We start from the raw sequence: 64,262 nt of genomic DNA, 5'->3' as shown, positions 1-64,262 counted from the left end.
GGCTCAGTAATGGAAAAACAGGACTGCTTCAAGTCACCCTGAACACTTCTGGTAAAATATTCAAACTGAAATTTTATTTGTAGATTATCGTTTGTGTGTGAGACTGGGCTCCTCATAAATTATAGGTAATGAATCAGTTATTGTTCTGTGTGTTGTGGACATTGATTTACCGGCCTTATTTATGGCTTTGGAAGATATTTCTTATATCCATAGCATAAACAAACAAGATTTTCCAAACTGTAGGCTGCATTTCACTTCATCAAGTCTTCACTTCACAAACAATAGCCTAATGTTCCAAAAGTCTGTTTTGTGAATAATAAAATGATGGCACACTTAAAGGGATATTCCGGCGTAAATTTAACCCATGATCCAACGCACCGTGACACCGAGTTAAACCCGAGACCGAGTTAGCTTTGCCTGGTTTCTATTGAAAAGAGACTTAAATAACTCACCCATACGTTATGCAGCAACCAGGCACTGACAAAACACGACTGGCAGCACAAAAACATTCAGTTTCAGCGGCCATTGGCAGGCAGTGACCCTCTTTCCCTTTTCTCCTCCATTTCCTTCAGCTCGTCTTCGGTAAACTCGGTCGGTCTCAAACTGATAAGGGCGCCCATCGAAATGAAACCAGTCGTCGTCGCTGTCAAACTGCATAAACTCAGCCGTGTTGTCCCTTCTGTGATGTCTGCTTGTTACTGCCATGGTTACAGGAAGTCCGCTGGCGTGGAACCGTTTTACCGATTACCGAGTGAAGTTGAGTCCCGCAGCTCAAGGATGAAAATGTGTGATTATTACTCCACGCAATGCCGTCAAAGTTCCTATGTATCTTGCCTATCAGTTTATAAAAGTTATTATCAAGTGTTCACAGGGAAATGAACGGAATTGGGCATTTCTAACTTTAGATATTTGCGGGAGAAAATCACTTTTTTTTTGCGGGAGAAAATCACGTAAACAAACGCGAGATTAGACGTGACGTCACACGCGAGATCTAGGACGACGTTTGTTGCCGGAAGAGACTGCCTGTAACTGTGAAGCAGACATCAGAGAAGGGACAGCTCGGCTGGATTTATGCAGTTTGAGAACAACGACTCCTATCAGTTTGAGGCCGAGTTTACTGAAGACAAGCTGAAGGAAATGGAGGAGAAAAGTGAAAGAGGGAGAGATGCTAGTGGTCGCCCCGGTGCTGGACCTGGGGGAATCAAGTGGTCATGTGTGGTCACTGCCTGCCCATGGCCGCTGAAACTGGTGTGTTTTGTCAGTGCCTGGACTCTATAGCTACTGGACGCGGAAAGTTGCTGCAGAGCGTATAACTGGAGGAGAGTGGGTGAGTTGTTTTCGTCTCTTTTCAATAGAAACCAGGCTAAGCTAACAGATGTTTGATGCCTCGTATTATGTGCTGGGACCCCGTTTGTACTGTTGATGATGCTTGGTGCTGTTCTGACCATTATTTGTGGCTATGAGTGGCTTTTTGATCGTGGTTTGCGCATGGAGAAATAGTACTGCGCTGTTTGTTATGGTGCGGTCTCTGCTAAAGTTGCTACAACTAGAGAAGCTAGCAGTTAGCAGACTTCATCTCTCGGTGTCACGGTGCGTTGGACCATGGGTTAAATTTACGCCGGAATATCCCTTTAAAGGGTATTTTCAACTTAGCTTTTGAAATGGTTGAGTCAACTGCACTATCCAATCACACAGGGACAGTAAATGTGACACAAACCCAGTGCACACACTACGCACCAGCACCCCTCACCTCTTTGGCTTTCTCCAGCTCATTCTGCAGAGCCTGCTTGGTGACCTCCACTTCTATCAGCTGCTGCCTCAGCTTCTCGTTCTCGTCCTCTGTCTTTGTCCTCTTCTCCTCCACATTCTCCAGCTCATGGTGCAGACGCACAGACACATCCTTGGCCACCTGAGACAGGGAGCCAGACAGAAAGAGAGACACATTTTTGTTTATCATGAGCCTGTAGGATATATTATATTCTATGGTGCTCCACCCTCTCCACACACTTGCCTTCAAGTCCTGCTCCAGACTTCTGAGCAGCTCTCCATCCACCTGGCCACTCTCAGTGAACCGGAGCCTCTTCCTCTCGGCCTTCTTCAGTCGGTACTGAAGGATGCGACAGTTCTTGTTTGCTCTCTCCAGCTCTCTGCGCATGTCCTGCAGCTGGCAGGCGTCCTCCTCATAGAAGGTGTCCCGCATCTCATCCATCTCTGCCCGCATCTCCTCGATTTCAGTCTAATCAGAACACGGGGAGAAATTGAAAGGCATCACAAAATCATTTCGTCCCACTGTAGAAAACTGGTTAAACAAACACCTTTTTCCAAACAAAGCCCGAAGCTCCATGCAGCAGTCATTGTATGCAAATACAACAGGTGCGACTCCTATACTGCGCAGCTAGCAGACATAGAAAATTGATACTTTTAATATGTAACCAATTTACCTTGAGATCATCGTTCTCATCCTCCAGCCTCTCTATCTCATCCTGCAGTCTCTGGTCTGGCTGTGGAGCCGGTTGTGGGTTGTCGGGCTCGGGGGAAAGCTCCGGCTCCGAGGCGGGCGGAGATGCTGATTTCGCCTGCATCTTTGTCCCTTTCTTCCCCAAGCTCTTATTCAAGTGAAACTGTATGAGCTCGGATTGCAAGCATCCCTCCTTCCAGAAACCGGGCCCGCAGCCCACCGTGCTTTTAGGGCTCTTCTTGCTGCCGCTTGTCGCCGCAGCAACGGCCTCCCCTCCTCCTCCTCCTCCTCCTCCTCCTCCTCTCGGGTTTTTGCTCCTCAGTTTAGGCGACTTGGATGCGCAGGGCTGGTCGGAGACGACGCGGCTCGAGTCTGCTCTGGAGGGTGAGGGGGCATCGGAGGCGAGGCGGGGCGGGTCCTCTGGTGTCTGGATGCCGCCTCCTCTGTCTGCCGCCGCCGCGGGCCTGCAGCTCTGCGTCGGGGTTTCAGCACCAGCAGCAGCCTGGACAGCAGCCGCGCCTCTGGTGGCGGTCTGAGCGCCTCCGGCCGGCCGCTCCCTGCCTGTGGAGACGGGAGAGTGACCTCGGCTGCTTCGCCCTCCCCCTCCGCCTCCTCCACCACCACCTCCTCCTCCTCCTCCTCCTCCTCCTCCTCCTCCTCCTCCTCCTCCTCCCTGCTTTGACGTGATGAGCTTGGACGAGTTGCTGCCCTTCTGTGTAGCTTTAGATCCGCTGTCTTTGAGCCCCGCCGGAGACGACGACCGCTGCTGCTGCTGCTGCTGCTGCTGCTTTCGGCTGCTATTGTCTGGCTGCCGCGACGAGTCGGCAGAGGATGATGGGTTCATCATGGTGTCAGAGGCTCAGCTCATCCTCAGCAACATCCATCCCCTTCTCCAGTCTCTTTGTAGCTGGACAACAGCTGCCTTTCCAGACCTATAAAGGCTCTAAGAGACAGATAGACTCTCAACAGCTTATAAAAGCTTTTAAATCTCTCGACCAAAAAAATAGGCCTATAAGTGTGTCACATAGACCTCCAGCCTGAAAGTACAATGAAAACAGCCGAAGATGGTTAAAACATGCACATCAGACGTGCCATGCATTTTACATGGAGCTTTATAGGTAATTAGGCTAGTGGGAGCGGAAAGCGCCCAGAGACAGACATGTAGGGAGGGCTACGTGACCACCAGTCATTATGCAGTCGGCCATCCAGCCCGTTTGATGATGAGATGTGTGTGAGATCAGCTGCAGCTCGGGCAATTAGACAATCCACATTAGTGTCATGTGCGCTGCCCAGAGGGCAATGGACTAGAGAGAGAGAGAGAGCAAAGAGAAGCCAAATGACTGACTGACTGACTGACTGTTCAACCTGAAGCAGCAACATCAGCAGCCAATTAAAGTGCGCTGCTTATTCTTCTGACACGGAGCAGAGTCTGAGTGGCCTCTGATCTGATCCTAGACCTATATACCCGGTAGAGACAAAGGATGAGCCAGCCTCTAGATACTAGATGAGCCACTTCCAGGCTCATGAGAGAGCCGCTTCCTGTCAGCCATCATCCAACTCCTCATTTCCAACAAGCTCGATGACTCACTGTGGATGGAGGCAGGTTGCTTCCATAAAAGTGTCCGAAGCGACGGACGAAACATTTCTTTGACCTATTGCACAGGTGGCACAGTTTGTTTATTCCCTCTTTTATCTCTTTAGATGAAAAAAAAGAGAGCAAAGAATCGTCACACAGTCTCCCATCCAGTGGAGACTCTATCATCAGACTAAAGAAGGAATCAGCTCCGTGTTGACTTCTTTACTGCCTCGAGTGTTTTCTGGCTACATAAACAACAAGGAGCAGCAACAGTAAATCAACCCAGCAGGGACCAGAATGTGGACCACAGTCTCTCGGTTGCCCTTCATACAGGTTACACTTGTCACATTTGACTGAAAACACGCCTCTGAGCTCAAAGAAAATGGATTAACCCATGCAAAGCTCCAAATGAATTTCTTACCTTTGCTGTTGGATTGGATGGTTTTGTCGGATGCTGAAGGGTGGTGGTGGTGTTGTTGGTGGTGGTGGTGATGATGATGGGGAGGCAGAAGGGATGCTGACTCTAGCGCCTCCCGACCACCAAGCAACCTGTTTCAATATTCATGACATTACATCATCGCCAGGGAGGGCCGGGGCTGCACGGAAACGGAGCTGCGCGCAGCAGGCTGCTCTCATTGGAAGAAGACAGGATGCTCTCTCTCTCTCTCTCTCTCTCTCTCTCTCTCTCTCTCTCTCTCTCTCTCTCTCTCTCTCTCTCTCTCAACAGTGATTGGATGTAGTCATTGCTACTTTAAGCTCACCTTGTTTTCAGCCTTTTAAATTGACCTTGAGTATTTGGACTTGAGTGTAGCCTCCCACCAGAGAGAAAGTCACTTCCAAGGCTAATAATCAGTTCTTTCCACTGGCTCACGCCATGCACATGCACTTTACTGCCAGGAAGACAATATGGCTGAAACCATGTCGAATGCACATTATTCAGCAGCTGTTGTTGAACCAGAGAAGGTAGCCTATACAGCAAACAGCCTATATGTCTAGACTTTCAGTAGAAGAAGTATAACTTTTACAGCAGCATACTGAAAAACACAGCGAGAGATTTGTGGAGCTGTTAGGTTTGATCAGTGTTGTGTTATCTCATCTATGCAAAAGAAGGCACAACAGCTGCAGCACACGATAAGATGCATTTCAGATATTTGGTTCAATCATCAGAAATGACTCATCCATTTGTGGCTTTGGATTTCAGTGAAATATGCAGTTTGGTCATGGAGATTCTTGTTTTAAAGCCGCACGGCTGTGTTTCAATCCACTGAAAAGGTTGGTGGGTCCAGCTTCACACTAATCCCTAAACTGAGGCCTTCTTCCACAAATTCACAAAAAACATTAATCAAACAATTTAGCGTCTGGAGTGGAAAATTGGGCCTAACAGTGCTTCATGTTGTCAGAGGATAAATACATTTCATTTGGAGTTCAGCCTGACAACTAATTGCTCCCAGGATTTTCGGTTTGAATCTGTGTTGTCAGGAAATGGAAATGTGAAATTAGAAAGGATTTGGTTTGAAAACAGGTTCATGTGTATGTGTGTGTGTTTCCACTGGAACTAGTTACCGACTAGAATCATTTATTCTGTTTGGAGACTGGCCCTAATTCTCCCTGGCTCCCCATAAAGTGAAGGCATCTTTGATTGAATTATACTGCACAGGCCCAGAGCCATCTGACCAGTCATTTAGACTTTTAATTTCTTGGCCCTTCTCCAGTCACTCTACACACACACACACACACACATACTGTATCTGAAGTGGTTCAGAGGATGCACCACTAAAGAAGGTGGACTGATGTTGTATGCATCATCCTTGTGTGAGTAAAATAACAAGTAAGTTAGGAGGAAGTGCCGGGAATTTGCTCTGCTCTGAAAGTTTTACGGCAAGGATTTTAGCTTCTAGGCTTCAGTAAGCACAGCTCTTAGACTCCTACCTCTGTGCAATACATTTGCGTCTGTCACAACAGCCTTACAGCAATATATCTTGATCCATTCAGAAATAAGACGAATGTAATCACAGTTTAATTGCCAGACAAGATGCAGCAGAGCCAAACAGCCCACACTGGGCAATATTGATGATCCATTATCCTCTGAATAGGATAACAGATGTTTGGGGTCTTGCTCTCCCTCGGCTGTGACACACACACACACATTCATCACTTCCCCCACCTATCCTCTCTTTCTGCCCCAGGACTATTCAATCATTTGCTTGCATTTAAGTGACAGATGTCTGTATTATGGAGGCCCCAATGTGCCCCACAAAATTACTGATCCTGCTCTGTCTTAAGTAAAACAAAAGATTGAGATGGTTTGATTCAAAAGGTGTCACTGAGAGAGAAAAAAACACATCTCTTAATATCTGGGAAGTATTATGTCACCATAGTAAATATGCACTACTTGGGCATTTTACATCTTAAAGCAGTTTAAATTAAACGTCTTTGTCGTGTGAATCATTCTGGAGGAGAAAGTTCAATTGCAGCTTTATGAGAAATGTTTCAACAGTATCTCTAAAAGAAGTTGACTCACTGTATTTCATCCCATCAGCAATGACTGTTTCAGACTTGATACAAGACTGAGTAACTGCTTAAGATGGACATTTTCACCAGTGATGATGAATTCCTGCCAGTATTGTCACTGTAGCCAATGTTATCCTCATAGGGCAGATTATGAGGGAGTGAGAGAGTATGGCTGTAAGAGAGAGAGAGCGAAAGAGAGGGAAAGTGGCCCGGATGGATACTTGTCTAAAAATAACACCCTCATTCATTTCACACAGCCGGATCTCTCTCTCTCTCTCTCTCATTCTCACTTCTTCTATTATTCACACACGCGCCCTCACCCCAGATCATCACAGTAACATTATGTGTAGACAGGGATCCCAGGTGGCGTATTTGTCAATGTTGAACATAATTGGGAACAATCTGCTGTGTCATGCTGTAGCTCCTGTGAGGGCTTTTATATTTTAAAATTGTAATGTACAACATGCCCCACATGTCAGTTTTGCCTTATTTAATCCTTTAAACATTAAGTTTGGTACATTGCTGCTGCTGCTGTTAGTCCGACTCTTAGGCTACCAAGCAAAGTGGCAGTCTTTACTGAATGAATTTGTAAGTGTAAACAAATATATGAAGTACATGTGGAGAGGACTCCACAAAAAATGTCATTATTTATCATTTATTACTTATCATTTCTGCAGTAATCATATGCTATATGGATGAAATAGTCAAAGACGATCTTGCTTGAGTATATCCTGATGGGTAGGCGGAGGGATTTGTGAAACTTGTGTCGTCGGCATGAAAAGCATGACTGTCTCTGGCCTCATGCTCCACTTATCAAGTGAGCCTCTGACAGGCAGGAAAATTGTTACTTTGCTGATAATCCGCAGGGGATTTCACAGAAGGAGGCAGCTCTGCACACACACAGACACACATTCAAATTTACATAGTATGAATGCTGAGGTAATCGTCTTTGTATTGTCAGTGGTGTACAAACACAGAGGTGTATATACATTCATTCTTTATGTCTGTTTTTGTATTCAGTCCTTCCGCTCATGTGTTGTACGGAGACAGAAAAGAGAGGAAGGTTGTTTTCCACGAGCAACATTTGAATGAAAGCGTTAGTCTGACATGAATGTAAGCAGCTACATTAATGAGATTACACTAATTAGAGTTAACACCAACACAAAACGCGTCAACGGGCATTCTTATGCTAATGCCATGCAGGGATAAGTGGAAATCTATAAGACATAAAAAGGCTCATTGTTTAAAAAGAGCTGCGAGGTATTTGATTGTCTGTGAAAAATCTTAAAGTTTGGCCATAATTTTAAACACATTTTTTCCGATTTATACCGTACACCAACTGTATATTACTGCAGATGTTTCAGTGTTATTCCACAGCATGTGATTCAGCAGCGTCAGTAATTCATTTGTCCTGCAGAAACCTCCCCTCGCTGAGCTTTTATTCTAAGGCCTGTCCACCAGAGGAGACAGTGAGGAGAGGGGTGAGACAGTAGAGGAGGATACGGGGCCCTTCTCCTCCTCCAACAGAAAGATTTTCTGATGATGTTACGGTTTTGTGTTACTGGATTGTGAAATGATTGCCCTGGGTTGAGGAATAACACAATCATCATCCATGTAATACCCCTCAGCTGGTGGAGGCCTCCCACTCATAAACTCTGCGGGGGGATTGCACACACACACACACACACACACACACACACACACACACACACACACACACACACACACACACACACACAAATGTGTTTCTCAATCTCTCCACCTATTACACAAGTAAATGCATACACATAACTGAAACCTCCACCCACTCATATTTTCACACACACACACACACACACACACACACACACACACACACACACCCACTGAAGCCCTGTTTAATAGTTTATTAAGCTTCTGCTGTATCCCACTTGGACCCCGTCCGATTCAAAACGAGGAAGATGCAGGGGGAGGGGGATGAGTGAGTGGGGGTGGGAGGGGTTTGGAAGGTTGACGGGTACGGAGGGGGGGAGGATCAGACGGCAGCTGTGTACAGTTACCATGGAAACCTTTGTGTGAATTCATCAAAATGGGAAGTGATTTCAACAGGGATGAGTAGTGCTATAAATTAAAATTTAAGAGGTTTCCATTTTATCTAGAGATTTAGCTTTGTGTGTGCGTGCGTATGTGTGTTTGTTTATCACAAGCAACATGTGACTTCAAACATGACAGACGTAACCCCACCCTGCACTGGAACCACCCTCCTGCACTCTCCATTTTAATGCTTATTTGTGATACAAAGAGATGACAGAGGGTGGCAGAGGCCTTACCAATGAATTTAAACACATGACACCGATATCACTGATTTAGCAGCTTTGATAGTCTGACCACGATGCTAAATTGAAAAGCATAAAAATGAGGATGAATTGCAACAATAAGTAGCAATACCACAAAGTCCTGCATTCATAATCTCAAAATGTAGCTTTTTCCTCTGTATTGTAAGTATCAGAAGAGAACATGGTAATCAAGCAGAATATATTAAAATATCCTGTTATTTCATTATCATTTCTGATGCATAAATGCATGAACTGCATTTGAATGTTGCAGTTGACCAAAGTGGAGCCCATTTTATTACCCCATAGTTTAATCCATGACAATACATCATGTCGTATTGATTAATCATGTTCCAAGTAGTTTTCAGATGAACTTAGTGAAGTGAAAAGTGCAATATTTCCATATCAAATATGGCAGAGTAGAAGCAGCAGAGTAGAAAGTGGAAAAGTAGCAGAAAGAAAAACTTGAGTTATTATACATCGTTACTTTCTAACACTGGGCCTCAGCCCATTTCACAGATAATGAAATCCAAAGAAGCAGTGTTTAAGACTTGGCTGTGCTGGGGTGAAATGAGTTTTGATAACAACATAATACTGGACCGATAACCAGGATTGACCCTAAAACTTCCCAGATCCATTAAAACCTTTGGATGATTTTATTGCTCTCTCAGTTATAAACCTTGATAACGTTCTTTATCATGAGCCGAGGTCAGGACCACAAATGTTGGAACATGGTGGGGCTTAAGCAACTGAAATGTTCATTTACTAAAATGAGATCACGTTGCCCTCTAGTGTTGAAAATCTACTCTGCACTGCTGTTACCAATAACAGCCACATATGTCATTAGTGTAAAAACATGGTCTTGATTTGCAGAGAAGGTACAAGCATCTACATCCTTGTTATAGGACTAAAGCATTTACTGTATTATGAGTTAAGATGCATCAAATGAAGAAATAAAGCCAACAATTGTACAGGCATTCAGTTTAATTTAATTTGAAGAGAGTTCAAAGTTATGATACTTAAAAAAAAGAAGAGAGAAACACACAGAAGCAATGTGGGCGTATAAATGTCCAAGCTAACAAGCTGGGAACATTCCCGAATGCGCATTGTACAAATTATCACAATGTAATATGTACAACACAAAAAGAACACAAATACACAGACGAGCACTCGCAGATAGGTGGAAACCGGTATTTACATAAAAAATAAATAGAACAAACCAATAAATAACATCAAAATGCATTGGTTGATGGATGACATAAAGCTGGATTTGCTGATATAGAGCCAACCATTGATTTATACTCTATATTCTACAGGCAGAGCAAAGTTATTCTTCATAGTGGTATAACATACACAGTCACTATAGAGGTTCACCAGCTCTTTTTGTAAAGAATTCATAACCTTTATCTTTTTTCTATGCAAATTTCCCCCCTGATAAATTTACATTCAAGCCAGCTCAGGATATGGATCAAGCCTGAAAACGTAGACACAAAAAAAGATATCTGATTGATTACTGGAAGAAAAAAGCTTTGTTAACATGTGATCAAAACTGGCTGTAAGCTTGTTCTGAATTCTCCGCAAATACAAAGGGAACCCAGATTCCCAGACACCGTTTCTTTGTTCGGCACACAAACATTTTTCACCAGCGTGTTAAGACAAACAACGACATCAGAGAGGATATAAAAAGACAGGTAAACATCTGCAAAGACAAAACTCCACCAGCTTCTCTGTCAAAAGTGGGAGACATTGAGATAATCATCAGCTGCTTCATCATTTCTCTGGATAATATTCATTATATTTCTTCACATTACATACAAGTAGGGATATATAAAACGGGTTATGGTTGCATACAGAAATAGAAAACCTAAATTTTAACCTACTGTGAGCAACAATTGCTGATTATTTCATTTTTAGACAGCGATGAAACAACCTTGTCCAAGTCTCAAAGGGTTAGAAATCTATTTTTTCTTTTTCTATGTACATCTTACCTCTGGATACTGATTTATTTTCCTTCTTTTGAATGTTACTGTGCGTTAATGGATGACAGCTCAGAGGGAAGAGTCCTTGACTCTTAATAAATAAGAATATAAAAAAAATCTTCACGAATAAGTAGCTAACTGCAGAGGTTGTAAACTTAAATCTCTCTCATGTAACATCAATAACAGCTTGAAGAAGATGAGGACAAACATGACATGAAACTGTACATCAGCATCCGTCTTATATCAGTAAAAGTGAACAACAAAAAGGAATAAGCTCAAATATAAACTGACATGTTTGTGCATGTGTTGTGGTGTGTATTCCTGTCTCAGTACAGCAGTGATCTCTAATAATGATGGTATATAATCTTTTCCAAGCAGCTCAGGAGCATTTAATGTGGCATTCCCAGCATGCCTTGTGGGCCTGCTAAACTCTGTGTGTGATGTTTCCCTCTTCAGTCTCAGTTTTTAGTCGTTGCAAGTTGCTCTTTTGCAGCCACATCTACCGTACTTGGTACCACAATAAAGAGAAGGAATACTAAGTTCTACCCCCGAACCAGACACTACTGTATTTTGGGTTATTTGTGAAAACGGTCAGCGTACTGTAGGCACGACCTTTGACACCTCTTACTAACACAATGATCCTCTCTCAACACAGGCCTGTCTCAGATTGTATCTACAACACTCAGATCATGGCTTAAATAAACACATCACACCTTAACATATCCATTCATCTAAATTGTCCTCAAATGAAGTCTTTCATGTTTTAGCACTATCAACCGAGAACCCAAAGAAAGGCCCTACCTCACCTCAACCCCTCTCCCTCCTCTTCCTCTAATCTCTTTTAGCTCTTCCTTTCCTCTTTCTCCTCCCAGAGTTCTCCTGGGGCTTTTCCTCTTTGCTCCCCATCGTCACCGCTCCGTTGGCAGCCTTGCTCAGCCCATTGAGGGTCCCATTAGAGAGGGCCTTGCCTGCTTTGGAGGAGGAGGAGGAGGAGGCGTCGCGCCTGGGCTGCTGGCGGCGGTAGGTCTGGTAGTAGAAGTTGCCGAAGAGGACGATGAAGGTGATGGCGTAGCAGATGAGGGAGTAGTGCATCCAGTGAGGGAAGTCACAGTTGACGTAGAGAGACAAGGCCGTGTGGCCGATGGTCACGTGAAACTGGATCTGGGGACGCACAGAGAAAAACAAAATGTCCCCGTCATGGTTTCACAGCATGTTGTGATGCTCATGTGCTAAATAAATAAATGTGATGGAAAATTTGCCACAGGGGAAAAGCCTTACCATCTGGATGATGGTCAGGTACTTCTTCCACCACAGATACTTTTGGATCTTCGGTCCGCAGGAGGCCAGGCCATAATACAGGTACATCAGGACGTGGATCATTGCATTCATGTGTGCACCAAAGAATGCTGCAAATGGAAGAAAAAGCCCATAAATATTAATTTCATCAACTGTGGAATGAGAAAACACAAATATCACAAGTCTCAAACATGTTTGCCTAAATCCTATGGTTGTATTTTTACACTGAAAAGACAATAATGTTTTTTATTAGTAAGTATGGCTCAAGAGACGGAAATGTCAATCAGTCATGTCAGTAATGACACTTTAACATCACACCAGGAAAAAATGTCAATTTTTGCAATATTTATAATATTCATAGAAGGTTTTGGGTTTAATTTCAAGGCTTGGGGCTTTTGGCCGGTGTTTGCATGGTCTCCCTGTGTGTGTGTGTGTGTGTGTGTGTGTGTGTGTGTGGGTTCTCTCCGTTTTCTCCAGTGTCCTCCCACAGCCCAGACATGAATGCTAAGTTGACTGGTGACTCTAAATTGTAAGTAGGTGTGAATTTGTGTATGTGTGAGGTTGTTAACTCCATATGTCTGCCCTGTGATGCACTGGCGACCCATCCAGTGTGCCCCACGCTTGCCATATATTAGCGGGGATTGACTTCGGCCCTGCCACTACCCTGGACAGACAGGGTGGTAAAGCCAGTGGTTGGAGGGATAAATACCTATATTAACATCAACTACACTTTGGAATAGAAAGACTTTGCATGCAAACAGGCTAAAATGTTCTTTCACAGTAGCATGAGCTACTCACACTGCCCTCCTGCCACCCATTTGATGCCGATCCACCAGAGCGTGAACATGGTGCAGTGGTGGTAGACGTGCAGGAAGGTAACCTGGTTGAATTTTTTCCTCAGGATGAAAAACACTGTGTCCAGGTACTCGACGCCTTTAGAGACGAAATACCACCACAGAGCTCCTGCCACCTGTGTAGGACAGGACATGAGAGGAAAGAAAAAAACAAGGAAACACAGACAGTTAGAGCAGCAGTTTTATGAACTCAGATATAAAGCTGTATCAATTAAACAGAATATTTGCACTTTCTTTATCTAATCTATTCTGCAACATCTCAAACTCATCATGGTCACCTGAGACCAAACCACTCGTCTTTGTGTGTCAGGTGTGGAACTACGTCATGGAGCAACAGGAAGGAAGGTGTAACTGAAAACCCTCCACCTTCCATCTTCCAGCCCGCTCTGTTTCTGATAACAGGACCGAGGTCCAAATGAGTGGAGGGTGATCATGTTTCTAAAACCACTGAGAATGAAGCTTCACTGGCGCTCTGACAAGGGGCTTTCTTAATAATATGGGAGCAGCAGAGCTCCACGGTGAAGTGGGATTACCATCTGTCTGTCAAACATGTTAGCAGAGTTAGGAGAGAGGTGTTTGGTTTCTCCTAAAAGACTCATCAATACAGATGTGAACTGTATGAAACAACATTACATAACAGGGCACGTGATTTCCAGCCTATTAAGTGCATACAAGTGTGTGTGTGTGTGTCCAGTTCACCCAGTTTGTGACCATCACTCTGTCTTCTACACAAACTCCCATTTGAAAACATGTTTTTGGAAATCTGTTGAACACAGGATCCAGTCTATTAACACTCAATACAAGTGTGTGTGTGTTTGTGTGTGTGTGTGTGTGTCTTCGTGCAGGTGCCTGCAGTTCCAAACACTCACCCTGACTTCATTGGGGTCGTCTGAATAGTCCACGGGTTGACAGATGTAACTGTAGCCTGCGGACCGGGCTGCCATGAACAGCTAAAGAACAAGAGAAGGACTCTATTGAGTGACTGATGTAAATGAACAAAGACAAAGATGCAACAGAGAGAGACGAGGGAGGTGAAGAACACGCAGAAGAGCTGGGATACACTGTAATAAATTCAGTCTAAACCCAGGGGTTGAAGCTGCTGTTGTAACATCTTCATCTGGACGGATATTTAACGGTCAGGATGAGACTGAATACAAAACTCTCAGTTTTGAGCTCATTCTCTCTTAACAACCAACCTCTTTAAAGATGAAGAAGTTGAGGAAGACCATGCTGAAGTTGTAGACGATGAGGGTTTTGCGGAGCTGGAGGGGTTCTCTGTTCTTCATGTATTTGGGCCCCAGCCAGAGGAAGAGCAGGTAGGAGGTGCTGATGGCCAGTGTGGGCAGGGGGTTGTCCATCAGAGGCCATTTCTCCACTCGCTTGTCTGTGGGAAAGATGTTCTCATAGCATTACGTAACTTCTCCTAGTGTTTGTATTACATTGCAACAGCGTGGGTTCAGTGCCAAGTTATTTTAAGGGGAGTGCAGATCTAATAGGTGTAGAGAGTAGGGATGCAGATGATGGATTTTTGTCCCAAGGTGACCTGTCTGGAGGGCAGTTAGACACATGGATTACTCTTAAATGTGAGTGTTCATAACGGCTCTCCAGTGTGGTATTGTTTATAGTGTAGTTATCCCTACAGCAGTCTTCATTTATTCACCCTCTGATTCCAGCTCAGTTAAGACAGAGGTACAAATGAAAGAGAGAGACAGGACAAAAAACTAATTTAAAACCTTCAGACAACTGGGATACATTAAAAATCAATATATTGCAATATATTTGAAGTCACTTTATGAGCAGGGACTAACACACACACACACACGCACATTCTTCAATATATAGTGCATCTTTGACTCATCCCCTCATAAATTCCCAGTGTAGCACCATCCTCATACTGACTCATTCTATACTGACGCACAACAGAAACAATATACAGAACCTGTGGATGCATATATTCAGCGCACACACACATACACACATCTCTGTTTACTCACAACATATTTGTCCATTAAAAAAAATAGAAAAAAGATCTCATACACTGACTCAGACGTAAATACACAAGATTATTACCTGCAATAGTCAGGGTCCATTTGTAGAACTCTATGGTGTCATTAATTAGGTGTGTTACAATCTCCATGGTTGTGGCTGAGGAGCTGAAATTTAAAAAAAAAATTAAAAAAAAGAGAGAGAGAGAGAGAGAGAGAGACCTTTCAAATCTCAGCATTTGATGGATAGACCTGGTTCCACTGAGTCAGAGTGGTGCCATCCTCTGCAGTCAATAATTAGTATCACCCTAACTGTGCCTGTGTCTTTAAACAGGATTACGGTCATAATTGTCACGTTATGCATTATTATGACACAATTCAACGTGGAACAGCATAGGCTATGTATGAATCTGTCAAAGAAACAGAGGCAGGGCAACAGAAGGCCTGCTCTAAGCCTACAGGAGCCTATGTGGCCCCCATGAGGCCCTGATAGATAGATGGGCTATAGGTTTCATCGCGCACAAAGGCTGGGGGGAGCACGAGCCGGCAGAGCGCATGTGTCAGCAGATTTTTGGCTTCAGCGCGACCACCGGCCAACCTGGTGGTGGTGGTGGTGGCCCTTGATAATGAGAGAGGGGATTGCCCGGTGCCCCACTTTCACGGTGAAATGGGCCATCATCATCTCCATACAGCGCCAGATTGACGCATAGGCTGATGATAAGTAGAGGAGAGCTCGGTCAGACAGACACACAGTGATTTAATGATCCTAAAAAGATGACGCTCCCCCCATCCCCACCCCCCTCTCACCCTCCCTCTCTCTCCCCATCTCTCCAGCCTGAAGCGGATCAAGCGTTGCTGCAGCATCTGCCATAGTCCTGCACGCCACTTACCCTACTATGAGAATAAATCATTCATATCAAATTACACACTTATTTAACATCACGATGTATATTTAGAATATTGGCCTTATATATTTATAATGTATTTATAAAATAATTGTTTTTATCAGTATGGGATTTTCTGCATTCTGCGGCATGCAGTCCGGCCTTCAAATAGGCTGCATACAGTCTCATTATTAATATGATATTTCACAACCTCTAAACTGCTCCCATCTGAAATATAGGCTACAAAATAGCCTAATTACGGTCAATAAAATGCTCTAAATTAAGGCTGCACCCAGTAAACCCACAGCAGACCATAATAATATCCACACAGGTCTCGCCTTCTGCGCCGTGAGAAAGAAGATGCTTGTTACCTTACCGTGCCGGTGCTCTTAAAAAGAAAAATCCCTCTTTTAGGATATTCACTGCACGGCCATGCAGGGTGCGTTATTCCGGTTTGTAAACAGCTGATGGTGTGTTTTTCTTCTTCAAGGAGCTGGTTAATTGCTCCGTGTCCTCGGTGAAATGAACGGGCCGTTGCGCGGCGATGGCATGAATTTCCCGTTCACAGCCCTCTCTAGCCTCCGCTCCGCGACCGCTTCAACGATTTTTTTCCCCTCCTGGCTGTCAAACTAGCCAGAATGAACCACCCATTTCCGGTTACACCTTCACAATAAAACTAAATACGTTATTCTTTCCCAGTAAGACGACAGTAGAAGTGTCCTGATAGAGGAAAAATGAATTCCATACCCACACAAATATATTCTGCATACTGATAAAATATATTCGTAAGATATTACAAAATTTCCCATTGTTTTCCATGCTTTTATTTGAAAGTACAATGACTGTATATCCGGTTTGACTCTAAATGTCTTTGTAGCTTGACGCAGCTCCCCTCCCAGACCTGCCACTTGTCGGGAGAGATGGTGGGATGCTCTGCGCAGGCGCACCACTGGAGGCGGATGCAGCAGCGGAGCTACAGCAGGTCCGTCAAGTCAGCAGCAGGACACAACCAGAATAAAACGGGAATGCAAGTGGATGTACCTCCAAAACAAAACGGTCAAACATTGTCGTCCAATTGTACTGCCATTTACTGGTATTTATTAAACACTACCTAGTTTTTTGGGGTTTACAATACGCCAGACGCTGTGAATGAGACTAAAATTATGACTGGCTTGGACTTTCCATGTAATCATAATAACAGGTCATCAAGAGATGGTTTTATTTTGAAATTCCTGACCTTAATCTTGTGCCTCACTCCGTCTAACTAGACACTTGGTGATTTTACGGTTGCACCGGCTTCCCTCTTCTTGTCCTTTACATGTCTACGAGCTGTTTTGTTGTTGCAATCTACTGATCACATGTTTTCTGTCTCTTAAATCCTGTGACTCTGTCAGAGCATTTGGCGCAGTGATCCACTCGCAGCTGCAGTGAAGCGCTCCTGGGACTCTCTCCATTGATGGTCGTGAGCTTCCATCACAGGCCCTGCTCTCAGATCAGTGCAGCTGCGGCTAGTGCTTTATAAGAAAATGGTCCGGTGAGAGATGTAGTTTCTGACGACGAAGGGCTGCTTCAGCGAAAAGCTTAAGTCTGTGTGTTTTTTGGTGAGGGGAAAATGAAGATTTGGAGCACGGAACATGTTTTCAGGTCGGTTACACTCGTTTTTTACTGTTTAGATCATTAATAACGCAGAGATAAAGTGTGTCTTTATGTGTGAAGAGAGGATGCCGGGACCTTCAGCCTTGTTATCAGAGTTTGAAGTGGAGCGTGACACTGTGACGCTTATGACTTTATGATTGTGGTCAGCAATTTCCACACACAGACTCCAGTATGAGTCATTAAGAGCATTTAACTGTATGATGAACCTCAACACAAACACATATTAACACAACACAATACTAGTTTTGTCCTTGGAAAAACTCATAATGGATAGATAGATAGATAGATAGATAGATAGATAGATAGATAGATAGATAGATAGATAGATAGATAGATAGATAGATAGATGCCCTATTGTTCTAAGGGGATTTTTTTCTCACAGTCCGTCAAACATGTGACACACATGAGGGAAATATCATATGAGCTGAGGAGTTGATGAAACCTGTTCCATCTTTGTCAGGTTTGTGCATTTCTTCCCATTCATGTTGTTGTGTTGTGTTCTTGTTTGTGTGCAGTTACCCGTGGGAGACGGTGATCAAAGCTGCCATGAGGAAGTATCCCAACCCCATGAACCCTAATGTGGTCGGGGTGGACGTGTTGGACCGGGGCCTGGACACTGAGGGGCGTTTGCACAGCCACAGACTCCTGAGCACAGAGTGGGGCCTACCGGGTATCGTACGAGCGGTCAGTCAACAAACACACAACACACACACACACTTTTGATGTTCATATACTGTACATGCTTAAAGGCACACAGGTAGGCTACATGGAGAAGTTAAAGATGAGCACTCGTTGCTGTAGAGATCATCAGCATCTCCTGTAAAAGTCGTTTATGTGCATGGTAAGTGATATTTCAGATGATAACATAAGGTGTGTTGTTGTTGTGTTTATAGATACTGGGGACCGCCCACACGCAGACCTATGTGAAGGAACACTCCATCGTCGACCCAGGGGAGAAAAAGATGGAGCTGTGCTCAACAAATGTAAGTTAGAGAGACTTTGATCAGGATTAGTTTTAAAGCCCTCACTTAACATTAGTTACACAGTGTATTTAGACGCTATTTTGTTTGTTTAAATTGTCCCAGCTCTGTTTATTCTCTTTTTCACCATTTTCCACCACACTCATTTTGAAAGACCCCCAGTGTTTCCCCCAATCCCCATAAGTTATCACCATGAAGATAGTGTTTCCTTAGTTCAGTACAGTCACTGCTGTGTGTAAACATGTTTTTATTGTGGAAAGCACTTTGTGTTGCATTTTAACTGTATGAAAAGTGCTATACAAATAAAGTTTGATTGATTGATTGAGTTTGTGATCACTTAGAGATGTCAAACAGTGTGTTAAAATACCGGTAGCATTTATAAACCACAAGTTTTGGACTGTAGAAAAAAAAAAAAAAAAAAAGAGGAAACACTCTGGTGCATGGCTCCAGTCAAACATCATGTAAATATCTGATAAAGTGAGGAAAGCCAACTCTGTTTTGTCTTCCAGATTACTCTCACCAACCTCATATCAGTGGATGAGAGGCTTCTTTACAGACCACACCCAGACAACCCTGAGGTGTAAGTAGCCTACACCACTGTGCAGTTTAACAATCTTTGTGTTTCACTTTTTGGCTGCAGAGGGTGCGTACCTATTTTCAGAATGTGACTGTGCACACCACCACACACCAAAAACAGGAAGCAGAGCGAGCTAAACATTGCAAGTATATCTTACGATATTTCACTTCCCCCCACTCGCCCCCTCAGCACCATCCTGACCCAGGAGGCCATCATCACAGTCAAGGGAGTCAGTCTAAGCAGTTACCTGGAGGGGATGATGGCCAGGAGAATGTCAGCCAATGCCAGGAAGGTACAGTAACACAAAAGAACAACAGTACACCCCTTGTGCTCTATTTTGCATGTAATCTGAATTCTGGGTTTTAAAGATGTTGCTGATTGATTTTCCTTTGCATGCCGTCTAACTGGACCAGTTTGACTGGACACTGGTGGTGTGTGCACCTGTCTGTGTGTGCAGCTCTTCTTTAATCCTGTGTCTCTCTGTGAATCACCTGTAGGGCTGGGATGCTATTGAGTGGATTATTCAGAACTCTGAAAGAGAGAACGTACCTCTCTGTGACATTTACTAACTCTGGTAACTCTTTGCTTTCCTTTGCAACTTTGTCCTCCAGTCTTTTTCAAGATTGTTACACGCATGCTACTTTTCTCTGTCTCAAAGCCATATGCGATAAGAAGCATGACGTTGGTGTGTGTGTGTGTGTGTGTGTGTGTCACTCAGGTGCTCATAGCTCATTTGTTTGCGTACACAGGCAACTGCAGCTCCACAGTGACAACAACCTTTCTCTGGCTACACCTCATGAACCACCAGGGATCCTCAGCATCTCGGGATCCTCTGCAAGTTGAGACGTAAACTGTGAGGGAGATGTTGTGGATTTTCACCTCACCACAGCCCCCCCGTCTCTCACCTTAAGGGTTATACGCGCTGGAAGTTCAGACAGAAAGACAAATATTGCCAAAGCAGAGAAGAGACGCATGAGAGTTGGATCTAAAGGCTCATTAATCCATTAACAGTTCTAATTAAGGCCTTGTGTTTAACATACTCTTCTGCAGAATCACCACAAGGTTGAAAAAAAGTCACGTGTCCCATTGTGACATTCACCCTCCATAAGGAAATTACATCAACCTTATGAGCGTACCAAACTTTACTGGTTTGAATATTATATAACAGCTCCACGTTTACTTTGATCTCTTGTCATAGCTTCAGTTTAAAAACTCGATGCAGAGGAGGGATCCAAGAAGAAGACACGCACACGTTTTTGAAGAAAATATAATATGCAAAAAACTTGGAAACTTTTATTTTACCTGATGTGATTCATATGTAACATCACACACTAGAGCCTCCTATACTAGCAGTTTAAATCGGAGCTGTTACTGGTGCTCATTATGTGTTCGAAGAGGCACAAACTGTAGATGGTATGTTTGCATGGTAGTAAAAAATAAAAAGGGGTGGGGCGGTGGGGGGGGGCAGGGGTTATTTAAGAAAATGGGTAGTGTGGTAGCTAGCTTGCCAGGCAGCTAGCTATAATTATCTAAAAAAAAATGAAATTATATTGTTTATATTGAAAAAAAATGGGAATGTACCATTAACAAAGCCTTCTGTTTCTGCTGTCAAGGCATCAACACACTGGCACCTTTTTGATGTAAAATTGATGGGCAGTGCTGCCTCAACCAGCAGAGTGGTAACTGAGCTGATAAGGAAGATGAAGACTATATGGACTGTGTGTGTGTGTGTGTGTGTGTGTGGAGGCAGAATGACCTGTTTTTATGGCCTTAGATCGATGCCTGTGTGTTATTGCCTTGGCAGTGTTATCATGTCTATGCCAGTCCCATGCATCATGCTTCCTAATGAACTACTCCATGAACACTACCTGTACGGCCAGTACTGTATGTGCAATGCTGCAGTGGGATATGCACGCCATGACTCACGTGCTAAATCATTTTTCTTGATAAAAAGAAAAAGAAAGAAAAATATTTACATAATATTTGTATGAATATTAGTTGAAAACATTGCATTACAAGCAGTGACTTGATACTGTCATTGTCAACTGAAAACATTTCATTTGCTTTTTTAATTTTTTGTTTTAACTTAACTGTTTGTCCTACTGCAACAATTAAAACAATTGTTTGAGAAAATTTCATTTTAGAAATTGGTGACGGGAGAACCGTTTGTTGTTTATTATCTAACGAGCTTAATTAAGGCTTATTACCCAGGTTCCTTACGGTGAAAATACACTGGAGAGATCTACTTGTTCTTATAGTTATTTATTGCCTTTAGCATTCCCCCACTGCTGTTGTACAAGTGGGCTGAGATGCTTTCTTTTTAAGATTCCCTATGTTTTGTTTTTTATGAGAGCGTTTCATCATCTGAGCGTAGTTTTCGTGTCTGTGTTCCAGTATGAAACACTCAGGTGTGGATACTAGTGATGGATATTCAGGCAGAGAAACCATCATCATCTCTCATAGACAGTTTGGTGAAAGCTGTGCTGACCATGACGTGGTCAACCACTACCTTGCAGTTCACCATTTGTCCAGCAGAGAGCACTAGTTTGCTGTCAGCATCAGGAGAACCAAAGGGGCAGGTCCAGATCCCGTTCACCCCCAGCAGCAGGAGGCCTTTGTATTCTCAGCTCCCTTAAATATTCACATGGCTCCATACAGTACACTGGTTCAGTGTGCGCTGAGAAAAATCCAATTAAGGCTGGATGTAAGGTTATTTTTGTTTATTTATTCAACAGAACATAAACAAAACGCATTGCATAGCATGTACATCATTCTTCACTGTCTGAGGAAAATCTGGGTCACATTGCCCTCCTTCAAACCTAATAGTGCAAGCTGAGCCACTTGCCAGAATCTCAATAAATAAATAGAGGAACACAATCACCTGTGTGTTTAAAAAAAAAAAAATCATGCAGGAGGCTACAGAAAAATATATTTCAGACAACTTTGGTATCACAGCCTCAGATCTTACACACCACTCCTCTGTGAATGTGACATTTGGTGATGATGATAAAAAAAAAAAACGGAGAAAAAAAACAGCATAATGATCTGAAAACATTGCAAACAAGGATTAAGTTGTACCGGTTTCAAGTTTCACAATAAGGCACACACCAGCGTAATACTGACTTTGATTACAATCTTTGGTAATACTGCACTCAGGTGCTGTCGCTGTTGCAGCTGCAGCAGAAAAAACAAACACACAATTGATAAAAAATAAAAATAAAAATCATATCAAATCCATATAAAAGTGAAAAAGAACAAAACGGAACAAAATGAAAAGAAAATAGAAAAGATACTGTGGTGCGTCTACATATCAAAACATCTTCACTCAGCCTAATGATTAATTACCAACTCCCTTTCTTACATTCGTTATCTCTTAGGTAGTGCAGCAAATCAAGATTTTCTCCTCTATCCCAGTGCCAAACTGAATATTACTGCAAACATCTGAACATCAAACCAACTCAGAACCCCTCATGTGAGCAGGCTTTATCATGTCATAACTGAACATTTTTAAATAAAATCAAATAATCTCTACCTCTGGTGCTGAAAAGAACAGTTACAAGGTTTGAAAACCAGAAATAAAATAAAATCTAACTCTCCAAATTGGGAAAAAAATAACAAACAAGTGCACACAGCTAAAGTAAACTGTTCCTTTGGAGGTGTCTTTCCAGAAATCACATTAAACTAAGACTAAACTCTGACAGTTGAGTGTATCCTTTCTCTTCTGCTCTGCTCTCTTCTCCTCCATCGCTCCTACATCTCTTTTTTCTCTCTGTCACATTCACTCGCTTTCAAACAGTGAAACCTGCCAGCAGCCTGTGTTCTCTTCCAAAAGAAACTCGATTGCATAATTGTCCCGCTGAGCCCCCTCCAGTCATTCCTCAACGAAATATACATCCAAGAAATGATTGTGCTGTTTAACAAAAAACAATATTGTACACTTCTATGTACAAGTATTTACAGTCAGTTCATGTGGGGTTTGGGTGGAATCAGAAGTTGAAAAGGTTGATGAAGTCCTGAGGGGAGAGGGACATGGTGCAACTTTCGGGATTGTTGGCTGTGCAGGGATGATTTGTGTCCTGCGAAGGGAGACAAAAGAAACACGAGCGTCAATATTGAATGCTTTTCTGTTTTTCTGATTCATCTTCAGCTTTATGATTGGTGACATTTTTATTTTCATATCTGCTTTGATCAAGTGAAAAGTGAAAGAGACATAGAATATATATATATATATATATACACACTACCTTCCAGAAAAGGATGTGGCAGTGTGAGCAGAAGTGCAGGGTGTCGCTGTATTGTTCTCTGTGAGGATAGCAGCGGCTCAACTTAAAGTACATCTTCTTCCACTCCAGGTGACCTTTATCTGACACCATCAGGCGCTTTCGGATCTAAAAGGTAAAAAAAAAAGGAAAAACAGACTTTAGGACCTGACCCAAACAGAGAGGAATACTTTGAAAGATCCACGTTAATGTCATCTTCCTTGAGAATTTTTTTTCACTCCCTCACACACAGGGGATGGAGATTATATAGAAGATCCTTTGTACCTACAGCCATCGGGTCTTTTGATTCTTCTGCAAATGGTTGATGAGCTGCCACACTAATGAGTTTCCCTTTGGGGATTAATAAAGTAATCTGTATCATATTGTATTTCAGCAGCCTATAGTGGATACAATCCCTTAAAACTAACTAAATATCAACTCTGACCTGTGGAGAAACTTCATTGTAACCTACTTTACCGTATAGACTGAGACTGTTTTGCTTGCTTGTCAAGTGCATGCTTTCTCACACAGTGCAATGATACTGCAGTGTCAGTTTGTACACCCTGTGACCTCCCATTTTCCAACAGCAAATCAAGTTTATCAGAGACGCTTGACCTCCTTACAGAGAGATTTTAATGACGCGTATGTCAAGAAGCCTGCTCCTTTATTTTAACTGTCTCATATATAAAAGTAGGTCAGCTGAAGTAGTGGAGAACAACTAACCTGCACTGTGTGTGTGTGTATATATAACCTTCTCATTATACACATATTACCCATGTATTTCTACTTGCCTGTCTGTCTGTGAAGTGGTACTGGCAGAGCCTCTTCCACAGCAGCCGGTCCTCCGTGAGTGCACCCAGATCTGGACACACTTGGCCCAAACAGACCAGGTCTCTGCCGTCTGACAGATGCTGCATGATGTTGAGCTGCAGGCTGGCTGGTAGGTCAGTGAGAGTCATGCCTGTAGATGTGGGCTGCAGGAAACAGGAGGTGGGAAATAGGAGAAATAAACATTCTGTAAGCGTTCTGTAAGTAAGTCCCTTATTTCTAATATAATTTAGCTCATGACCATGCATTTCGAGTGCAGCCTTACCCTGTTGATCTGGATGCTGTCCAGCTGTTGCTGCCACTGCAGGATGTTCTCCATGCGGTGCACCCAGGTGTTGATGTTCCCAACCAGGACAGATTTGCCCATGTCCTGAACAAGACCACACAGCGAGAGGTACAGCTTCTGCAGCAGCTCTTTGATCTGTCGGACGTTCTGCTGGTCGTCGAGGACTGTGTGTGTGTGTGTGGGAGGGGAGATCAGAAGTGATTCACTGAACTAATTTTATTACTTCAATTATGACCAAAACTGAGGTCTTAAACCCTGAGTGTTACAGAGAGATGAGCAGCGAGCAGGCAAACAGCCCAACAGTAAAATATTTATTGTAAATCATCGAAAATCAAAATGTTGCACTAAATGTTTTGGAGCGGCTGTACTCTCCTCCTGTGACGTTCATAATATTTGGGCAACAGGTTCCATAACGCCTCCTAAACAACCTGAATCTGTGTTTATCAGAGGGAACATTTAGTTTACACTGTGGCTTGCAAAGGGATCTGGTGACTGTCAGTGTTTTTCACTGTGCCATTAGAGCACTAGATTCACTTCTTTAGAAGTTGTCAGGCCTCATTTCCTCACCTAGTGGTGCAAACAACAAAACAGGAAGGTTTCACGTTCGCTCTACTACTACTCTTTTTGTTTATAACCTTCAGTAAGAAGGAGTTTAATACACTTGAAGCGACAAAAAAAGAAAATTGAATCAATTCATTGTCTGTACTCAAGAGGGAAAACTAGTGGAATGACTTTAAAAAGAACAAAGAGAAGAGCGACAGGTCTCACCTTTCTGTACCACCCTCTCCAGAATATTCATGTAATTTTTCTGCGCCACTCCGCTGAGCGAGGGGAGCTGGGACGCGGCGATAAGCTCCAGAAGCTAGAGCAGAGAAAGAAAAGAGACAGACAGAAAGAAACACAACATAAATTTTCATCCTGTCAGCTGCTGAGACTCTCTGTTCCACTGCCTCGTTACTTAATGTTTGTTATGGTGCATTCTTACAAAGGCACTCGCGCTCCGAACAATAAATGCTGTCTAGGGCAAATTTGGAGCCGTTCCACCTCGTCATTAGTCTCTCGACTGGAGCTGAGTCCAACAACATTCTTGGCTCTGATCTTCTTCTCGATCAGAGTCTCTTCAGGGGGAAGAAGCTACTGGAAAGGTGTTGGACCGCGGCCCGGGCTGTCAGCAACATCGGCCTCCACAAACAAGCTTTTCATCATTTGACTCCTGATACTCTTGTCATGTGAATTAGCTGAATCATTTGACAGAAGTGTGTGTGTGTGTGTGCTTGTGCGTCCCATGAAAACAAGCCGGTGTGTTTGTGTGCATGTCTGCGCGCTTGTTGCTACTGGCCGGCGGACAAACAGTGGGTTTCGGGGGCGGCATGTGTGGCATGTAACCGATGCTGTGACATCATGGAGAAACTCAAGTTGACCCTTTGCTCAATTCTGAGTGAGGCTTGTGACCATTGTCATCAAACCAACGTCAACATTGGGCTACTTTTAAGTAAACTTTCAAAAACAAATGGCAGCTCGAATCAGCATTAGCATTCAGCTACATCCTAAATAACAACGTGATGAGTTTGAGGACCTTACTAATACCCAGCTTTGGATTAAATTACTTCCTGTACCTCCCAGTCCGTTTTTACCAACTTTAAGCTTCTTTCCTCCCTCCTGGCTCCCTTCTTTCATTCTTTCCAACTCGGTTCCTAAAAGCTAATCCCATGCCCTGCTTCTTTTAGCAGCTCATCAAGTGCTCCTCTCTTTGTAGAGCAGCCGGGCAGAACAATATGCATTTCCGTATCTACTTTTAGCCCCCGCTGCCCGCTTAAAAAAAAAAAAGAAAAAAGCTGCACTTCATGGCATGGCACGCAGCTCACACTTTTGTTTTTTTTGTCGGACAAACACAAACACACCGACTGCATTAGAAGATATGATGGCCCTGCTAAAAAACAAAGTTCATTTTCAGGTTTGTGTCTCCTTGAAATAACCTCCATTTGTCGTCCCCCAGGAAATAGAGACAGAGAGGACCACTTGGTGTCTCTTTGTGGACGAACCCGATCTGTGTAACTGAGACAGAGTTAAACGAACCGGCAAATGCCATCAGACACAACCACTGAAGAGCAGTGACCTAGGACACCATGTCCAGACTAGACGCTTATGTTACACAGCAACATTGTTCTTTGGTCTTAGCATACTACACTGCTCTCCTAAGATGGGACACGCACTGAAAAAAGGTAATCCAAAACTTCAACAGAGGCCCTAGCAAAGGTTCGATCACATGTGGAATATCCAATTGTTTTGCATCTTGATATCTCAGGAATTTGATATACTAAACCTGTGTTTATGAGCGGAGATAAAAACAACAAAACAGTCATAAAACATGATCCCCCTGTAATCTCACTGCCCTGCCAAAATGGAAAGTTGCTTCGTCCCCTCCTGACCAAGCTTCATGTTGCTTCATCCAGCAACATTCATTAAGTTAACACTTCAATAGGAAAGCAGGGAAGTGAGAACGACTTGGAGACGACGCTCTGTCTGTGTGTGTGTGTGTGTGTGTGTGTGTGTGTGTGTGTGTGTGTTTTGGGGTCTGAATCACCTGACAAGCACCAGCTCTGGTTTCATAAACCCCTGTCAGGTGGTCGCACCTCACCGCACAGCTGTCACCCCCTTCAACCCCTGCACGACCCCCCACCCCCGCACCCACCTCCACCAGTACAAGAGGACATGCTCACATGGGAGCACATGTGGGAGAGCTGGTGTTCAGCTCAGTGCAGTGACGCCAAATGTGTGATGTGAAAGGTAAAAACTCTCAATTTAAACTAAATAATTTTCCATTTATGTCCCATAATTTCAATTTCATTATCAATCATGACATTATGAGTAAAGATTAGGACACATTGCTCCTTGAGTGGACAGTTTCCGTCAAGCCATTTGGCATCCCCAAGTGAAAATGCTATGTACAATGTGAAGTTTTTAAGTGCATAAGTGGATTAGTTTTACACTTTAGTTTATAAAACTGTATCTAAACTAGTAAGGCAATGAGTACAAACTGACCCTAAATGTAGCTTTGGTTTAAATTCAGTTTAGGGATGCCAAGTGGCTACTATTTTATTATTTAGAAAAATGTCACTGCAATGACATGATCTTAGTTTACCACAGGCACAGACATATACACTCCCAGTCAGTATCATCACCACTGGGAGACCCTTGTCTGCAGAGCATTGATAAGAGCATGACAGAAGTCTACACACCCTCTTACCCTTAACCCTTTAAACCCACTGATAAAAACATCCATTTAAAAACCACAGAGGAAGAAAAACAGAAAGACTAGAAGAAAAAAAGAAGGGATGAGGACTCACTCTGACGACGTAATTAAATCTCCTTGTATCCTTGATGGCGCTGCAGAAATCTAAGCGGTTGAAAGCCTCTCCCAGTGTACAATATCCATGGCGCTGGGAGAATTTAATTATCAAGGTATTAGATTGCGATCTGCGGCATGAGTATCGAGTTTTCTCTGCATGTTTACATTAGCAGTGATGATATGAAAAGTTGATGTGAAACCAAATGAGTTCATTTGTTACCTCCTTGGTGCTTCCTTTATGAACATAAATCCACTTTTCCCTGTGGAAATCTGGAAGAAAGCAGAATGTTTATATTGGTGGGCTGCCCTCATTAAGCAGCTCATAAGCACTGTGACGGATGCACACGCACACATCACAAATAAGATGCAATTTCAGACCGAGCGCAGTGATCGAAAAAGAGTTAATGAAATGATGGAAAATGAATAATAAACATTATTAGAATATTATTAGAAGTGCTTCCCCTCATGAAAGTTACATAACATCATCGTGAGTCTCTTCTGCCGATATCCCTGATCCAGGACCCAACTTTTCTACATAGTCAAATGATTTACTACCCCACAGATAAAATGTTATCCTCAGTATATTTATAGAAAAAGTCAAGACTGTGCGCCTCTTTCATTGTGACTCACAGGGAACCTTGGTGTTGTTGTTCATTAGGTCTTTCTTCCTCTTCTTGGCAGCCATGTCGTAGCTGAGAGAAAGCAGCAAGTTCTCCTTGTTGAAACATTCCTCCTGCTCGGCTTTGCAGAAGCTGAGAGAGAGGGGGGGGGGAAACACAGACACATATTTCATTAAAAGCCACATTTTGCCTACTTTATATGTCAGCACACAGCCCAGACTTCATCTGCTGCTTTTGCAGTGACACAAGCTGTTTTCTCCTGTGCAGAAAACACACAGGAGCATCAAAACAAAGGCAGCAACTATGTTTTTTACTGTGTATGTGTGTGTGTTTTTAACTGCAACACTTGGCCACGTAAGTTAATGTGTGTGCAGTCATTATGGAAAGTAGCACTGACTCAACAGACGTTTGTTAATCCACTCACTCACTTGTTGTGGGGTTATTAATAGCTCAGTGATTAGCCTGGAAAAAGAAACATGGCCCCAAGAAGAAAAAAAAAACCCAGAGACACAGAGCTTAGTGAGATGGAAACAAGATGAAGGTGTGGGGCCTGCTGTCTGTTTGTGTTAATAGTGCTGCTTGGACTTTTTTCAAAGTATCTCCCCCCTACCACCTTCCTCTCTCCATCTTTCTCTAACTTTCATAAGTGATGGCGCATCCAGCTGTTGCGCAATTTGAAAAGACAAGTCAGGACTCGTTTAATTTTAAGACCAACCTCTCCACGGAAACGTTGTTGTTTGTGTCGTCTGTTGTTGTCTTTTTCCATCCCTCCTCGGTTTTTACCCAACTCTGACCCGGTGACCTCCAGTCCTGTCCGAGGAATGGCATCCTCACTCGACGGCGTAGGGTTAAATAAATGTATTAAAAATAGAAAAAAGTGTCAGGAAATAGTCCCTGCTTGGCTGTGATGTGTATCCCTTATTGAAGGCTCTCAGTGCAGGACGTGTTTCTTCTCTTCTGTTGTCATTGCGCAGCTCTTCTTATATCTTCTAAGTCAGAACCCGGAAATACACGAGCTCCGCCCACTTTGGAAACTTCCCTGCAACACGTGGCTTTGTTTATCAACTGAAGCGTTGCAAAATGTGCTGGAGAGAGGAGCTCGTAAGGAAGCAAAACCTCGTGTCATGGAAAAAAAAAAGAAAGAAACTGAGGACACTGAGGAAATTAATTCAGAGGGATATTGACATGATAAACCCGTTGGCAAAGCACGTGTTTGAAAGTTGAAAGGCTTGGAGGACAGTTACGTAACTGTCTCTGTAGCTATTGGAAGGTACATTTACTCAGGTACTTCATTTTGAGGTAGGCTACTTGTACTCAAGTATTTCCAATATAAGTTACTTTGAACAAACACGCACTTGCACATGGAAATTGTACTTTATTTACCTCACCACATTTATGTAACAGCTGTGGCCATGGAGAGAGTATCCGACAATGCCCCCTTGGCATCTTGGCACATGCTCCACCTTCCTGTTATACCCTGAGAGCAACACTCATAACTGTGAAGACACAACAACAAAAGGATTCACAGTTTCCTTAGTATTTTTTTTAATGTCTTGTGATCGTTGTGTATCTCTCTTAGGGATTTTGTTCCTTATTTTACTCATTTAGCAGACCTCTGCAGTGATGTGTTTGTAGCCATTTTGTGTCTATTTGTAGCTACTTGTTCAGTGTGTTTGAACTCCTTCTGCATCTCTAGTTGTTTTGTATCTGTTTTAGTCATTTTGGGGCTTGTTGGTCATCTTATGAATATTTGTGGTTAACTTCTTTCTATGTGTGTGTGTATATAAAATAAAAAGGGCCTTGTCAAAAATGTATGACTAACATAAAATATGATGCCTTTTTTTGAGGAAGAAGAAGAAGGGAGAAGAAAATATTGACCGAAGGCGGCAGATACTTACAGAAGTGTGGTGAGTAATGTGACGGATGAGATCTATCCAGGTTTGAATAGATCAGAGCCAACAGTATGATAATAAGAATGATAAATTTGCCCAAAACACAAAGACCCTGGTCCCAAAGCATCATTGTTTTTGGTTTTTGGTCTTGGTCTGGGATTCATAATGATCATTCTTAAACATTTTCACTGACTGCATCCATATCAAAACCTCCACTGAAGCACAACAATACTTTGTCCCACTAATGGCTAATGCTCTTATGTTGATAAAAGCAATTACTGCTCAGGAAGTGTTTTGCTTAAGCTTATCAGTAATGGCTGTGTGAATGTGAATATAAAGGAAATAAAAACATTACAGCGTCACAGTCACATGACTGTAAAGTCCCCTGATTCTCAGTCACTCCTGGTATTATAAATAGATGAAGTTGCCCTTTGGATTCCTCCAGAGGATTGGGTTGCATTGTGGATTGTGTGGGAGTTTGCATGTGTGAGCTTGCAGGAAGGGGTTTACCATTGTGTGTATTTCAATTTTCCCAAAACAGCCCCAACTGATCTGTGGAGACTGGTTGATGGTATTTTGTTTATTTTGGGCCGTCCTGTTAAAGATAATGTGTAACTAAGTCTATTCAGGGCACTAGGTCAGCTCTAATCAGCTTTATTAAACACTTGCCATATTTACACACTCATCTGTGAGCCTTTTGTGAATGGAGTTCAAGGTTTATATGTGATTGTTTATGGCTGTAATAGCCTTCTACACGTCAGTTAACATTGTGCCTTCTTTTGCAGAAAGCTTATTGAAAAACTAAATGTTTTCATGTCTATTGTTTTAGTCAAAGTTGAGGCGGAGTTGTTTATTGGGCCTGTCATCAGAATACAGTCAGAACTGTAACAAAATAATCAAGGAGGAAGTGCTGTAGTCATTTAAAGTAGAGTCTTGTCTGATCAGTGAAGTGTAAAGGGCTGAAGTTCACTTCCTAAAAATCCTGCAGCATGAGAAACACTTTGTGTATTCATTCTCAGTAAAATGCCACAGCAGTGTGCACACGTGTGTGTGTGTGTGTGTGTGTGTGTGTGTGTGTGTGTGTGTGTGTGTGTGTGTGTGTGTGTGTGTGTGTGTGTGAGCGAGAGAGAGAGACGTATCTGTCTGCACTAAGGCAGTGGGAGGGGGAAAAGGAGAGAGAGAGTGTTTTTTTTCACGGGTCCTCATAATTCATGACACACTATACAATCTTCAAAACATGTCAGCAGCAGCACATGGTGCACAACGAGTGTGCGCTTCTTCCAGGAACCAGCAGGCCAGTGTTTCAGCTCATCTAGTGCTTGTTCAGTTCAGTTGTGTTGGGACACATCCTGTGAGAATAGCATGACCAGGGTTGCTGATGTGGCTTATGAGGGTTTTGTGCAGCACGCTAGCTGTTCTAGTTATAAACTGTCATAATATGCTTGAGGGTTCACTTATTGTTGACAAAACTGACTGTTGGCAAGGCCTCTGTTGATTAATCTTCTGTTGTTCAGTTCCTCTATTTAGCCTTATGTGTTATTCACAAAAAAAATAAAAAAATAAACAAGGTTCTCATTGAAAAAAAAACTTATTTCAGTCTCAGTTTACATTGAAATATTCATGCATCACTCATTATCTGCCTTGTGATGCTCAAGATCTTGAAACAGGTGCTTGTGGCTTCATGCCTGAGGTTTTAATGCAACACCCAGATATGCAAAAGGTCGCAGACCTCTACACAGCCCACATGTTTAAATCTGTCAACAAGACGTCATATGAGAATATAGAGTGCACATTCGGTAGATGTATTCTGATACCCAGGGGGCAAAGCAAAAAAACGGACACGGAGCGTTGTAAAAGGTTTGACACCAGAAATTATATCTAGGAACTTCAAGGATTAAAACCTGGGTGGACAACCCGGTCAACTAGCTGCTGGAAAGCTACAGGGGGCTAAAACCCCTTTCTGGGGTCATTTTGCTGGCGAAATGATGTAAATGCAAATATTTAGGTACTACAATGGCATAAATAGTCATACAACTATAAAATTTGGCAGAGAGTATCTTGACACATAGGGGGAGGCATGAAAAAAAGATTCTGGGGTTTGTTGCAACTCAATTTTAAGATATCTCCCTCAACATCCCAAAAAAGACAAAAAAAAGTACTGTTCGCCTGACAAATTCTCATGAAAATTATTATTTTTCAGCACTTTATGCAGAATATCTATGCTTAACATGTATATAGAAAATTTCCTTAATTCATAAGCTTCCATTTGAGTCCAAGATAGCCTTTCTATCTCAAAAGCCCCACTTGCTGTGGCCAACGGTCTTCTCTATCTATCTGTTCACTTTGGGGAGACCAGAAATAGAATGGTTTCTGATCATGCCAGTTAACATGTAGTTTTTCACAATAGGTGTTGCATTGTTTGGAGACAGCCTGTAGCTTTCCAGTAGCTAGTAGAAAGGCTATCTTGGACTCAAATGGAAGCTTATGAATTAAGGAAATTTTCTATATATATGTTAAGCATAGATATTCTCCATAAAGTGCTGAAAAATAATAATTTTCATGAGAATTTGTCAGGCGAACAGTACTTTTTTTGGTCTTTTTTGGGATGTTGGGGGTGATATCTTAAAATTGAGTTGCAACAAACCCCAGAATCTTTTTTTCATGCCTCCCCCTATGTGTCAAGATACTCTCTGCCAAATTTCATAGTTGTATGACTATTTATGCCATTGTAGTACCTAAATATTTGCATTTACATCATTTCGCCATCAAAATGACCCCAGAAAGGGGTTTTGGCCCCCTGTAGCTTTCCAGCAGCTAGTTGACCGGGTTGTCCACCCAGGTTTTAATCCTTGAAGTTCCTAGATATCATTTCTGGTGTCAAACCTTTTACAACGCTCCGTGTCCGTTTTTCAAAAAACTGGGATTTTGCCCCCTGGGTATGACTAGGTGTATTGATTATGATCAGAACTGCTGCCACTGCAGAAGTGAGCCTCGCTGAAATAGCTCAACAGTTCCTCATGTGTTTAACCACATACAGCCACCACAATGTCGGTGAGAAGCAGCACTCAATGGGAACTAAAATGTATTATTGTATGAACTGCAGGGGGTATATTGTGTGTGTTGTGAGTCACTGAAGTCTAATTAAATCTATTTCTAGAGCAGGATAAACTACAGGATGACATGGAAAGTCCCGATGAGTGTTTGGCCAGTTGGTGACTGACTGACTGAGAAGGAAGCCATGACCTCAGGCTCCAAAGAGTTTTGGTTTAGTTTATCCACTGAATCATAAACAATGATGAGTTGTGGTCTGCTTGGTTTGAGCTCAGCTTGTATGAAGGTGAAGTAGTTTACACAGCTCACATAGTAACAAAAAAGGAAAAGTCATAGTTTTAGCAATGCTAAAAATCCAGAGGAGCTGGTGGGGCCAAAGTCGGTCTGTTGGTCAGCAAATGGACCACTATGGTCCAGACTGAAATATGATAATATATGATGGATTGGCATGAATTGTTTGCACAGGCATTTATATTCCACAGAGGGTGACTGATATTATTGATTACTGATATTGGTGATGCTATGACTTTATACTATTTGCAAAAAGCAGGTCACAGTTTAATTTATTACCCGGAATATCTACTTAATATTCATGTAATCAATTGCCACAGCATTCATAGATATTGATGATCCAGAGAAGATATGTCCTAATGATTTTTTTTGATAATCTGACTTATAATGAGCTGCAGCCTCATTGAAACTCTAATGTAATGAGCTGCTCACACGGCTGCAGGCTCTTGCCCAGTTGGACAATATCAATAAAAAAATCTGCATCTGCATATTTCCAAAATGTGAATCTCTCCCATATGTCAGTATTTTTTGGGTCACATGAATGCATGAGGTATCAAATTAGGGCAAGTTAAAAAGGTCATCAGTGAATAATCTCTGTCTGCCTTTCTCCTCTGTCCGTCATCCCTGTTTTTGTTGTGATGTTGTGAGTCACTGTGACAGCTGTTCGGTACTGCTTGACCCTCCAAAAACCTTAATGACAAACACACACACACACACTTCCACTCTCACACATTTGCACACAGTCACACATGTGCACCTGTTGCTGTTTCTCCTGGAGGAGTTTCATCACTCGCTCAGATTCTCTGTTGTGAAATCCTGCTCATCAGTTTCTCGCTCTCTAGTCGTCCCTCACATCTGCCAGCTTGCACAGCAACCAACAGAGCCACATGCCTCACGTGGTGTAGCGTTTGGTCTCTTGTTTGTTTCTCAAAATAGTATCAGATCACCTATACACTATAGTTTTTCCACTCTAACCTTTTTTCTCACCCGCTCCACCCACTGTCCCCTGGTCTCCATTCGCTGGTACTGGAGTGACTGAAACATCTGACCCAGTGACTTCTGGTTTCAACGAAATACAGATTGGTCACATTGTGTTTACTTCACATGGAACAGCTGACATTGGGTTCTGAATGTCACTGATGAATGAAATTATGTAATCTGCTCAGGTGAAGATATTTTCAAAAGATGTGGTGATGGTAATGCTTTAAAGTGACCAGAATCACACTAATATTATCTTTCATTTAATAATTGTGCTCCTTCTAACACTTAAACAAATCACACGTAATATCATGGCACACCGGCTTAACAGGCTGCTACAGACTTTGATGCCACACTACAGTATCTGCCAACTATTTTCTTGAGCATCTCCAATTGACAGACGCATAAAAACTCATGTTAGTTATCTAAAACATCTTGGGGCACCCCTGGCTTTAATTTCACCTGCAACAGGTGGAGCAAAAAGAATTTCCAAATGTTCATATAGAAGATAATATTTAGGGCTGGTCTATGTAAAAAGATACCTTTTCCACATTATCTACCTCGTGTGATGGTGTCAGGAACCTGCCTAGGCATGTGGACGTCCAGGAGTGTCAGTGGGGTCAAACAGACACTGAGACATAGTAGCTATGTCTCAGTGTCTGTTTGGCGCATGTGTCCTGTATGTCTGACACATGTGCCGATCAGATTGCATTAGCAGTCGACTGACTGAGAGCTGTTTAGATATACTGTTCAGAGACGCTACAAGTACAGGTTCATTTTATTACCAGAAAGAAGGACAATACAAAAGTATGAGAAAACCATAAAAAAAAACCAAATGTTATTATTTCAAAGTACAGTAACAACAACAACAACAACAACAACAACAACAACAACAGGATAATGTTGCATAGCTATGCTGCTCCATTGACATCATAGGTCCAAAGTAGCAAAAAATAAATAAAAATGCAAAAAGCTACATTTTTTTTATGCATTTGTTAATGTCACCACTCCAAGAAATGCATTGAAGCGACAGTGATCCAAACCTGTACCAGACACAGCAGCAGGTTCAAACCTATCAGCTGAGAATAGCTTTGACTTGCACCAAACAGCACACAGCCCCAGGATTTAAATATGACAAGTCAAATCTCGTGATTTAGAGCAGGCTGAAAATAGCACTTTCACCCTTTGTGAAGAAGTCGGAGAGGCTGTGCAGTAGATTGTTTACACAAGTGTGGGTGTTAAATAAAAACACACAAAGTAGCCTACATTTAGGGTATAAAAATGATTTTTAAGTATGCCTACACCAAATGTGCTGAGTTGACAGGAGAGGGTAGTGTTGATGGTCACTTGCCAAGATCTTGAGCTATCATTGTTTTTACAGCACAGTATGCCCTCTGGACAGCACTGCTCCCTCGGGGCAGACTGGATTCTAGCCTAGTGACTCAGTATTGGAAAATGGACAGTCTGGCCAAGCCAACTGGTTAGCTTGCTAACTTCAGAAGAAGAAATGTAATAGTCACAGAAGCTAACAGAGTGGTTTCTTGCAGCTCTTGGTAAAGTAAAGGAATGAAGTTTCATACCGACCTTGAAATAGCTGTTATGCTGAAGTTGCTACTGCTAATGCTAACATTGGCTATAGCAAAACATAGGGAGCTATTTCTAATTTCTTAGCAAATTAATATAATTCAAATTACAATTAGACCTCAAACACATTGACAAAAAACAAATCACAACACTAGTTCCCATCCTTTCTGCCTCAGCTATGACTTTGCCCAAGTCTGTGAGACACATGTCAAAGTCAGAGAGCCGTGGTCAAACACTTTGTACGGCAGAGTCCCTTTGGATGTCCAAGTGTCTGTCTTTGGGTCATAACACTCAAAATTGTCTGAGTCCTCGATGGTGTCGTGGCCGTTCACGTAACGTCCACCTGTGACGTAGAGTTTGTTTTTGAGAACGGTGGCAGAATGGTGCATCCTCCTCTCCTTCAGGTTGGCACATTTAATGAACTGGTTGGCCTTGGTGTCGTATGCAATCATTCTCCTGGTGTATCCTGTGTGACAGGGCAGATATTAGTGTGAGAGTGTGTGGCTTTATGAAAATGAAGTGATATAATCCTGCTGTTTGATGTATCACAAAAAAAAAATCAATAGTGCTGAGTTGCAGCAAAGACGAAATGGTTCTCTGTATTAACACTATTTATTACTTGAATTTATCACATTACAAATTCTGTGTCAAAAGTACTACACTTTAAAGTCTTTACCACTGCTCCTACCTCCAATGATGTAGATTTTACCATCCATAACAGCAGCTGGAGCGGACACGTTCTTCACCGTTCTGTTCTCCATCTTGGACCACATGTTCCTGGTAATGTGATACACCTGTAGACAGGGAGGGGGTGGGGATTGGGGGGTGAAGGGAAATAGAGTGAATGAATGAGTGGACAAATCAATAAAACCACAATAAAACGAAAACATAACCTATCACTAAATGATTGGAGAGCATTATGTCTTACTTGTATTATTCTGACAGGGTTCTGCAGGACGTCTTCTCCTCCAAACATATAGATTCTTTGGTTGGTAGCAGCCACTGCTGGGTGCAGCACGGCCTCGGGCATGGGCGCCATGGACTCCCACTGGTTAAACATACTGTTGTACCTGGTATAATGATTGAGATGTTTTATTTTCTGCCACATGTGTGTATTCGTACCGTGGTGTTTTTTGAATAAGGATAATTATGGTCGATCTCACCTCTCGACACTGTCTGTCATCCGCCTGTCGGACCCAAGGCCGCCCAGGACAAAGATGAAGTGCAGATAGGAGACACTCTGGTGGGCAAAGCGTGGCTTCAACATGGGCTCTGCTGTTCGCCACTGGTTGGTCTTTAGGGAGAGGGTGTAGACAGTCGCACTGACTTGGCTGTACTTTGTGTTCGTGGTCAGGCCTCCGATAACATACAGCACACTGTGAAGGGCAACATAAGAGGCCTTGTACAGACGAATGGGCAGCTTGGCAAGCCACTGCCAGTTCTGGTTCCTCTCATCAAAGACAAGGGCCTCCCTCGAGGTCTGCTCGTTATTTTTCCTACCTCCCACCACCACCAGCATATCATGGTAGGGGTAGCGCCTTGGGGTCACCCAGAGAGGCTTGAAGCCCAATGCTGTGTCTCCGATGCATTTTGTGTTGACAGAAAACATGAGGCGTCTCACAGACTCGATGAGCTCTGTGCAGAGGGTGGAGGACTGGATCAGTGGGTCATTGGCTATGAACTGGAAGAGGTAGGTGGGGTGGATGTACCGAAGGCGGACTTTCTTGAAAAGGTCACTAATGGCTCCACGCCTAGATAAAGGATCGTGGTGGATCCAAGCCACAAGTGTCTCAAAGACCTGCTCCTCCTCAGCGCAAAGACTGTCATCCTCCAGATATCCCATCAACTCTGGTAAGGAGAGCTCACACAGATCCTCGGATGCTGACACATCAGAGAAGCTCTTCATGGCCATCTCCTTCGCCTTGTCTCTCAAACTGTTACAATTCATGATCTCAGATAGTCTTATCATGCTCAAACAGTTTTCTGGACTTAGCTGCTCCTGAAGGAAACTTGAGCAGGCCTCAAAAAGGCGGCCATATTGCAACATGGAGGCCCCCTGCATAAGAGGCAGCACAATATCTATGCTGATGATAACAAGTCCGGTGTAAACATAGTCAATTATAGTATTGAGAATGGCTGAAGTGATGCTCTTTAGGTCAATCTTGGTCTGCTGCCTTTCAATGAAGTTGCTACAGAACATGGCTCTGAAATAGGGGCTGCTGGATACTAGGACATTGCGGTGGCATGGGATCTCTATATTATCTGCACAAAGTAACACATCTGTCAGGATTTTCTCCTGCCTCAGTCTGTTGAGCTGCAGGAGCAGGTTGGACGACTGCTCTTTGTCTTTGTAGTGGAAGACTTTGACTGCTGGTTGGTCCATTCTGAGGAGAGACACCACAATGGTATTGTCAAACTATCTGAAATACAAGTTTGTATAAGCAGCCAAATGTATCTGTGGCTATCAACCATCAAATATGTTATTGTAGCTCTACTTCAATGCAAAATTAGATTTTAGATTAGATTCAGTAGGTTTAAATCATGTATTAGTCATTTCATCTACAAACTTTATGTGAAATCCAGTCAAAATTATGTTGTTTACAAATGTGCAAGCAAATTACAAACCTGTCTGGTTCATAATTATAACACTAACTTCATTATCATTTCCATTTAGGTCATTGCCTTTCAGCACATGGGCCCAGTGCAGCGCCGTTGCATGCCTACAGTATCCCTGCCTGATTATTTTGGTGACTGGTTGTCTGGGCAGATTACTGCAAAAACACCTGCACAACTATTTACAGAAATGTCATTTTCATGGGACCACTGGCACTTCTGTTGTGTGGCAATATTTTACGCATTGCCTTAGTGATATTGTTTTGGTTTATTTTATTTTGCCATTGGGTGCAATTGATATGAGTGCGCAATTGTGCAAAAAACAACAAAAACAAAACAAAGGAAGGTAACATCTACATTTACAGCAACATAGTAGAAGATGCCGCCTAGCAGATTACTGTTTACACTTTGAAATTGCACATCATTGTGTAAGGCACTTATCTTACACAACAATGTGTAAACAAGGTGCAGCTTATGTTTGATGCATATCTACCTGAAATGTATTCAAAGCCATGCCAGCACAAGACAAAACCAGTGCTGCCTGTGGCTCCTGAAGCGGTGCTAGAATATATGTCTTACCTCTTCCTCTTCTCGCTCTCTTCTTTATAGGCTTTCCGGAGGTCTCGCTCTGTATCCGACGCAAGATCTCAGCAGAAAATATGATGTCTTGACATTTTCCTGTTCTATCTTCCTCTTTTCTCTCGTGTTGATGCTGTGTGACTATATGTTCCAAAGGGGGCCGTCTCTTTGTAGGCGCGTGTTGCGTACTGTTTGTTGTTATGGTCTCTTTCCACGAGGCCTCTGTGTACATTCCTTCCCTAAAAATAGAGCCGCTCTTTGGCAACACCACCACGCTCACATGTGACATGTTAGAGCCCTTTCTCAGTATGTGTCTGACTTCATCGCTTCAATGTCTGTCTTTCCATCTATTTCTTTCCTTCCCCTTTCCCCCCCTAGGATCCTATTCTGTCACCATTTATTTTACCTACACAAGACCTCTCTTTTCTTCTGTGTTGCTCACATTCCTATTCAGTCCATCATCTCTATCTCTGTCTGGCACATGATTGCAGCAGTAAAAACAGCAGCGATACTTGATAACACTCATTTTATTGGATGCTTACTCTGCCGTCTGGCTGGTGCGACACACTGAAATACAAAAACAGGATTAGGTTACTAGAAGCAGCATCAACACAGATATGAAGACATCTGCAGACAAGGAAAAGGAGTAACCACATTTAAAACACACTGACCACAACTATTGATATTACAAATAAGTCACTGGGAGTTCAGGAAATATGTTTCTGATTAAGCTCAGGATAAAGGGGAAAAATGGGAAGCTTTTTTTCTCTAGTCATGTGAAAGCCTTCAGGGATCTTTTCTACACATGCTATTCATCCTTTAAGCATAAAGAAATATCCTAATTTAAGTGAACGTCAACAACAGATGCTTGCATTGCCTATCTTTGTGTTTGTTAGGCTCATTTCCATCTCATTTGTTTCCTGCTCACTGAAACACATAAAGCTTATTCACCATAGTGCCAGCTTTCATGGTTTACATCCCACAAAGTGGCGTTATAATTGTTTGCCCGTTCCTTAAACCTGGAGAAGAATCAGGACATCAAAGCTTGCAGGTTTTTTTTTCTCCCTTAAATGCTGGCAGATAAAAACAACAAAACTAAAGGGCATTTTTAGTCAACACAGATGCAGATGTAACATGTTTTTCTTTCTTGTACTTGGACTTGTTTACAGAGCTCGGCAAATTGGACCTAAATAGCTACTTGAGCTACCACGACAACTGGAGTGCAGTTCAATGTGGGTTGCACAACAAAATCACCACATTAGACCATAAACTACTTGTGTTTATAGGCCATCTATGTGGGCAATTTGTCATCTTGTTGTTTTTGAGCAGAAAGCACACGCATAGAAAAATCACTGGGATTGCAAAGAGGTGTGCACCAGGCATGCAAATTCTGCAGCAAAGGAGCTGTACATCAAGGCTGACAGGAAAGTTTTGTTTTGGAAAAGTTGAAGTTAATATTCTCTGGCGTGACACCACAGACCCAGGGCTGCTTTCACTCAGTAAAAGCAGCATGTAACTAAACAGCACCATCTAGTGGTCACACCAGAAACACTTAACTGGGCAGGAGTACGTGGAATAAATGGTTCTCTTTTATAATGAAATTCAACTTATCTGACTTTTTAAATGTGTGTGACCGGTGGTTTATTTCAAAGGAAAATATGCAGCAACAGGTCAGCTAATTTGTAGTGGATGTGTTGTTTTCGCTTGGTCGTGGCATTAAAATCATCTAATCAATTCAATCAAGGGCAAAAGCTCAGCTTGTTTTCCCAGAAGACTGCAGTGTCATTTTATAACCCACACTTTCATATTCAAACTGTGATTGCATCCTTTAAAGTTAAGCACATTGTGTGTTATCTCTGTTCCTTCACCTTGACAAAAAGGACTCATTAATGTCTGCCTTAAGGCAACAACTTATATTAAAAGTTAAGGCTCTGGCACACAGTTTGCATGCAGAGCATTTTCATGCAGCAGCATTACTGTTGCCACCCACCACCCGGTGCTGTGTCTTCATATCACCAAATGATTATCTTCTCATAAGCACATGGTCTAATAGAGCCTATACCCAGCGGATTTAGATCTCACTGATTAGTATGTGTGTGTGTGTGTATGTGTGTGTCTCTGTGTGTCTATGTACGTGTTTGAAGGGCAGACATCTCTCCTTGGTCAAATAAAAGTCCATTTGAAAACAACATGGAAGCTGACTTCACTTTAAGTCTATTTTCTGTTCTGTACTCGACTTCATTTGATTGTACTCTACTTAGTGCAGGACCCTACTACTTAATGCAGTTTTTACACTGAGCCCTTTATTTTCTTTACCCCATGACTTAAAATGTGTTTTACTGAATGTGTTGTGGCTATGAATAGGAGAAAAGAGCACTTATTCTTTTATACGGCAGATAATAATTCTCTTTCAACTGTGTTTGCTCAATTAAGGCCTTTTATATTAAATCAATGTGAAAGTGAATGATATCCATTGTATCATTTCGGATCTGTAGCGTTCAACAGCAACATCATGGAAAAGTTAGAAACCAATACGTTCTCCTGCAGAAAATGATATTTTCTTAAGATTATAGTGCTCGCCACCAGCACCTGGTCCTGCCATGAAAACCACACCAGAGCCCGCTGTCTTTCCTTTTTGACTCAGTGCAGCTCTTCTTTCTATCCTTCAATTGTACATTTCTTCCCAATCTATTTCTTGTGATAAATCTCAGGCTTAGTCTGAGGTATTCTGGTTTGTCACTTTGTCATGTCTGTTTAGATAGCTTGCTCTGGCACCAGGGTGCTGATTCTTCGCTCGAATGAGCTCGCTGAGGCGTGCAGCCCCAACAATCCCTGCTTCTACAAAAAAGTCAAACAAGGCTGGTTAGAGACTCGAAAACTGTGCAATTGATATTTTGGTTGTAATGAAAAAATGTTAATGATTCAAACAGGTATCGTCCTTATGATTTCACTTCTGGTTGATACAAAAAATGTCATAATAACAAAACGTTATTAGAAGACCCATGTGCACACTAGCATAAGTCTGGGCTGACCACTGTCAAACTGTCATCCCATATGTCCATGTACGTGATTTATTTTCTATTAATATATTTTGTATTTGCATGCACTTGATGCCTTGTGTGTGATTGTTCAAACTAATGTAAAGAGGAAACTAATGACTGTGTCAATACATCCAGTGGCTATGTCAAATAAACTTAAATAATGGATTTGACAGGATATAGGAAACCTAAAGCTTCACATGACCTGTTAAGTATTGACATTTATGTGGATGCTCAACTGTGTAAAAAGTATTAAATTACATGTGTGATTATTATGTATACAACCCAACATTTATATTCCATTTGCAATTTAAAGACTAGATCAAGCACATGTTGGCACAGAGTGCACAGACAACTTCTCCTGAAAACTTTGTTCATAGCTGAAACAAGTTTGGGATTGTTAATTTAGAGAAACAGATGGAGACGATGAATTCAGTCTAATTTCTATCATCTTGCCAAATACACGCTTTAGACCAGCATTATTGTATCCACTAGGTGTCAGGCCAACGTTATGCAAATTTCAGGATGGTAAAACACTTACTTTGTCCCTTGTGACTTGTGAGAAGCTATCAAGGCTAAACTCACAGCCAGTGAGTAAACACAACAGAGGCATAAAATGGTGAAATGAGAATAGTCTCCGTATTATTTTATCTATTTTTAGTCCGGCACAACAGAACATTTTCTATAAATACAAGAAAATGAAGCTATTAATCCACCCAGATATCTCCAGACGGCTTTTTTTACTGCTGCAAACAAGTGCTCATGGTGTGAAATTTAAAACAGCCATTTACTCACACACAGATAGCCCAAACAATTGAAACAGACAGTGAAAATCATGTGATGACCTCTTGAGTCAATCTGCCACGGGGCATTACTCTCAGGCGCGAAGAGATCCACGCCATGCAACGCTGAGAGCAGTAATCTAGCTTTGATGGAGAGACATCCATGCGTAAATCAACAAAGAGCGCAGGGGAGAGAGTGAGGCTCGAGGGGTAGCCTGTAGAGACACAGAAACACGGGAGAGAAAGAGTGGGGTAGGGTGGTTTGTGGTGGGAAGGTACGAGTGCATGTGTGTGTGTTTCTGTGCATGCACGTGCACATGCAGGGGATGGGGTCTTAAAGGGCTTACAGTTAGCTGCTTAAAATTCTTCTGATGTAACCAACACATGCAGGACATGTTATTTGGAAAGAATAAAAGTGCTTTGTAGCAACACAAAAAATGTGCGTGTGGGGTGGGGGGAGAACTTGCTTTGTGTTTACTCACTGTGCCCTACACTGCAGCTCTGCCAAGGCTCCTCTTGTTGGTATGGTGGTCATTCAGTCATCGCCACTGTGCAACATGGCAGACACAGCTTCCATTTATGTCTGCTCTAATAGAGACAGCTTTTCTGTGTGGGTTAGTGGAGGGGAGGGTGTGTTTGTGGACATGTGTGTACTGTATTCATGAATGCTATATGTCGCTACATGTGTGGGAGGGAGGGAGTGATGAGCGTGTGTGCATATCTGTGTGTGTGTGTGTGTGTGTACAGCAGATATTGATATTCCACCAGCGGCAGAAGCTGAAGCCAATGTCTTTAAAGTGTCAGCCCTCAGCAGCCAGCCAGGTGTACCTGAGGTAAAGCAAGAGAGAGGGCAAGCGAGGAAAGGGAGTAAAGGGAGCAAGAGATAGAAAGAGAGAGGCCATGAAAGACAGCAGAAATACAAAGGCAGACGAGATGAAGAGACAGACACAGAGACTGGAAAGCACCACAGAGCAAGAGAGAAAGAGAGAGAGAGGAAGATAGGAAAAAATATTGAAAGGAGAGCGAGCGAACGAACACTTTGGCGGGTTTTCAGGAGGTGAAACTACTCAGATGTCTTTGAAGTCCTCCATGACTGTCTTCTCCCTCTGTATTCTGTGCGACAGGCAGACAGACAGAGAAACAGATGGACACAGAGGGAGAGGTGGATGCAGGGACAGGCTGTGTGGAAATGTCAGATTTGAAAACAGAGCAAATGAGTGGCTTTAAGGTGCAAGCAAGTCAGCGAGTCCATCACAACACAAAAACAATAATTCAGCAGATCATGAAACAGCACGGTCAGCCCTTAAACACGCCACAGTTAAAATCATGTAACGTTTTCCACAGAGTCTGCACGACTTATCTAATCATGCAGTACTGCATGTTTTTTTTTTTAGTTCATTTAGTGTGGGCTGGTGATTCAAACAGCAGCTAAACACACTATTTTCAGCCAGTCTGGCTAATACCTACTACTACTTTGAAGGGTAAACACAATTTTGAGAGCAAGAACAAATAGCACACATCTGGACAGGGATGGAGACAAGTCCTGTTCTTGTCCATCAGTGTTTGAGGTATGACCAGGATTGACATATGGATGGATAAAGAGACAATGTTTATCATAAAAATGAAAATACAATGAACTTCCACACACTGCAGCTCTTCTTTTTTAAGCATTTTGGCAAATTTAAGCTCATTGTTTTGGTGTTACAGCCAAGCTATTTGCCTATTATAGCTAACTGACAAAGTTAGCGTCTATCTATAAACACATTCACTGGCTCAAGACTTGACTGGGAGACTGAATATTGGACGATAACACAGCTCTGAATGCTGAATGCTTATTTGCCTGATGTGTAAAGTAGCTTGTGTTTGCTGACCAGTTCGTTGTTTCAGCTGTATTAAGTGATAATGTCACGTTGTGTTTACGGCTTGTTCCCACTTCTCTAAGTGGCCAAAAAAAAAATTAAAAAAAAAATCACCTCACGCAGGTTTAACCTTAATGCGAAAAAAAGTTTCTCAGAGAGAAACGCTCTCTTTTCTGGAAACATGCTGTTCACTCTCACAGATGGACGCTTCCCAGCGCTGCCACAATCTGAGCTGCTCTGCAGGCCATTATGGGCTTTGCTTAAGGGCCCCTCAGTGATGATAATGACGGGAGCAGTGCGTTCTGATGTAGAAAGTCATTTTTGTTGAAAGAAATGTGAACTTAATGCCGAGCTCCCAGCTCTGGTTTACTTCTCTTTACTGAACGTCTGCTATTACTCTGAACTCCTCCTTCTCTCCTTCCTCCTATGTGAAAACATCCATCTGCTCCTTCTGGTTCTTCTCAGGTTCACCACATTATCTTATTTGCTCTCACGGCTGCCTCCTTGTCCATGTCTCTTCCTGGAAACCTGTTACACCTCTCCTCTCCTCTCCTCCCTCATTCCTCCTGCTTTCCCCATGCATTCCTCCCCCTCAGTGTCCTCCCTCCCTCACATTGCTAAACACCGTCCAGGTTAATGGAATGTACTTCAGCGGCCGATAATGCAGCTTTGGGATGATGACTGTTCTGACCTTGTCTAAAACGGTTGTGTTTTGTCAAACCAGACCTATTCAATGCTTTGTGAGTGGCTTGACTTGAAAGAAACATCAGAATCAAAATCTTCTAAACACACGATAAAAGACTAGCAGTGAATGGAGCATGCCTCCTACTTGTGAAAGCACTTTTTTAGCCCTAAATGTGTTTGTTTTTTTGGACACATGTATCTCTCTCTCTCTCCTGGAATGGCTGTATATGTGTCTACTGGCTTAAGTTCAGCATTGAAACAGCAATGTGATAACAGCACAGTCTGTGTTTGTTGGAGTAAAAAGCAAGAGGAGTAGTAATTTCTAGCTGAGTGTAGCCATCTACATACATCAACTTAATCTGAGAAGCTACATTTACAGTTTAGTTTTATCTGCTCTCTGGTCTCCACCTGACCTTGAAATGTGCAACTGAGGACTGAGGCAAACAAGGTTACTTGGGGAAACAGCTCATATAATGTCCAGTTATTTGTTTAAATGTGAAAAGAATCTGTGAATGACAGTGTTTGTGCTGAGATGAATGACAGTTTTTTTTTCAGTGTTTTTTTTTCTTTCTATCAGCAGTTAGCTGAATTTGACCCAACCTTGACCCTGCATGCAGTAGGAAAGGGGCCCTTTGTTGACAAAGATGTGGTTTACATAACTAACATGCTTGGATTGTTGTTCAGTTTCTTTTAGCCAGTGAAAATAAACAGGAATTTTGAAATACTTTTCGATCAGAATGAACATTGTTGAAATGTGCTATTGACCACGACAGATAAGAGGTTTACAGGTTTGATTTATTATTTACTCTTCTATGTAATGTCGCTTATTGCCAATGCATTTTCAACTACTAAAGATTAATACAAATCTGTCAATGTAAGAAATAGACTTTAGTGTCACCTAGAAAAACCTCTTTTGTGTTATAATCGCCAGCATGAAGAAGCCCACTCACACTAAGAGCGATACTGAGGAGCTGTGACATGTAATGTATTGTAGGTAATTGAAATTGTAAAAAAAGAAAAAAAAGAAAAGAAAAATCATTTTACTCACAAACTCACTTACACCCAGCCTAATGAGGCTAAAACTCATCTGATGTTCGCAGAGCATTTGAAGAGTTTTGAACAAGCTGGAGATAATTTATTGAAGACAGATGTGGTGAATGTTAATGAGGAGCATTACAATAAGAGCATTACAATAATCTTACCAGCCCGACACAAAGGCGGCAATGAATTTATAAGTGTCATGACCCAAAAGAAAGAATTTAATTTTTGTAAACTGGGTCAATATTGAGAGATTATTATTAATTTGTCATTGTGAGATTTCTTGTAAAAAATAAAATAACACTAAAAAAAAAGAAAGAAAGAAAGAAATGTTAATCTCTGTGAGACTTTCTGAATAAAAAATAAAGCATTAATGAAACTACGCACAAAATACAATCTTACATTTCTGCAGACATTTGGGCTTTATGTGATTAGATACAGGGGAATGTGGACATTTATCAACCACGGGAGTAGGGCCAATAATTAAATTCTCATCTTTGTCAGCATGCCTCCCTTGATGTCATGAACAAAGTCATTAAATCTGCAAATATAATTTGCATCAGAGAAAAGGTGCAAACAGGTATCTGTACAAAAAGATAGGAGATAACTCACAAATGATAATGAAAAAAAAGAAAATAGGAAGTCTTCAAAACTGGATGGACCAATGAGGAATAGTTACTGACCAACAATCAAAAAAAGTTAGAGGCTCATCTATGTATTTTTTATTATGGGACTCCACAAAAATAGCTTTGTTTGATTCATAATTAAAGAAAAAGTCCTTGTTTATCTCTTTGTCTATTTACAATCAAAATCTGTAAACACAACACATATTGAATCTTCTGGCATCAGTGTAGGAAAACCTGTCAAAGTAAATGACAAATAGTGGCCAGACTTTCTAATGAACAAAAACAGATTATCAAAACAAGAACACACACTAAGTCCTCCAGTGTCAAGAGTCCTCGAATGAAAACCAGCTTCACTGTCAGAAACGAGCCCACAGATGAACAAACACAAACTTAGATGCTTTTTTGGACGTAAAATAAACAGGCCAGGTCTATAACTCAGTCCTCAGGCTACTGGTTTCTTTTAAAAAGTAGAAACATGACCAGGTGTTGTGTACAGTGTGTTCCCTGTTGTCAAAATTTCTATTGTTGGTTAAGTAGTTACAGAATAGTAGTTACATTCCTGAAATTTGTTTTGCATACATATGATGTGCAGGTACTTCAGACAGATGCCAATTTTGGGCTTTGTACGTGCACAAAAAGCCAATATAGCGCACTAAAGGAGAGAGAGAAACTATAAAAAGGGAAAAGGGAAACTGCTCATTTAAGGAGAGCTCCAGAAGACTGGCTACTTTCTAAGACTTAAAACTCTAAAGCTTGGTCTGAATCTGTTGTTGGTCGAGGTTTTGGTCTCATTAAAAATGGATGGACACCTGCAAGTTTAACACCAGATACAGAACCAGGGGAGAGAGAGCAGAGTCGGGCGAATGCTCCTTTTAAGTGTAGTGAGAAGGTAAAACATCTACAGGGCTGGAGGAGATGTTGTGGTTAACCATGTCTATGACAGGTGGAGGGGTCTGGATATGAGCGCAGCAGCATGTCAATGCACAAGTTAATAGGAGAGATCATAGAACCGATAGAGTCGATCTTTCCCACAAAGACTAAGGCAAACGTTTCACCTTCCTGGCAGATGGACCGGAAATCTGTGCAAACACACCACACACTTATGCCACATACAGATTTTGAGGGGGCTAAACAAACCTGACAGTGGAGTCTCCGGGCAGAAGAAGCCATTTTGGCTTTCACCATAATGACTGTGATAACCATCCTCACACAGCAGCTATACCTCTTACCTCTTGTGTACGCAAGGAAAAGAGAAACACCAGGAGAGCGCAGGTGGATGATGTGTTTTTTCTTGAGAGGTCATTAGGTAGTGACAGAGGAATGCCTCCCCCTTGTTTCCACAAATAATGTATGACAATTGTCCTTATTTCAGGTTAATATAAAAACAGAGCAACACTAGTCCACTCTAACATCTCCCTGGTTAAATATGAACAAATGGGAGCATGGGGGGTGAGGATTATTAAAAACGATCAGTCAGTCCGATAGCAGCTCATCCTCTCACCACACTGCTGCCAGCCTAAAGCTGTGCGTGTCTCTGTGGAGCCCCTGATATTGAATAAAGAGATGCCACACTCACAGAAAATAGCTAAATATCTTTTTTTATAAGCAGCAGCAGCAGCAACAGCAGCAATGGAAAGTTTTCTTTCTCCTCAAGGCATTAGATTTGAGTGTGACATGCAGCCTGTAGTTCAGTGGCCTGGTCCAAATGGAAGTGGAGTCAACACAGATGAGATGAGAAGGAGCGCCTCGTTAAATTAGACGGAGAAGAAGACCAGTCTACTACCACTCAGCTCTATTTGCACTCTGCTTTCTCCATGCATGTGTTCTCAGTGGCATCTCTGTCATATACTGTATAGCTTCAATGCACATGGAGACAGTCATCAGAACCCAAACTGCTAACCTTCAGTCAAAGTTACCAAAATGACCCAATAAGAGCACTAAATCCAGCCACTCATTTAAAAAGTAGCTCAGTATTTGTTTTAATTTTTACCAAATAATTTGCTGCTGGAAGGAAACTCTCTCTCTTCTGCGCCATGGAGCTGAATATGACTGCAACAAAAGCAATAAAGCATTGTGCTTGCAGTTAGTTAAAGTATAAATGAAGAGGAAACAATGGGTTCAGGAACAAGTTGTCTCCATCATATTGTTAACGTCACAGAAGCGATGACAGGACAAAATCCGATCATTATCACGTTACAGTGAAATGAAATGACTTGTTTTGTTGTTTCCATTAGTGAATCTAAATCATTATCTACTCTAGAGTCTATCATTATTAAGCCTCCTGGAGCAAATTTCAATGGGCCAGTTAGATTAAAAAATGAAGTGCACAACTGCATTTACCAACCAGAACTGACAACACTGAATGTGGAAGGAACTAACCAGAGAACTGGTGGTCTGGTGAGGCTTTTTCATCATGACAAAATATGGAGTGTAGCAACAAAAGTTGAGAAAACAGGCTGAAACTACATTCATGCTCTGTGTGACAACATCCTCGCTGACAGATGTGTTTAAACCAGTGGTTCCTAGTTTCAGTTCAGAGTCCACAGTCAGTTAGTTGCAGTCCCCTTATGTCCGTTTCTGAAACAACCCTCGTTAGCATGACCGAAACGAGCAAACAGCAGGAGCAGGATTGAAGACCACTGATCCAAGCACTTACACCTGCAGCCTCTGCTTCTCCTCCTCTCGCTATATTTCTTCACTTCTTTTCCCAACCTGTAATCCAGCGATCAGTTGTCCAGGCAACAGCACCGGCTACCGTTCCGCCACGTGCACAGTGCTGCCGGGTCAGGATGAAAGGGCCCGGAGGGGGCGATGCAAATCATCCACTGCACCCCACTGAAGATCCACACAGAAATCCTGGGCGTAAGCCTGCCCCGGGGTTTTTCTCCCAGCGATGGTGCAACATGGTGTTATTAGTGCTCTGATGTGAAAGCTCTCCTCCATTCACATAAATAAATTCAAGTCATTCCAGATTTGATGCTTCTTTGATTTAAACAGAGCTTAGTCATGTGTTTATAAGCAAAGTGCTTGTTTTTCAGCTTATTTGTTGCTGCATAAATTCATATTTTATCAACACAATGTGTTATTTTACTCTAGGGTTGAAGCTGCGAACCTCACAAGTTATACAACTGTTTTGAAACAACTTATTCATGCTATTTAAACTTGCATAATGTTGCAATATATCAGCTGCTGAAATGATATGTAGAGCGCGCAGGAGTGTGACAATACCTCGCTGGAGTGTGGAAAGGTGAATCGGTGGGAATCCAGGTAGAGAGGAATAAAAACCGACCTTGCACATGTGCACACATCGTGGCTCCACAAACCGCGCACGTCGAAGGTACGTTGTCTGCTTTCTTACATGGAATCAACAAGACTCATCGGGCTCACTGTTGTTGAGGGTATTAGCTCATAACCTTGTGCACTGCAGCTCTCAGACTCCTCCATAATCTCTCCCGCAAACTTTGTGTGAACTCTTGGTGCAAATAATACCTTCATTCAGGAGTCAATGGCATGTGGAACAACAGCACAATGCAGCTCCTGGATTCTCAGATAGTTATGGCTTAAAGTCACACCTTATTGAGATGCTCAGATATTGTTAACTGAGTGAGGGAGTAAATGCAAAGAGTTACAGCAATTACAAAGGTCTGACCCCTTTACAGTATATAGGTTTAAATGTGAATCACAACAACCGGGAAGGGTCATGTTGGTCACTTCATACAGCTAAAGACACTGGATGGGAAATCAAAGCTTTCTTTGCTTACAAGGTCTACACTTTACTGTGTCAATTTCATCTCGTGTCATTTTCTCTCTCAGCCTCCGTTGCTGCCATCGCTCTGTTTAAAGCCTCAGCTTCTGTATCTGTGTGTGAGTCCCTGACAATGATCATGAGGATTCCTGCTTTTAGTTGTCAAACAAAACCATATGCACCGCACCTCGAAATTACAAACTCTTGTCAACAAACACAGTGTACGCTCCATTTTCCCTGCGACGAAGTGACAGGAAAGAAAACAAAACAAACAAAACCAAAAAAAAGAAAGAAATCTGCGATAGTGTGATGACTGAAATTACTGTCTCACTGCCTAATGTGAAGTGGAGACATAATTTGGCAATTTACTGTTCTGTGAGCTGGTTTCACAGACGAGCACCATGAGTGGTTTTATCTGTTTGTGCACAGGAATACATTGTATCACTTCTACAAGGAGAGAGCGAACATTTGGAGTTTAATGGCGTGTCTGTGCAGCCTGCAGTACACACAAATTAACGAAAGCCTCAAGGGCTTTTTTCTCTGAACTCGTGTCATTTGAATCTCTTAATAATTACAGGATTGTGAATGTAGTCGATGTCACTCTGAAACGAACGTGACAAGCTCAGCTCCCTGTGTCTCCCCCTGTATCAATGGTCCTTCTCAGCAGAATGGGACCTGACACCTGTACCAAGATTCACACTCTTTGCAAAACTCAACTCCCACTGATTTGATTTGTGTCACTTTGAATACTCCTTTTTTTCCCCTCCCCACTGTTCTGTCACTGGGGACCAGACCTGTAAATACTCATCCTGACCTCGAATAGCCTGACAGCCCCGCGAGATAATCCCACAGCCTCACAGAGGAGCGAAGAAGCTGTGTTGAAAAATCCCCAGGGAGAGAGTGACTGTTGGAAAATTCTTACTGACTTCTTTTTCTTATTTATCTTTGTGACAGTGGGTCCAGAGAAGGGGATGACAGAGAGAGCGGCCTGGTGTGTTTGCCCTGCGTGTTAGAGAGAGGCTGTGATCATGACTGGCAGTAGAGAGACAACAGTGAGGGGTAGGGACGGCGGGGCCAGAGACAAGAGCTGCAATGGTAATGCATGTCACATCGATGAGGCCACGCCAAGAGAAGTTGGGAATAGGGTCAGCTCCACATCCTGCCTCCCAGTGTCTGCGCTCAGGGCTCTAACTCCAATTTTCACTGCTATCATTTTTCTGGTCTTCCTCCGTATTAGTCTTTTATTTCCCTCTAATCTGCCGGTTTATCTTTGACTATTCTTCCCTCTACTTCTCTCTTCTTTCTACAATGGGCACTATTCATCTTTCTTCTCTTTGACAGCTGCCTTATACGTTCTGGACGCCAGACTTTATTAAAATATAACAATAGCCTGTTTGTGCTAATGCTAGTACAGAATGGGGCTGTCACTTTTTATTCAAACTAAGTATTTGATCTGTAATCGTTCCTTCAAATTCAAAATGTACAATGTACTCACCATCAAGTGCTCTGTCCCATAATGCATTGCATGCCCGCAAGCAAGTTGCACTGAATGGATGAACTGAATGTGAAGTAACGCAAAGAAGCATTTTTGATTTGACATCATTGAACATGGATGGAAAAATCATGAAAAAAGACTGTGCAGCTCTTTGCAGCAGCTAGCTACTTAATGTCAACTTAAAGTTAGCTTGAGTTGCTATTTTGAATTAAAAAATTCAACTTTTATGTAGCATACTAACTGTGTGTATGGTACATAAGTAAAAAGGAAATCCTAAAGTTAAGTAAATATATCCAAAAATTGTACTGAAGCAGGCTACTGCACTTAGTACAACTTTCCACCAACACTAATACAATTAATCAGCCATAGGCACAAGTGGATTTTAATATCTATTAATTACAAACCAGGTAAAAACTCCTGAATAAAAACAAAGTGGGTGCCTCTTAAAAGGAAAATATTAAAAAGGCAAGAGGCAAACTAAACCACCACTGACACACAACAAACTATTAAAATGACAGAATGTGTCGTTACAATAACTAATCCTCCACTGTCTCAGAGCTCATGACTGAGAAGTGTTTGCTAAAATTAGATTAATAAACATATTGGTATTGAAATGCCAGGCTAACACTGGAAATGTAAGGGCACATTACCAGCTGGCTAACATTAATTAGCTAAACTCTTAAGAGAAAAGTTAGAAACCAGCTAACGTCCTATGTTTCCCACTTTGTATGTTCCCCGCTTTTCTCCAAAAGGACCCAGGGAACATGCAATTTTTAGTCCCATACTTGGAAGTGGAGTTGTGACTTTGCAGATTTCTGAGTGAGAAGTTGAGTTGTTCCATTGGTTGGGTTTAGGCAATGAAGACAGGAGTTGGTTAAGTTTAGTAAGAAGACCAAGTAAGGCTAGACAGGCCAGATAGATAGAGTTGTAGAGAGAGTCCATTGACCGGCAACAGTGGGGAACACTATGTACCCGGGGAACATGCTCCCATCTGCACCACACATAACAGCAGATACTTACGAACATGAGCTACTGATAGGAGGAGGGCAGACAAGATGATCTCTTGTCTGCCTTACCAATTCAAAGCCATACCCATATTGCTTCAATAAAATATTAAAGCAAACATACAATGGTGAAGAGAAAAGAAAAACCCATTTACTTTGATGGTGTTGTACTTTTTACTTTCATGGACCTTTGATGAATATGTTGTTTTCCATTTGCTGTCATTGCATGTCATTTCTATTCTGTCAGTTCTGCAAAAGAGGTTTAAAATGCCCCCAAAGATTAAAAAAGTGCTCCATCTGACCAGCTGCAACATTAAATGCTGCATCCACTTTAAAGAAAAGAGAAGATCAATACCACCGGCGTGGTTTTCTCTGAAGTTCAAAAATGTGAACCATTACTTCGAAAGCTCGAAATTATGATTGTATCTCTTTTATTGAATCCATTTTTTCTTCAAACGTAAAAACGGTCATTCGGTTCCAGCTCGTGTTGTGTGCTGTGACTATTTCCTGGTGAGCAATTGACGGGTGCGTTGACTTCTCAGAGTCTTGTTGTGACAGAGAGGCTGTCAAACAATCAACACAAACGTCAACAATCAAGATGATGTGCAAAGATGCTGTTGTTTGTCATTTACTTGTTGTGTGCTTGCTCATTTGGCTTTGCACTGAGTGAAGCTATCACTGCTGCCCCTGCTTCCCCAATTTCAGAAATGTTCACCTATTCTCTGATTTCACATGTCCAGATAACATGGTGATCAAATAAATATAGAGTAACACTAATTCTGCAAAGTGCAGGCTTTCTATTTGATGACTCAGTACTTTTGCATTAACCTTGGTAAGTAATATTTTAAATGCTTTAGTTATATTTAATATGTGTTCTTTATACTTTAACTATCAGATCTGAATGTTTTCTATCCACACAGTGCCCTGCTGGAGATAATCTGTACCTATGCAGTTTGCTTGTGTCTACACTCCCTCTTTCCCACAGAGTGCCAGGCGGGTGGCATTAGTCTGGGTGGGCGACACCAAGGTGTCCAGAATCCCTCTGCAGCCCACTGCTCCATTGAGCTGCACAGAGGAGCTTAGGAAGAAAGAAAACAATGCTAATCATTCTCCACACCCTCACCCACCGCCCTTCCCTTTCCTCTCTGCTCCTTCCCACCTCCTTCCTCTCATTAAAGTAAGTCTGAGAGCACTGGCCTGCATACTGATGCATTGTTAAGCACTGTTAATTGAACTTGAGGATTCTTAATGTGCCATCATTCAAATGCTTATTCTGTGTGCCCCCGGTAGCTTAGTCCGAATTGCCCTCTGAGCTGCATTTATCTCCTCCTCCTTCACTGCATGTCCATTCAGTTTTTTGTTTTTTTTTTGGTGGAAGGGAAGAAGGGCTCTGTGGCAGACTTGTAATGTGCGGCCACGGAGGGAAAAGGACATTGACTCCTAATACAACGGAGGGAACAAAAGCGTTCAGTGCGAGCCAGCTGGGAGTTTTATCATCAGCCAGGAGAGAAAGACAGAGAGAGAGAGTGCAAAGTGAGAAAGCGAGAGAGAGAAAGGAGGCAGTGGGAAAGAGCAAGTGAGTGAAAAAAGTTATTGGACTAGATGGGGCAGGGTGACATCAATAGCATCCCAAGCAGGGCCACAAATTAGCTGGGCGCGAAGCAGCGCAGCATGGGAGCCGACAGCTGGGGCCCTGTGTGCAATGCCACCAGGGGATTAGCGGGGTTTCAGGATCTGACACAGAGGGGATGAGCGTCATGGGCAGAATAAAGAGCAACGCGGGGATTAGAGAGCTTCCCGACACTCCACCAACACTCATGAAGGGCTTAAAGGGCTATAGATATCATTAATGAATGGACAGAGAGTGAGAGAGAGAGAGGCTGGGAGACAGAGAGAGAGAGAGAGAGAAGGGCTTGGGGTGGGGTGGGTGAGGGGGGGGGGGGCTATGCACTTGCTTTTATTCACCCTGACCCCCCTGCAACGCCACTCAGATTTTTTAATGAGCATACATTCCATGTACATACATTAAAAGTCAATGACAGACGAGCCAAAGAGGCAAACTGCCTGTATGTTGATCATTCAACATAACACATGGCAAACCAGACAGAGATGGCCGGCGCTGACTGGTGTATGTTCAATTCATGCCACCCTCTGAAGATTAGGTCTGAATTATTCATGTGAAATTCGTGATGAAAATGCCAAACATATATTTGAATATTTGTATGCTTTTGTGTGAGCATAGTGGAACAACAAGATAGTATTCATTGTGTCGTGCATGAGGGTGTGTTACTGGGCTACATGTAGGTATCGAATTTTGCATTCAGACGCCGGGTATGGGGTGATTTTTAGGGGCTACAGAGCTGTGTCTTGTTTAACAAAAAGGAAATTGCTGAGTTTTCGCTCATAAACAGACCGTGCCTTCAGATAGGCACAGCCCCACCAGCCTGTCCACACCGCAGCAGCAGGGATTTGGCACAGAGATAACCTTTGCTCTTGTAACACACAACACACCAAAGATGAGACAAATTCACGGAGCTAATATGATTTGGGGAAAATGTCACGCAGAACTGAAAGTTTACAGAATATCAGTGCAATCTCTGAACTTAAAAACACCCCCCCATGCAGCTTTTTTCATGATAATGACGCTGCTTCCGAGCCAAATGGGATATCCTGGACAGGAAGGCATGTGGAGATAAGTCAGTCTGTTGTTTAGGAACATGGAGTTATCTTTTTCTCACCCCCTCCCCTCCTCCTCTTCGCCACAGCTCTGTGTGCAGCACTAATGGAGTCTTTATCATGAAAGAGTTAACTACTTATCACTGGTTTGCCGCTACACATCAAGAGCACAACTGGATTTGCTGAAGGGGCAGAATGCCCTTTGATGAACTTCAGTCAAAGTTTAATGAAAGCAAATGTGTGTACACGGTAAGGCCTTGGCTTGTTCTCTTAGCGGTCACTCAGTCAGTGGGTACAGGATGGTTGTTTTTGGCAAAGGAGAAGGTTGTGTGTTAGATGCAACCCATGACGGACCTCTGAGGTAAATACACAAGGTCGTTTTCTTTCATGTCCGAAGACAAACAACAGATCCTTTGTGAAGCTCTTACGCACACGTTTTCTTCCTCACGGTGTGGACTTCCCTTCTGCTTGCTCAGTGTGCCCAGACGACTCTCATCCGAGTTGTTATGGAAATTAATCATTTGGTGCTGAGGAGTCCTGGCCTCCCACTGCGAGCAAACACATAAACTGCTCGTGTCCTACTGTGTCAGAGCAGCAGTGCCTCATACTTGTGTACAGTGTCCCACTATTGTCCTTAAAGATCCCCTGTGATCCCCAGGAAGGGTGTGTGTGTATGTGCGTGTGTGTGTGTGTGTGTCTTCTCCTGCCTTTGAACCAACAAAGACAGTATAATCTGTTGTAATATGCCCGAGGAACAAAGAGCATAATGCTCTCTATGAGAAGTTGTATTAATTTATAGTACTTCTTGTTGCCTGATTTATGCTACGCAGAAGAGCCTTGTTGCAATTAATGTGCCTCTGTACTCTTGTTGTGGCTGCGTAACACATCGCAGTATTCTTGTTGACAGGTGCATAGAAATAAAAAGAAATAAAAACAAGACCTGTCTCTAACTTAATTTACGAGAAAAGACTCAAACGTGAAACACTGCTGTACCAATAAAACAGTTCTCCACAACTGTAACGATGACATTGTGGGCGATTTCTCAAAGAAACTTTTGATACGAAGCTGTAATAACAAGGCGCAGAAATCTAAATGTAGCTTAATTGCTTCTTTGTTGTCGACACATTTTGTTAAAATTGGAATCAGGAGCTTTGTTGACAATAAATCTCAAACTCAGACCTTAAAGAGAAGCATTAGTATTGCTTCAGAGCAAACACCCGGGCTCAGGAAGGTAGTGGTGTAGTCATTACTGCCTCCCATTTTCACATTGAGATTTTAATCATCAGCTACAGTATTTCTGATTGATGTGTGTGCGTGAGGTTGCGTGTCTGTGTGAATTGCGTGCACACTCACATATATCCTTGCACATGGAGGGTTGTAATACATCTTCGTAATTAGTCTCATAATTATAAGGCAATAAACTGCAGTACACATGGGAGATGGATCCATCTCTGGGATACTGCAATTTCCCTGCTAAGATGTGTTGCTGTGACAAATCTCTAGAAGCAAAGTGGAGCTCTGCACTGTTCCAGTTAAAACAACATGCAGCGCAGACTTGGTCCAGGTTAATGCCTTAAAAAAATGTGGGAGGAATTTGTGAATGAGTGAAAACAAAGGGTCTGCATGGTGCATGTGGCCTGTTTCTTGGAGTAGACATCGGTGTTGAGTTGATTTCAACATAAATTCCAGTCCTGTCACCACATCTTTCTGTGTGTCTGTGTGTTTTTTCTTTTTTCAGCAAAGGCTGTCTAGACTGTGGAATCCCAAATCTCCAAATGCTGATGCACAACAGCATGTCTTCAATTTCTTGTCAATATGGTCGATGTGGTGATATCAGACGGCCACTGAGTGAGTCTAAATTGGCTTTATCTCTATTAGCTCCAACTGTGCCACGTTATCAGCACCCAACAACTTGGCTGCAGGACCAGACCTCTGCTCCTCTGCCACCCACTGGTTCACATATCGCACACATGCAGACACACACACACACACACACAGAAACACAGACTCTGAACTCACAGGTATGCAGGCACACACATATAGAGATGTTTTCACTTTGTCTCTCATTCACACTCTAATACTTCCATTTCCATATCTTTGATTAAGCCAGCAGGATGTTCAGGTTGCTACTGAGCACACCTGCTTTCGTGGCGGACACCCACAAAGGATGATGGGATGCTTATCAGCAGGAGATGGAATAGGAAATCACAGCTCTTCCCATTGGTGGGAAGCTGGAAAAGCGTGAGGTTTTTTGTGGCGGTGGAAACAAGCGAAACGGGCCCTGCTGTGCAAATAGCAGTGATTTAACATGAATGAATGTGAGCATTGAATGAATGTTGAAACACCCCCCACCTCCCTCCCTCCCTCACTTCTAAACGGCAACAAGTTTATGAAACACTCACTCAAAAACGTGTGCAGCACATGTGTGCGTGCCCCTAGGAAGGGGACACGCATACACATAAATTTGCTCAAATGACATGTGTGCACACATACACACAGCTACACTGTCGCTTGGCATATAACCTTTTCTCAACAATGCTCAGTCCCTTTTTCCATTCAGCATGAGCGATCACAGTCTGAACATGGATGTCATGCCTGCATGTCATACTCCTGCAGAACACCGGATCAAACATCACTTGCTACACTTTCTACTTTTTCCATTTAATATTTTAAAACGATGAGAGATCATTCAGAAAGGCAGATAACAGGTAAGCACAGGTTAGGATGAGGGCTTCAAATCATACTTTATTGGTAATTTGGATTCCTGGGAACAATGTCGTGGGCATGTTACGTTTTAGCTCTTTTGAAATCTGCAGCCAGAAATCTTTCTTTCATAAAACTATCCCTGGTGATTATTGAACTTTAATTAAAGAAATTGCTTGACATTTTGAGAAATAAGCCTCTTCACTCATCTGCTCAGAGTTATATGAGAAGATCAATACCACTGTCATATCTGTTCACTGATATAAAAAGCTAGGAACTGGTTAGCGGAGCTGAGCAGACAGACAGGACACAGTGGGAAACCACTCGGACAGACAACTGCTGTCCAGCACATCTAAAGTTTGCTAATTAATTAAGTTGAGTAACAATCACTTGTATTTACCCACAAATAAAAATAAAAAGGTCTACTCATACCCTTAGTCTTTATGCAATCACCTGCTAGCACTGCATGGCCCAGCGTACAGACATTGGTTGTGTTGTCACTGCGAGGTTGTCCGCACCTCAAAGACAAGGCTGTCATGTGAAATAGGATGATAGCATCGTGTCAAAAAAAGTGTTAATTTATTACCTAAGGGAAGTGCTGGTGGCAAGATTTTATTACCCATAAGAAGGAGCCAGACCGGCTCTTTCCAGTCTGTATACACTAAACTAACCAGCTGCTGGCTACAACTGAATATTTTTGCAGCAGTATGACGTGACAGCAGTATCACACTCTCGGCAAGAAAGCCAATAGCTGTACAGCATATCTCAAAATAGCATCTACTCTTTCAAGGCTTTGGTAGGATAAAGCATTAAGTTCAAGGATCTGCTTTTTGGCTCCAACACTCGATAATGATCATGACTCTGTGGTCCGTCAAGTTCAGCACCACTATTTACACTAGTGCTTCTCCTCTGTGAGGCATGCAGCAGGGGACAGCACTGCACAAACCACCGCCAGTCATTCGAAATGTGCAATTCATAAGGTCTGGTCAGGTAATATTAGAAATGGAAAAAAAGCAGACGTGAAAAAGTCTGAGCCACAGACATCGACTGAAACAAGTCAAAATGAGACAGAAGGTAAGTAAGGAGTGAGTAAAACAACAAAAGGAAGAGGCAAGGACGAAAGGATGGAAAGCACATGAAAATGGAATACCTGATTTGTTTTTTCTGTTTCTATCTTCTTTTTTTTGGTGAAGGGCATTAGAAAACACAGCTCTATATCCCTGACAAAAACACTGACAGAGTACGCGAGCAGCAACATGGAATTAAAATGAAAGAAGAGCACGAATGTTGATAAGTGCTAATGTGATTCCCTGGGATCTTGGAGGAAAGTTTGAAAAGACAGCTGCGAGGGTAGACTCTATTAATTGCCAAAAAAAGAGAGAGAGGTAGACTCTCAGGGGATTATGACTCTTGCTGCCAGGTAAAGTGCACTCTACACACAAATACTGATATTTTTTCCAACACTGCGTGGCTCCTTAATGTTTTCATGGGTCTAACCTGGTTATTTATTGAAGAACTTTCCATCAAATCTTCCCTTTAACTGCTAGATACTAAAGCATTGATGTAAACATGAGCTAAAATATTAAGAGGTCATTAAACAGAGAAAGAACATAACTGAGTCAGAGAAAGACAAATAAAAGGCATTTTCTCTGCTTATGTAACTTGTTCCAGCAATGAGGGCTTACAACTGTATAATTAGCATAATTGGACTCTCTTAAATTGTAATTTTTCAATTTTTAAATCTCTGGTTACCAGTAGTGTTGGCCAGTAAAGCTGAAGAGGCAGGGAATCTTGCAATGACTCAGGACAAGATGAATGTTGATAGCTATTGAATCAGCCTGCCATAAATAATTGAAGTGACAAACAGGTCAGAGCGCTTGAAGACAACAATTCTCAGTCACATCTCAGTGTGTAGTATGTGAGTTTAAAAACTACTCTGACTCCCCCCCCCCTCTCTCAGAAGGAACTAGGCCTCCCATCCCTGTCGTTAGCTCTTTCTTTCCTTTTATTCATTCTCTCATCCATTACCATCATAAGAAATAGGGTCAGTTTATTAAAGGTCTCCTCCGGCCCATTCCTGTTGTCTGGCTCCGCTTATGTAAACCAGACAGCCCCGGCTGACCGGACACGACAGCTCAAACTAGAATAGAGTCTGATTCCACTCTGAAAAGCTTCTCATCAGCCACTGTCATCCAAGAATTTGTCGCTCTTCCTCGGGACTCAACTATCAAATCAGGCATATTCGTACCTCGTCTTACAAAGCTATCCCTACACATCGTGCCTTTGCTCAGCCTCACTTGCTACATTGGTATTCTTGTTATTTCCTTTGAACCATCATGATTTCTTTGAACTGATCATTTCTGAGCACAGCAATTCCTCAGCTATAGCTTTTAACAGCGACTTTACCTTCACACCCCGGTGCTCAGTCCTATGAAACCACATTTGTCGAGGAAAGTGAAAGAAACCACAAACAAAGGCAGGGAACATTGGTTGCCTGCCTGTATGGGCAGTAGCATACAAACTAAATTCAATTGTTGTGAGTGGAAAAGTAGCAGACGAAGCACAAACAATGTAAAACTAGGCTATGGGAATACTGCTTAAAAAAAAGGAGAGCAACCTTGGAAGGCCGTGCTTCCGGGAGGGATCGGACTTTGCCATTGTGTGGCTGTGAAAACAAGCGGTCACCCCACGCCGGGACAAGAAAGAATCACAGTGCAGCGCCAGTCTGAAACGAACAGTAAACACAGTCCAGTCCAAGCCAAACTGGGGAAGGGGGGCTCCCTGTAGATGATTAACCCGATGCAGGCATGTGATGCTGGAAGAAAAATCAACTTTACAGTGAAATGTAAAAAAGGAAAAAAGCTGTGCAAGCTGCAACATCATGGAGCAATGATTGGTAATGAAGGCAGTGTTGTTAATTTTGGAGTTACAAGGGCTTTCGAGGTTTCATTATGTTCTCTCTAATTCACAGGAAATGGAGCTGTCTCTCCAAACACAAGCATAAACGCATAAACATGATTCAGGTGGGTGGGCAGTGAAAATGGCCCGACAAACAGAGCCCCACAGCACTCACTCCCTGGCTATGGCAAATTATTTTGTAGGTGAGGGAACAAGTTCATATTTTTAAATCTAACTGTTAACAAGAGCTGCCTGGATTTTATCTGGTGCCACTGCTCACATCAATGTTGGCAAATTCTCAATTCAGGAATAATCGACACATTCAACATGGTGCTGTTAATCAAAGGCTATGTAATCATAGTAATCACTTTCACTATCTTATCTTACAAGCACACTCTCTTCCCCAACAGCCATTCATAAATGCAATTCTTTAATGGTTATGTGGTTAAAGAGGATTCCTATCTGTTGGCAAGAAAAAAAACAAAACCTTAGCAGTTCAGAGATACTTTTTGAGCAGAAAAAGATCAAGTGGCAGAAAAACAGCAGGTTAATAAAACCCCTGAGGTGAAATTCAAATTCAAAATAGTCAAGCACATAACGTGATATTGTCAAATGTCCTAAAAGTATCTGTCTTTAAGCTACACAGTGTTTGTCTCACATGGATAACAATCTTGCAGTGGCTTGAGGCCACGTCTCAAATACACTCCCATTTCCTTTAGGCCTGTCAGATACAATCTCCTCATGAGCCCGCTCCTCTTAAGTTCAGACATGTGTGCGTGTGGGAATGAGTTTTGGTAGATAATGACATTCTGTAAACATAAGGTGGGTCTGATTTGAGTTCTGGCGTGTCCCCAACTTCTGTAATGTTGCCAGTTTTGCCTGAAGGGTGTGGGCTTCCCTCCAGTCCTCCAAAGAAAAGATGACAGACCAACCAAAAGCCTGACATCAGTCAGCCAGCATGTCAAACCAAGCGCTTCCCCCTGGTTTCTCATTTTGTGTATCATGGTAAGAGGGAGGGCTTTGAAACACATCACTTCACTAGTCACTTTTAATTTCAGTTAGTCACAGATCTCACTGCAGGCCTTTTTCTCTAAGATCAGTCAGGGATGCATGATGGCCCCCATTTCATGGGACACTGGAGTGAATGTGAAACTGCTTTCATTTGTGAGTAGATTTGCTAAATTAAAGGCACACTGCGGAGTTTCTGACCACTGGCAGTGCTACGGAGCAACGTTTTAAGAGCAGGTCCCTGTTTTGTGTGCAACTGTCACAAGGCCAGTTGCACAATGTTCTGCTCATCAACAGATGGTGGCAGTGGTGTGCAAAGCATGCAGCCACACATCAACAAAGGCAGAAGGAAAAGGCTACAAGCTAGTCAGCAATGTAAACAATGTTGGATTGAAAATGTTTTTAAAAAATCGATTAAAAATCTGTTATGGGAAATAACATAAAATAAAATAAAAACCATTCTACAAATTTTCTAGGCCTCAAGGATACACGGTGAATGGTGTTTTGATGTAGTATTCAGAGTGAATACAACTTTTGTTTACAAAAAAAAACTGCACAGAAGCTTTAAAATGTCACTGACATGAACTGCACAATAAGCCAGTACCGAAAATTAAATAATAATATCAGCTCATCTGACAGCTTGATGCCCCTGTCTTGGATAAATATTTTATATGATGTTATCGGTTTTTTATATATGATACAGAACAGTACATTCATGCAGAGGCTAAATAAAACCCACACATTTGTGGAGATCAAATCAAATTGAACACAATGGCTTATATGAACGAAGTCTGATTCAATTTCAGTTTTGTCACTCATGATGAAACGCGTTAATATTCAGTCAGACAACTCAACTGGCTGCTGCTTTAACATTGTGTGTTTCTTCACCCAGCGCTGAGTAGATTATGTTGGTGTTAAAAAAAAAAAAAGAAGAAAAGACTGATTATCATAAATATGCATCCCTTACACACAGAGACACTATTCATATTTCATCACCGTGGTCGACCACAGGGGACAGAAGAAGTGCTAATGTGTCCAGCAGCTTTTCTATTTGGTACCAGAGCTGATCATGATCCTGCTTTGGGTCCAGTGGGAGTTTACCTGCAGCAAAAATGACTACAACATTATCTCTATGCAAATATTACCAGAGGAAGACAAACAGGCAAAGTAACTCATGGCTATGAACGAGTCATCAGCTTCCTCTGAAATATAGAGGGGGGGTGGGGGTGGGGGTGTCTTAGCAGTTCAAAACAACCTCAGAGTCTGCTGCAATTTCCGTTAAAGCCTCCGTATGTGAAACCACTGCAA

General features: G+C 42.3%; 5 protein-coding genes across 9 annotated transcripts in view; 1 reads left to right on the top strand and 4 right to left on the bottom strand.

Annotated features, from left to right (window-relative positions):
- mtcl3 (MTCL family member 3) overlaps positions 1-3,397 on the bottom strand; it is a 6,474-nt gene extending 3,077 nt beyond the window's left edge. For both annotated transcript variants that reach the window (XM_085802600.1, XM_085802599.1), the window contains exons 1-3: positions 2,442-3,397; positions 2,012-2,236; positions 1,751-1,909 (exon numbers count right to left, since the gene is read on the bottom strand). In XM_085802600.1, the coding sequence (XP_085658726.1) occupies positions 1,751-1,909; positions 2,012-2,236; positions 2,442-3,305 (1,248 nt within the window). In that variant the 5' untranslated portion in view covers positions 3,306-3,397. The remainder of the gene's footprint in view (positions 1-1,750; positions 1,910-2,011; positions 2,237-2,441) is intronic.
- A 6,426-nt stretch (positions 3,398-9,823) lies between these two features.
- elovl4a (ELOVL fatty acid elongase 4a) lies at positions 9,824-16,473 on the bottom strand. 3 transcript variants are annotated; one of them, XM_085802601.1, is made up of 7 exons: positions 16,232-16,473; positions 15,057-15,139; positions 14,183-14,370; positions 13,856-13,936; positions 12,931-13,102; positions 12,115-12,242; positions 9,824-11,997 (listed from the first exon to the last, which is right to left on the bottom strand). In XM_085802601.1, exons 2-7 carry the CDS (start codon positions 15,121-15,123, stop codon positions 11,668-11,670), a joined length of 966 nt encoding a protein of 321 aa, XP_085658727.1. In that variant the 5' UTR covers positions 15,124-15,139; positions 16,232-16,473; the 3' UTR covers positions 9,824-11,667. The 3 variants fall into 3 exon arrangements, with proteins under 3 accessions (XP_085658727.1, XP_085658728.1, XP_085658729.1); XM_085802602.1 differs by having other exon boundaries at positions 15,057-15,131; positions 16,227-16,435; XM_085802603.1 differs by having other exon boundaries at positions 16,227-16,409.
- A 649-nt stretch (positions 16,474-17,122) lies between these two features.
- prelid3a (PRELI domain containing 3A) lies at positions 17,123-21,223 on the top strand. 2 transcript variants are annotated; one of them, XM_085802590.1, is made up of 7 exons: positions 17,123-17,499; positions 18,027-18,195; positions 18,405-18,494; positions 19,001-19,071; positions 19,258-19,360; positions 19,566-19,642; positions 19,818-21,223. In XM_085802590.1, exons 1-6 carry the CDS (start codon positions 17,468-17,470, stop codon positions 19,635-19,637), a joined length of 537 nt encoding a protein of 178 aa, XP_085658716.1. In that variant the 5' UTR covers positions 17,123-17,467; the 3' UTR covers positions 19,638-19,642; positions 19,818-21,223. The 2 variants fall into 2 exon arrangements, with proteins under 2 accessions (XP_085658716.1, XP_085658717.1); XM_085802591.1 differs by lacking the exon at positions 19,566-19,642 and having other exon boundaries at positions 17,230-17,499.
- A 550-nt stretch (positions 21,224-21,773) lies between these two features.
- fbxo32 (F-box protein 32) lies at positions 21,774-29,368 on the bottom strand. Its single transcript, XM_085802589.1, has 9 exons — positions 29,126-29,368; positions 28,421-28,542; positions 28,011-28,060; positions 27,789-27,881; positions 25,210-25,303; positions 24,421-24,605; positions 24,119-24,301; positions 23,313-23,456; positions 21,774-23,144 (listed from the first exon to the last, which is right to left on the bottom strand). The coding sequence occupies exons 1-9, from the start codon at positions 29,236-29,238 to the stop codon at positions 23,055-23,057; spliced, it is 1,074 nt and encodes a 357-aa protein (XP_085658715.1). The 5' UTR covers positions 29,239-29,368; the 3' UTR covers positions 21,774-23,054.
- A 6,811-nt stretch (positions 29,369-36,179) lies between these two features.
- On the bottom strand, positions 36,180-39,541 carry LOC146972402 (kelch-like protein 38). Its single transcript, XM_085802588.1, has 5 exons — positions 39,399-39,541; positions 37,370-38,590; positions 37,135-37,276; positions 36,895-37,000; positions 36,180-36,672 (listed from the first exon to the last, which is right to left on the bottom strand). The coding sequence occupies exons 2-5, from the start codon at positions 38,587-38,589 to the stop codon at positions 36,383-36,385; spliced, it is 1,758 nt and encodes a 585-aa protein (XP_085658714.1). The 5' UTR covers position 38,590; positions 39,399-39,541; the 3' UTR covers positions 36,180-36,382.
- Between the last annotated feature and the right edge of the window lie 24,721 nt (positions 39,542-64,262).

This window comes from Trachurus japonicus, chromosome 16 (genome assembly GCF_045865225.1).
Source record: "Trachurus japonicus isolate A0001 chromosome 16, Traja_1.0".
Classification (NCBI taxonomy): domain Eukaryota; kingdom Metazoa; phylum Chordata; class Actinopteri; order Carangiformes; family Carangidae; genus Trachurus; species Trachurus japonicus.
This window is presented reverse-complemented; position numbering and strand designations above follow the sequence as displayed.

Coding starts and splice junctions, on each gene's coding strand:
- elovl4a (XM_085802601.1), bottom strand. CDS start 15,123: ATGGAGATTGTAACACACCTAATTAATGACACCATAGAGTTCTACAAA. Junction 14,371..15,056: donor ATGGACCCTGACTATTGCAG/GTAATAATCTTG, acceptor TCTTTCCCACAG/ACAAGCGAGTGGAGAAATGG. Junction 11,998..12,114: donor ACCTGACCATCATCCAGATG/GTAAGGCTTTTC, acceptor GTGCGTCCCCAG/ATCCAGTTTCACGTGACCAT.
- prelid3a (XM_085802590.1), top strand. CDS start 17,468: ATGAAGATTTGGAGCACGGAACATGTTTTCAG. Junction 19,072..19,257: donor CACCCAGACAACCCTGAGGT/GTAAGTAGCCTA, acceptor TCGCCCCCTCAG/CACCATCCTGACCCAGGAGG. Junction 19,361..19,565: donor TGTCAGCCAATGCCAGGAAG/GTACAGTAACAC, acceptor AATCACCTGTAG/GGCTGGGATGCTATTGAGTG.
- fbxo32 (XM_085802589.1), bottom strand. CDS start 29,238: ATGCCATTCCTCGGACAGGACTGGAGGTCACCGGGTCAGAGTTGGGTA. Junction 27,882..28,010: donor ATAAAGGAAGCACCAAGGAG/GTAACAAATGAA, acceptor AAATTCTCCCAG/CGCCATGGATATTGTACACT. Junction 23,457..24,118: donor ACCACTTCACAGACAGACAG/GCAAGTAGAAAT, acceptor TTTACCTTTTAG/ATCCGAAAGCGCCTGATGGT.
- LOC146972402 (XM_085802588.1), bottom strand. CDS start 38,589: ATGGACCAACCAGCAGTCAAAGTCTTCCACTACAAAGACAAAGAGCAG. Junction 37,277..37,369: donor ATGACAGACAGTGTCGAGAG/GTGAGATCGACC, acceptor TCATTATACCAG/GTACAACAGTATGTTTAACC. Junction 37,001..37,134: donor ACCCTGTCAGAATAATACAA/GTAAGACATAAT, acceptor CCCTGTCTACAG/GTGTATCACATTACCAGGAA.